This window comes from Gossypium hirsutum, chromosome A03, assembly GCF_007990345.1.
Source record: "Gossypium hirsutum isolate 1008001.06 chromosome A03, Gossypium_hirsutum_v2.1, whole genome shotgun sequence".
Taxonomy (NCBI): domain Eukaryota; kingdom Viridiplantae; phylum Streptophyta; class Magnoliopsida; order Malvales; family Malvaceae; genus Gossypium; species Gossypium hirsutum.
The window spans coordinates 31,230,268-31,302,356 of NC_053426.1; the positions used below are offsets into that span (position 1 = coordinate 31,230,268).

Consider the following 72,089-nt stretch of genomic DNA (forward strand, 5'->3'; position numbering starts at 1 on the left):
TCTATATTCGGGAAAAATTAACGGCAAGTGATTTGGAGTTTTGTAGCTCCGGTTATAAATAATTTAGTGACCATTGCTCAGGAAAACAGCTCGTAGTGAATATGTGATTTTGTTGTAAACATGGATAAAACTTGTTTTAGTTGCTCATAAGCTATTGATTAAACCCATACTTGAATTCTAAATCGTGATATTGTAAGCTTATGAGTATTTGAATATGAAATGATAGTATGGTGTAAAATTGAATTATTTATTGGAAAGTGATGGATGTAGATTCGGCCAAGACCAAGTCTGTACATGATAGTATATGTGGTATGTGAAGTATATTTGAATAAATGTGAAAGTGTATATATGTGATAAGGCCTAATAGCCGATGTGATGAATGTGAAAGTATATATATGTGATAAGGCCTAATAGCCGATGTGATGAATGTGAAAGTGTATATATATGTGATAAGGCCTAATGGCCGATGTGGTGAATGTGAAAGTGTATATATGTGATAAGGCCGAATGGCCAATGTGATGAATGTGAAAGTGTATATATATGTGATAAGGCCGAATGGCCAATGTGATGAATGTGAACATGTGTATGTGTGATAAGGCCGAATGGCCAATGTGATGAATGTGAACATGCATATATGAGATAAGGCCGAATGGCCAATGTGATGAATGTGAACATGTGTATGTGTGATAAGGCCGAATGGACAATGTGATGAATGTGAACATGTGTATGTGTGATAAGGCCGAATGGCCAATGTGATGAATGTGAACATGCATATATGTGTAAGGCCGAATGGCCAATGTGATGGATGTGGAAGTGTATAAATGTGATAAGTCTCGAAGGGCAATTGTGTCAGTACTATAATCGGGTTAAAACCCCGCAGGCTTTATGCGAGAATATTATCCTGATTAATGTCCGTAGGCTTCGTGCTCGTACTATATCCGAGCTTTAAAGACCCGACGGCTAAATGCTAGGATTCAAGTAAGACTTTGATATTGAGTATCTGCATTAAGTTACCATCAAATAAGTATTATGTATTCAAGATGTTCAGGTACGTATTACTTACTCATCGGTGGAGTGATTTCGAGGTGAATTATCAGTATCAAAGAGGTAGGTAAATGTGATTAATATTATAACTTCAAATGTGAGAATGATCTAATTGGTAATGGTATGTTTGTATAATAAAGTATGCGATGAAATATTCTTCTGTATTAGTGCATATTCTGCCCAAAGCCTTATGATCTGAGTATGGGTTGGGTTGAGCTAGATGTGCCAGTACAAGGTAAGGATTATGATTTGTAAGCTTACATATATGTGATAAGGAATATGTTGGTTCTTTATGTGCCTATGGTAATTTAGTACTTGTCATGTTGAAATACTTAAAAGTATGGATGTGATTATGAACAAGTGGAAAGGATTATTGAAAGTTGAAAATCGATGAAGAATGTGCTTTGGAAATATTTGACCATCTAGGTCATTATTATTCGAAAGTATATATGTGGCAGCCAAGTGTTGCGTTTAATGATATTATAGATCGAGATGAAGCTCTAGATTAACTTCATCGAACAGTGGAAATGAGTGACCAATGATAGTGATTGAGAACACTTTGTTTTGCTTAAAACTTACTAAGCATTAAATGCTTACTCCGTTCTTTGAATCTCTGTTTTATAGATTTTGGTTCGTCAGCTATCGGACTCGGGATTATTGAAGTCGAAGTCGCCCACACTATCAAAACCCTTTTGGTACACTTTTGGTTGAACTCTGAAAATGGCATGTATAGGACTACCCTTTTGTTGTTGGTCATGTACCCTTCGGTTTTGTATAATTTTGGATAGCCATGCGAAAATGGCTTATATATGTTTGAGCATAATGTTATAATCATTTGGTATGGATATGGTTATTGAGAGGTGTGGATATGCTTAACAAGGATTGGCCATGGGAATGGTTAATCACTATCATAATTTGTGCTATTTATGCTAAAAGGGCTAGTTGAATCATGGAAACTATGAAATAGGTAAAGTCTACCTTAAAGGCAGATGCTGACAGCAGCAGTGATGTAGATTTGGAAAATCACTAAAAATATTAGGAATGGAATTAAATAGTGAATAAATTATTTAAATGAACCTTGATGAATGCACTTTCATATGGAAGAAACGAAATGGTCATATGAGTGGTATGTTAAGAGATAATTAGGTTTTCGTGAAACAGGGCCAGAACAATTTCTGGATTCCCTGTTCCAATTTTGGAAATTCATTATAAATTAACCAGAGATAATTAGGAGTCATGCCATATATGTATAGATTTCTCTCTAAGTCTAGTTTCTATAGAAATAAACGGCATCAGTATTGAAGCCCTGTACAGGGAGATATCCAAATTGTAATGCATGAAGGATAGTGTAGTCGCAGCCTGTAACAGGGGAGACTTTAACTAATAAACTGTACTAATTGGCCCAACCAAAAATTCTAGAAAACAATATGTAGATGGACATATGAGTCTAGTTTCAGGGAAAAATCACGAAACTAATTTTTGAGTTGTGAAACTCAAGATATGATTTTTAAGGTGACAGCGACACAGTTAGCCAGCTGTCTGGAAATTTTTAAAATGGACTGCGATAGTAAGCGAATTTAGTCTGTGAACCCCTCGTGTCCGACTCCGGCAACGGTCTCGGGTACGGGGCGTTACACAGATGGTCAGCCTAAGTGAATTATTCAGATACTCGAGGATATGTTGAGATGTTGCATTCTTGAGTTTGAAGGTATGTGGGAAAAGTATTTGCCATTGATTGAATTTGCATATAACAATAGTTTTCAATTGAGTATTAAAATGTCACCATACAAAGCTTTATACGGTCGAAAGTGTCGAACACCGTTGTACTAGATTGAACTTAGTTTGAAAGCAGCGTCAGATCGATAGAAATCATATGTAGACTTGAAACGGAAAGATATTGAGTTTTAGATCGGGGATAAAGTGTTTTTGAAAGTATGTCCATGGAAGAAAATACTTCGACTTGTTCGTAAAGGCAAATTAAGTATGAGATTCATCGGACCGTACGAAATTATTGAGCGAATTGGATAGGCTGCTTATCGGCCAGCGTTGCCGTCTCAGTTAGAAAAGATACATAATGTATTTCACCTGTCGATGCTTTGACGATACCGATCTGACCCTTCACATGTTATTTCCCCAACCGAAGTCAAGATTCAGTTAGATTTATCGTAATTAGAATTCTAGCTCGTGAGATCAAAGAGTTGAGAAATAAAAGAATAGCGTTAGTAAAAGTGTTATGACATCGTCACAGGGTTGAAGAAGCTACGTGGGAACCTGAGGATACTTTGAGAAAGCAATACACAAACTTATTTGCTGGTAAAATTTTCGGGGACGAAAATCCCTAAGGGGGAGAGCTGTAATAGCCCGATTTTAGCTAAATCTAAATAGTGGTTTCGAAACCACAAATCTGAGGTTAGAAAATTATTTAAATATTATTTATGGTGTTTTTAGCATGTGAATATATATGTGTGAAAATTTTATGAGTTAATTTTATCATTTAATAGCTCAATTTGAGAAAAAAGACTAAATTGCATAAAATACAAAAGTAGCATGGTGTAAGTTAAAAGTGCTTAATTGCTATGGCTCATTAAACCAAAGGTCCTTATAATGTTATTATACCATTGATAAGGTTAATAGACATTCATGGCCTTATAGTTGATGAATAAATAGTTTATTAATCAAGGGTAAAATGGTAAACTATTATTAATGTTAATATTACATAAAACAAAAGCTAAAATCATTTTATTCCCTTCATCTTCCAACCGAATATCGAAGGAAAAGAAAGGATTTTTAAGCTTTTGAATTTTCGGCACTTGAATAACTTGATCGAGGTATGAAATTTCTATGCTTTTGTGATCGTTCCTTTGAGTACTAGCTAGCCCGTGTCTTAATTTTCGAAACTGTTTAAGATTGTGAGAGCTTCCATTGATGAGTTATTGTGTTTTTGGATGTTTGATGATGAAATATGAAAGCTTGGTGTTTGATATACATGTTTTGTAAAGTGATTTTGAGTAAAAATGAATATTAAGGATTAAATTGAGAAAAGTGTAAATTAAGAGGTTAAATTTTGAAATAGATGAAAAATATGGGCTGCTAGGGACCTATAGAGAATTCGGCTAAGCATGGGTTCCATTAAATTTTCTATAATTTGTGTTTTTGTGAAATAGGGACTAAATTGAATAAATGTGGAACTTTAGGGACTAAAGTGCAAAAATACCCAAATATGTGTTTGTGGACTAAATTGAGTGTGTTGATGAATAAAAGAGTTAATTTTGAATGTATATAGATCAAGAATGAAAGAAATCGAATGTTATCGAATAGTCGATTTGGTTCCTCTATTCCGGCTACGAGGTAAGTTCATATGCAAATAAATGTCTTTAAATTGAATTATACATGTTTAATTGTCATTGAATTGCTATGAATGTTGAATAAGCAAATCTGAGCAAGAATCGACAGAGTTACGATATCCGAAATTCCCGTACGAACCTTAGGAATAGTATAGGATACGAATGTCATGACATTAGGTTATTGAGATGTGATTACATGTAAGACCATGTCTAGGACATTGGCATTATATTGAGATTATGTGTAAGACCATGTCAGGGACATTGGCATTATTAATTGATTTCATGTAAGACCCTGTCTAGGACAGTGGTATCAATAAGTGATAGCATGTAAGACCATATCTGGGATATGGCATTGTACAAGCTATATGTGGTTGCCGAGTATCCTTAACAATTCTGAACGGTTCAACGTGTAAAGTTAAGATGAGAAATAATGTGTAAATGAGCTAAACGACTCAAGTACGTATGAGATTCATACGAGTATTGAAAAGGAAAGCATTTGATGAATTCAATTATGACATTGAATATATGTTCAATGAGAAAGGGTTGTGAATTTGAATGTGATTAGTAATGTTTAGCATATTTGAATTGATATGCAAATATTTATGTGTTGAATTTATTTGTATATGGCTTACTAAGCTTTTGAAGCTTACTTTGTGTGTTCTTTCCCTATTTTATAGATTATTGAAGCTAGCTCAGACTCGAGGATCGTCGGGAAACGTCATCACACTATCGATCATATCGTTGGTACTTTTGAAGCTTTGTTATATGGTATATGGCATATATAGGTTATTGTCATCTTGGTATATTTTCAGTTGTGATTATAGCCATGAGATTTGGCTTGTAATGTTGGAATATGGCCAGTTAAGTTGGCTTGAATTGTATGTTGATGAATGATATATGTGATGTATGTAATGTCGTAAGTCTTGGCTTGCTTGAAATGGTTGTATGGATGCTCATTTGGTTAGTTATTAGTTGATGTATTAATGCTTGAGGAATGGAAAATTTTGGTATGATTTGTGGATGATGAATTGGTATGTTTGAGAAGTATAATTCGGTTGATAGAAACGTGAGAAAATGCATTTAGAAGTTATGTAACTTATGATGAATTGGTATGTTTTTTAATATAGAATTGAGTAGTTGGAATGATTGTGGATAGATGGCATGATATGTGTATAAATTGGCATGTTTTGGTTGCTAAAATATGTGTTGAAATGGTACGAATTTGGTTTCTATATGTGCATGAATGAGGGGTGGCAAATTGGCTTTGCAAATGGCCTATTTTTGTCCACGGGCAGAGACACAGGCGTGTGTCTTAGCCGTCTGTGACACACGGTCATGTTACACGACCGTGTGTCCCCTAGGGTACCCTTCAAATTAAAGTTAGTATACCCTATAGGTTTGGCATGCCCTAGACACACGAGTATGTCTACTGGCCGTGTGTGGCACACGGGCTGGCACATGGGCATGTGGTCAGCCGTGTGACCCAAGTCAATAACCTCCCCAGTTTTCCCACGGCCATGGTACATGGGCTTGTCCTTGGTCGTGTGGTACAAGCCAGTATGTATGCCCTATTTTCACACGGCCTGTGACATGGGCATGTCTGGTAACTGTGTGAGGCACACAGGCATGTGACCTTTAAAAGTTTGAAAATTTTCTAAGTTTCTCAAAGTTTGTGAATGTTATCGGTTTGGTCCCGAACCACTTCTAGGCATGTTTTAAGATCTAGTAGGACCTTATAAGGGACAATGTGTTTGATATGAATGGATTTTGATTATGATTGCATATATGTATGTAAATGAGGTGTGTTATTCGGTAATGCCTCGTAACCCTATTCTGGCATCGGATTCTGGTTAGGGGTGTTATAGAACCAGACTTCCTCTTATTCCGTACATTGTTCTTTCCCTTTTTCTCGCATTCCAATCACTTACTCCCTTCTAATATCTTGTTCTTCTCAACCGTAGTTTCAAAATCCCCTTTCTAAAACTCTTTACATTGCTTGGGATAATGTGTCATCCCTAGTTTTGTGATTTCCTTCTTTAGCGCTAGACGTATTAATGATGTAATTTGTCATAGGGTCAGACATAGGTCCTTGAAAAGCTAACGATTAATCTTGGGTTACTCAACTTGAAAATCACAAACCACGAGTTTGCATGCCTCTGGTTATCATATAGTTAAAAAATAAAATGTCTAACAATTTCCTGATCCACCTTGGGCACCAGCAACACGCTGAAGGGCCCTAAGCATGGCCTACAACACAACATTGTCAACGGGCTCCTGATAGTCCTCCAAAAATGTAATAGCTCGATTTAGACCTTATTCGGAATGGTGGTTTCAGGATCACGAATACGAGTCAGAAAAATATTTTAAAATTATTTTCTATGTTTATTATGTGTGAATTTATATCTGTGAAATTTTTGTCATTTAATTTTGACGTTTGAGTGCCCAATTAAATAAAAAAGGCTTAATCGTGTAAAATGAAAATTTGATAGTTTAATGTGAAAGGGACTGAATTGATTTTGTCTTTATAGCATGTGGTATTTGAGTTGCAATTATACCATAAATATATAGGATGGACAGATGTGACCTTATGTTATAATAGTTTTATATTTTAAGTTAAAGGTTAAAAATGTAATATGCGTAATAATATATGTTATAATAAAACATTAAAAATTAACAGCCATTGTTCATATTTTCTCTCATGATTGAACAACAAAAAAGAAAGAAAAGAACAAAAGCTTAGGGTATTCGACCATTAGCAAGCTTGATTCAAGGTGAGTTTTAGCTCGGTTTTTGATAATTTTTTCATTTTTGAGATTGTTGCAGTGTAATGTACAAAGCCCATGCTTGAATTTTTAATTTTGATGAATATTTTGAGTTATGTCATTGACGAATATTTGATCTTTGTGATGTTAGTTGATGAAATATGAACGATATGTTTTGGATTAACTTGTTTTGTATTGGAATTTTTGATGATTTTGAGTAATTAGGACTAAATTGAAAAAATATTAAATTGAGGGACTAAAATGTAAAATAAATGAAATGTATGGACTTGTATGAACACAAGGAACATTCGGCCTAAGCATGGTGTGTGCAAATTTTGAATGTTTTGTGCAATTTGGACTAAATTGTAAAAAGTGTGAAATGTCAGGGGTAAAATGGTAATTTGCCCAATTATGTGATTTTGGACTAAAATGAGGGAAAATATGTTTGAATGAGTTTAATTTGAATATGTTTAGATCAAGAACCAAAGAAATCGAATTTGGATCGGGGGAAAATCAAAGTTGTCGATTAGTCATCCCGTTCTGATTCTTGTTGTCTGAGGTAAGTTTATAAGCAAATAAATGTTGTAAATTTTGAATATATGCGAATGTAAAATGCTGATTTAAATTTTATGAGCTTGTATATATGATAACTGAATGTGTATATACTTGGGAACTATGTTTACCAGTTCGATTCGACCGAGTTACGATGTCCGAAAGCCACGTAAGAACCCTAGGAATAGCTAGGATACATATGTCATGACATAAGATTACCGGTATGTGCTCTCGTGTAAGACCACGTCTGGGACGTTGGCATTGGTATATGTGATTACGTGTAAAATCATGTCTGGGACATTTGCATCGTATTTGATTCATGTAAGACCCTGTCTGGGACAGTGGCATCAATATGTGATTACATGTAAGACCACGTCTACGACGTTGGCATTATACGGTATGTGTGATTATCTGAGTATCCTATTCAATTCCGAATGGTTCAACAAGCAATGATAAGTTGTGATCGAATGTGTAAAATGAGCTAAGACAATCAGGTATGAGTTAGTTGATTACCTATTTGAAAATAAAGTAAGTTGGCCATTTGATAAGTGATGCAAATTATACAAGTTACTAATGTAAACATATGTGCATTTGTGTAGTATATTCGGCCATATGCTATGAATATGTATGTGATGCTACACTTTGATTTATGAGTATATGTATATAAGTGTAAATGTACTTGGTAATATAATGATATTTTGGCTGGGAAATTGAATGATACTTTGTTAATGTATATATGTACATTCGGCCATGAATAAATTTATATGTGAAAGTATATGTCATACATGAAATTGTAAGCTTGAGATTAAATGTGACTATGACAGTATAATTTGGTTTGGTTCAAATGAGTTGATTATGGCATTGAGTTGTTTATTTGCTTATGACTTACTAAGCTACGATAACTTACCCTGTGTGTTTATGTTTATCTCTTTTTTATAGATTTTGGGGATTAGTTACGAGCTTGGGGATCATCAGCAAAGTCCATGACACTATCGACTGTTTTTGGTATTTTATAAGTTTAAACTTAAATTTAATAAGCTAGGTTATATTTGGTTAAGTTTCAAAGTTGTGTATATATTAAACCATGCGAAAATGGCTAATATGCTATGAGAGTATATGAAACTTTAGTCAAGTTATTATATGTTATATGAATTCTTGATGGTTAGTGAATTTGGCTGTGGTTTGATTGAATTGACCATGGTATATGCATAGGTATGAATCATGCTAGTTATGTTACTTTTAATTTATGATTCGACATTTGTATATGCAACACCCCTAACCCGTATCCAAAGCTGGGACAAGGTTCGAGGCATTACTAGACTTAAACATTCATAAATATGCAAAACCGGGCCATAAAATTTCATCCAAATTAAAACTTTCCAAACACATTTAAATCGTCCCTTATACAGGCCTTCGAGGCCTAAAAAATACATCGGGGTGGTTCGGGACTAAATCGAGAACTTAGAAAGTTTTGGGGAAACTTAGAAAAATTTTCCTGAAACAGGTTACACGCCCGTGTGGACACAAGGACACGCCTGTGTGTCTCCAACATGTCGTGCCCTCACGCGCTATATAACTCTCTATTTATGACGTCAACAAAACAAATTGAGCCACACAGCCAGGCCACACACCCGTGTGCTAGGCTGTGTCCTCTACACGGTTGAGACACATGGCTGTGTCTCTGCCTGTTTGACTCGTACTTAGGCTGTTTTCCAAGCCTTTTGTTATCATTAATCCCTCACATCTTTACACACATCAAAGGTATACATCATGGCATCATTTAATGATTTAACATACTTCATTCTTAACTCTAACATGCTATCATTCACTTATTACACGTACTCATATAATATCAAACCTAGACACAACAATTCTGTATTCATTGACCTTGTCATTTGATGACCACTTTTACCAAACTTTCATAACCATCAATTTATCAAGTAGCTTCAATTAAAAATCAAGTATTCATGTTCAAACAATATCAACTTATTTCCATATTATACATTTACCACATGGCTATGACCATTTCGATATGTCAAGAAGCGTCCATCATGCATATATGTCATAATACCAACCATACAAATCCCACAACCATAAACACATCATCGCATCACAAGCATTAGAACTTATCATGGATGATTAGGCTTACAAGCCACAATCATTATAAGCCACATCTCATGGCTATATACAATGAATCAATATAAGCCAATAAATATGGCTAATCATAACAGCATCTATCATAAAACTAAGTCCCTATACATGCCAGTCACTTGAAGACATTAAAATTCATCAATACTCCAAAAGAGGTAGCTTGATAATGTGAGGTTTCCTCTGATGATCTACAACCCCGAGCTAACCTGCCAACACTATAGAAATAGAAAGGAGGGAGTAAGCGTAAAGCTTAGTAAGTCCATATGAAAATAATAAGCAAATTATCAACATGATTCCATGGAAATATAATCATAATTACACTTTTACTTATTTTCTGGAAGAAACTATAAGATGCACTAGGTACAAAGCTACACTTTAGTATAGCTTTTCATCCACAAACAGATGGTCAATCCAAGCGGATTATTCAAATACTCGAGGATATGTTGAGATGTTGCATTCTTGAGTTTGAAGGTACATGGGAATGATACTTGCCATTGATTGAATTTGCGTATAATAATAGCTTTCAATCAAGTATAAAAATGACACTATACGAAGCTTTGTACGGTCACAAATGTCGAACACCTTTGTATTGGATAGAGATTAGCGAGAATAAGATTCATGGAGTCGAGTTGATCAAAGAGATTGAACAGAAAGTGAAATTGATTTGTGATAGTCTGAAAGTAGTGTCAGATCGTCAGAAATCATACTCATACTTGAAATGGAAAGATATTGAGTTTAAGATTGGGGATAAAGTGTTTTTAAAAGTTTCTCCGTGGAAGAAAATATTTTGGTTCGGTCATAAAGGCAAGTTAAGTCCGAGATTCATCGAGCTGTATGAGATTATCGAGCGTATTGGGCCGGTTGCTTATAGAATCTTATTGCTACCTGAGTTGGAAAAGATTCATAATTTATTTCATGTATCGATGCTTCGACGATATCGATCTAATCCCTCGCATGTAATTTCCCTATTTGAGATTGAGATTCAGTCTGATATAACACACGAAGAAGAACCGATCTGAATTTTAGATCGTAAGGTCAAAGAACTGAGAAATAAGAAAATTTCATTAGTGAAAGTCTTATGGCACCGACACGGGATTGAAGAAGCTACGTGGGAGCCTGAGAATGCTATGAGAGAGCAATATCCAAACCTATTCACTAGTAAGATGTAACACCCCAAACCCGACCTAGACGTTATGGCTGAATTTGGCGATACCACCTTGAACTATTTTTCAAAAAACATAATTTCATTGAAAAGCCCGTTCTATATTAAAACCTCTTTGTGCTCTTAACAAAAAATTAGGATATCTCGTCCATTGTAAAAAATCAAGTTTTTGAAGCAAAATGTTTATCATATTAGATTGTTATTACACTTTAAAACAATGTTTGTTGCGGAAGCTTTTAAAATATGTTGCGGGAACGTGGTGTTTTGAAAAGCATTTATCTTTTGAAAATCCACATCCTACTACTATCAGATATGAATCAAAATAAATAAAATCCCAAATCAAAAGTTAAAAATTTAAAGAGGCCTTATTACAAAAAAAATACCCAAGTTAAATTTCTTGTAAATAAAAAGGCAAATATGGAAGCATGTGCGGTTGTGTGGCCACCTTCGAGTCCCTCGTAGCACCGACCCGCCAAAACCTTGGGATTACCTGTATAGAGAAACAGAAGGGTGAGTTTATAAAAACTCAATGTGTAATCCCTTAATGATCAAACTGTCAGTCATACAATAGGCAAATACAGTCTGGGCCTGAGCCCGTTTCAGTAACAGTTCAGTTTCAGTTAGGGGCTAAGCCCATTACAACATTAGTATCATTGTGAGCTTTAGCCCATTTCAGTGACAGTAAATTATAGATATGCAATTAGAAATCCTACCCAACCAGCCTCTACACTCCACTCCATCCTGCCCTACACTCTGTGTGGGGATAAAATCAACCCACCAATCCCTACACTCCAAAATTAACACCGGTTGCGGAAATAAATAGTATTTGCAGCAGAGCTGCCAGTACAGTACACTTCCTCCAATCAATATAACCCATCCCCATGCAATATGTCATACATCGTATCATAATATCATACATGTATGCAATATATATAATATGGCATGCTTGATTACAGTCACACATCTCATAAGGACATAATAGTCATTTTACCTCATAGGGGCATAATAGTCATTTATCACTTTGGGGTCTAGGTATACTTACCAACCCAACAGTAGGTCCACAGTTGTCACAGGTGATCCATGCAACCTTAACAGTCAACAGTGTAAATGGGCCCAAGGTCCATAATGCGGGCCCATGTGGGCCCACACGCCCGTGTGGCCAACAAAGCCCAAAAATGGCCTTGGTCGTGTGGACTACACAGCCTAGCCCAATTTCTCCACACATCCGTGTGGTTTAACCATGTAAGGCCCACAAGTTCGTGGGGCCCACATAGTCCATTCGGCCTAACGTGGACCAAAACAGCCTAAGTCCATGAAATCGCTTATGGTGGCCTCTACGATCAAACGTCCATGTCTACCCGTTCGGGTTACCATATGAGTAAGCGCACTCCCGTATAGCGTTAATGGTCACATTTTTTGACTTTTGCCGATTTACAAATAGGGGTAGTGTTTTACACACCTTGTTTGCGAAAAGTGCTAAAAGTCCACGAGCACCAAAACCTACATTCATACAAGGCTTTCCATTAGTCGCTTGACAGTAGGGTTAATCACCCTCTTTTACACATGTAACCCAAAATAATATTTGATACTTGCCTTGATCGAAAGAGTGTGGTTTAGCCCGCTTAAACTATTGACAAAGGTTGATTACACCTTCCTTGTCGAAAAGCTTTAATCGAGTGACGAGAGAAAGGTTTCGAACTCTTCTGTAACACTTATAAACTCTTTCACTCCTCGAGAAGTTCAACCAATAATCGGCCAACACACCAAGTGAAAATGGAAGGAATTGAGAGGAGACAAGGTATTCGGCCTAAGGACAACAACCGACTGTGGGAGGGAGAAGGTGGAATAATCGATCAAGAAGGTCACAAAAATAAAAAGGAAACCAAGATAGTAACTTGTCAAAACTGAAAGTGTTAAGAGGGGAAAAAAAGTTAGAAGCAATCGGTCAAGAGAGGGACACTAATTCAGAAAGAAGAGGAAAAGAAGTCAGTTAACAAGAGGAAAATGGTCGAAAAGAGAGCACAAAATCTCAAAACATAGAAAAATAACCGAATGGTCAAGCAATATTCGGCCTCAACAAGGAAGTGTAAAGAAGCAAAAGAGAACCCTTTGGTAGAAACCGAAAAAGGGAATAAGTATACCAACCCCAGCTGAATTCTTTCCCCCAAAATCGATTTCCTTGAGTGCCCAAAGTCCCAATTAGGCACAACACTTCCTTCCCCTCTATTCCCTATGATTTTCTCCTAAAATCTCTCCAACCGTCCACCAAATCCCATGATCTACTCCTTAACGTCTCCCCAAATCTCTCCACCAACTAATTTGAACTCTCTTCAAACTCCTTAGAGTTTCGGTCAACCTAGGGCACTCCTATGTACTCACCGCAAAATAAAACACTCCTTTTGCATCGCCAAGCCTCGAATCTTAGACCCTAAGGAACACTCTACACGCCACTTACCCCTAGACCAACAGGCCCCTTTTTTATCATGTTTTATCCACATTTATTTAAGAAGCCTATTGACTAGAGACAGGATTTGTGCAAGTAAAAACAAAATTTTTGCACAATCCAAGGCTTGAACTCAGGACTTCTCCAACACTTCTCAAGACACTTAACCACTGAAGCAAGCATGCATTTATGCAACACAACATACAAAAATAATTACTTATAATTTGGGGCGTTACATAAGATTTTCGGGGACAAAAATCCCTAAGGGGAAGAGAGTTGTAACAGCCCAGTTTTAGCTAAATCGGAACAGTGGTTTCGAAACTACAAATCTGAGGTTGTAAAATTTTTTTAATATTATTTTTTGTGTTTACAGCATATTATTTGATATGTATGAAAATTTCGTGATTTAATTTTACCAATTGATTAGCTAATTTAATAAAAGGACTAAATCGCATAAAATGCAAAAGTGGTATACTAATTGTTTAAGTGCTTATTTATCATGATTTATTTAATTGGATGTCCTTATAATGTTATTTGACCAAGATTAGAGTAAGTGGATATTTATGGACAACCATTAATTAATTTATAAGTTAAATAGCTAGAGGTAAAATGGTAAATTATGTATTAATGTTAATAAATTGAAATAAAACAAAAGGTTAGTGGAGTGTTCATCTTTGTTTTCCAAAATTTGAAGAAGAATGAATACAATCATGGCTATTTAGGGTTCGGTCATTTGGAGCTTCAATTGGTATGTGATTTTTGTTCGATTTTTGATGATTTTTAAGTTTTTGAGATCGTTGCTTCATATATTAGCTAGCCCATGCTTTAATTTTCAGATTTGATGATGAATTTGTGAAATACCATTCATGAATATTAAGCTTTTTGTTGTTTAATGATGAAAAATAAATATTTGTTGTTAGATTTTCATAGTTTATTAAGTGATTTTTGATAAAAATGCTTATTAAGTATTAAATTGTGAAATTTGTAAATTGAGGGGTTAAAATGTGAAATAAATGGAATTAATGGACTGCTACGGACCTAGGGAAGATTCTGCCATGCTTGGGTTTGATGAAATTTTGTGTATTTTTTGTTGTTTTGAAATAGGGACTAAATTATGAAAATGTGAAATGTTAGGGGCTAAAGAGCAAAATGCCCATTTATGTGTTTTTGGGTGAAATTGAATGAATATGTGATTAAATAAGTTAAATTTGAATTTGTTTAGATTAAGAAAGAAAGAAATTAGATTTGGATTGAGGAAAGTCGAAAGTTGTTGAATAGTTGTTCCGATCCGTTCGTTTTCGTACGAGGTAAGTTCATATGAAAATAAATGTTTTTAAATTTTAATGTATATTTATATATGTTGTCAAACTGAATTGAGCATTGGAGGACTTGTTTCGAGCAGGAATTGATTGAGTTATGAAGTTGAAAGCCCCGTATGAACCTTAGGAATAGTATAGGATACTGATGTCATGAAATTAGGACTTCCAAGGTGTGATTTCGTGTAAGACCATTTCTGGGACATTGGCATCGATATGAGATTATGTGTAAGACCCTGTCTGGGATAGAGGCATCGTTATGTGATAACATGTAAGACCATATCTAGGATATGGCATTGTATGTGATATATGTGTTTCCGAGTATCCTTAACGACTCCAAATGGTTCAACAGGTAATGTCAAAATGTGACCGAATGTGAATTTGAGCTAAATGATTCAGGTACATATGAAGTTTATATGTTCATTGGAAAATAAGGTAAGTGAAGTTACTTAACATGGTAATATGGATTATATGAGAAAAGTGATTGTATGTGTATTAGATTAGTTAAATGTGGCCTATTCGAATTGAATTATTAATGTTCTTGTTATGATTTATTTGCCGATGGCTTACTAAGCTTTCAAAGCTTACCTTGTGTGTTCTTTCATTGTTTTATAGATATAAAAAGCTAGCTCGAGCTCAGGGATCGTCAATGATCATCGTCACACTATCAATCGCTATTTTGGTACTTTGAAAGCTTGTACTTATGACATATGGCATGTATAGGCTAGTTTTGATATGGTTAGTTTTGAATTGTGTTTAAATAGCCATGCGAAAATGGCTTGATAATGATGTTAATATTTGTGAATAATTGGTCTTGTTAATTAGCTCATTATGGGAAGTTTGTTTGATGACATAGTTTGCATTTATGGATGGTTATTAGTCGGTTTGTGTTATGTTAATGTAGTAATGGTGTAACACCCCTTACTCGTATCCGACGCCGGGACAGGGTTCGAGGCATTACCAGACTTAAACGTAAACTAACATACAATGCCAAGCCATAAAATTTCATCCAAATTTAAAACTTTTCAATCACAAGCAAATTGTCCCTTATGAAGGCCTACGAGGCCCGAAACATACATCAGAAGCGGCTCGGTGCTAAACTAAGAACTTTAGAAAACTTAGAAAATTTTCTTATTTTGGAGAGTTAAAAGCCCATGTGGGTAGGCCGTGTGGTCACACACGCCCGTGGCTTGGGACACGCCCGTGTCCTCAGCCTATGTAACTCTCTGATTATGATGTCATCAACAAAATAAGGTCATATGGCCAAGTCACACACTCGTGTGCTTAGGCCGTGTGGTGAATTAAATTCTCGAATTCAAGTGTAGACTTCACACGGCCTGGGCACACGCCCATATCCTGAGGCCGTGTCCTCCATACGACTGAGACACACGACAGTGTCTCCGCCCGTGTGTTTACTACTGAGCATTCTGTTTGCATTAATTAGGGTGCAGGGGACACACGGCCGGATCACAAGCCTATGGGGCGGGCCGTGTGACACACACAGCCTAGACATATGCCTGTATGTCTAACCGTGTGGTCAATTTCTAGGCTATTTTCCAAGCCATTTTCCACACTTAAACACTCACATACTTACACTCACTTCATGGAATGCAACATGGCACATGTGATTACTCAAGCATTCACATTCATGGTTAAATTGTGACTTGGTAATGTCAACATATCACCTATTCAAATTATCATGCTTTCATATGGCATTCCACACCAATTTCATATTTGTCTATTATATTTATTAACCTACTTCCAAGTTACACACTTGCATCACCTTTACTGTCATACACATTAATTCATATTTCATATACCAAACATACATGCCATCTATCATACTCATTAACCATAAGCAACCATAACCACCTTAAAGCCTAAGCACATTTGCATGCACGCATCAATAATTAGGGTTACAACCCAATAATCAATATGAACCACCTCTTATGGCCATATCTAAAATAATCATAATACCTTCATGAGCCAACACATTTGGCAAAACAATATGACACATAACAAAAAGACCAAGCCCTTATACATGCCATACTCAAAATGTCGAGACTAACTATACCCAAATTTCCAATTGATAGTGTGATTGAGCCTCTGACGTCCTTCGATTCCTAAGCTAGCTTGGCGATACTATAAGAAAATGGAAAAGAGAGGGGAGTAAGCAAAAAGCTTAGTAAGCTCACATGCAAATAAATAGCAACATAATCATATATATATACCGATGGCATAACATAGTTTACTTATGTGTTATCATAAATTCATAGGTATAACTTACACAATTTCAATCTTACCAAAAGTTCATCACATACCAAGCTCATTCATATAAGTTTTTTGTATATACCTGTACCAACTCGTAACATAATGTCACATTTCCTCATCATTGACTTACTTGTCAAATAACTCATAAGTTTACCCGTTGAACGCTCAAAATACTATCGAATACACGGAAGGCTTGCACATAGTGCTTCAAGCATAGCCACATGCTACCTCATATCATAATCACACATTGCTCGCTTTTGAGCTAATCATGGGCCTGCTCACACAAGCTGACAGTCAGGACTCAACTACTCAGGCTGCTCACACAAGCTGATAAGTACCCACAAAACATGTCGGGCTACCCAGCCACCTGTATAACGTACAAAACTAGCACTCGAATTCACATAATCACATGTACACATAATTTTGTGAGCTCATAATCACATAGTTCCTAGTGACATGTCACTTTGTATCCTACATTATTCCTAAAGTTCAAACGAGATTTTTTTGATAATGCATATTCGTCGAACTCGTTCACAACGTCATGCTCATAGGCAATAAAGTCATTCATACACTCATCATAATAATTAAACATAGAGTTTCATACATAAATAAAACATTCAAACATGATATATCATTGTATTATTTAAACATGAACTTACCTCGATACAAAATATGGACAATTAATTCGATTTAGTCCAAAATCTTATTCTTTCCCCGGTCTAGGTCTAGACTCCATTTTTCTTGATCTATAATAGAAAATTTAGCTCATTTAATCATCACATTACGCAATTCAATCCAAAAACTATATTTAGGCAAAACTACAGTTTTGTCCCTAAACATTTACATATTTACAAGTTAGTCCATAAGCTCGTAAAATGGAATGTCTTTATTTTCATTGTTACCCAAGCCTAGTCAAACCTATTCCATGCTCATATCAGCTCACATTTTCATTTATTTCACATTTTACTACTCATTTTTACCCATTTTTACAAACAAACCCTTTCCATGCTTTTCTATCAAAAATCACTTAGTAAAAGATGTTAAACACACATCAAACTTTCATATTCTTCCATTAAACATCCAAATACATGCATGTCAAACATGGGTAAAATTTCATACATAAACCCTAGCTCAAAATATGGCTAGAAATGGATAGATCATGCTTCAAGGACTTCAAAAATACAAAGAACATAAAAAACGAGGCTAAGGAGCACTTACAATCAAGCTTGAAAAGTTGAAAAACCCTAGCTATGGGAAGCTTGAGAATTTCGGCTATGGCATGGAGAAGATGCGTCAATTTTGCTTGATTTTCCCTTTTTTATTATTTTATTAACCAAATGACCAAAATGCCCTTTTCACTAAACTTTCAAATTTTATCCATGCATGCCCATTTTTGTCCATAAAAATAGAAATTGGGAAAATTGCTATTTAAGGACCTCTAATTAATAATCCAAAGCTATTTCATACTAAAAGCTTCTAGAAACACATACTTTGCAACTTATTCAATTTAGTCCCTAAAGTTAAATTTAACACTTTACTCATAAAATTTCTTCATGAAATTTTCACACAAGCATGGAATCATATCATAGACCTCGTAATAATCATAAAATAATGATTTCTACTTTAGATTTGTGGTCTTAAAATCACTATTCTGACTAGACCCTAATTCGAGGTGTTACAGATGAATGTGGTTTCGGTTGTGGCAAGTTTCTATAAGCTATGTTATGAATATATTATTGCTTGTGTAATTGGTCTTTGTGGTACGGTCTGTGATAGCAAAAGATGACTATGTTCTGTGGATGATGAGTCGGTCATTTGAGCAAGTATAATGTATCTAGTTAATGATGTTAATTAGCTACGAAATGGTATACCTAGTTCAGATTTTGTTGTGATACTGGTATGACCTATTGAGGTTAAATTTGATGACCGAATATGTGGCTAATTGATTGGTTGTGTATATGTATTTTGGGTATGAAAAATTAGCATGCGATTTAGGTGTACTTTGATTTGTTATTTGTGTTCAAAAATGTTAATGTTGCTATAGTGCAATGCACTTTACTTGGAATGACAATTATATTTGACCATTTGGTGATGTTTTGATAATAACTTTTCTATGGATAATTAATAAGTTGTATAATATGGCTTGTTTTGATTTGATATGCGGATGTACATAGGCATATGAAATGGTACGTTTGATAATTAGCTAATAAAATAAATGTATGCAAATGGATGTTTTGACATAAGCTAGGAATATGAAATGTAATGATATATGCTTGAATTTATATTAAGTATGTGAATGCTATTAATGTGATGGTTATATGGTTTAAAAATTTTATTTATGAAGCGTGTGAACACGGCTTTCATGTATGCAAGTTGGGTTCGAATATTTGTATAGGTTGATGATATTGATGTGATTGAAATTTGAAGCATGGATTGTTTATGAATTATAAGTAATAAAGCATGATTGATTTTAGTTGATTAAGTGGTCCATATGTGCGAATTTGTCTTATGGGAAATAAAAGGATGGTTGTTGTTTGAGTTTAAAAATTTTATGAAGGAAACGATATTACTGTGTGCATAAATTATAATAAATGACTATTCAGAACTGTGTTTTGATCGGTAATGCCTCGTAACCCTAATCCGATGATGGATACAGGCTATGAGTGTTACACCCTCAATTTTCTTTTCGGTTTCCCTTCCCCTCTTCCACCATACGCCGTCGTGTCCACTGCCGCAAACACCATGGGTCACCTTTTCCTCCATCGATTTTTTTCTTCTTTCTTTTTCTCCTCTCTTTCAAATAAAATTGACCGAACCCTCCTTCCTACTTATATTTTACACCACCATCAGACAACTGCATTTCCCATAGTCTGACCACCACCGAGCTGCCACCATTGTCGTTGTCAGACCACTGTCACATTCGGTGACTGATTCTTCCTCTCTTTTTTTTCTCTTTCTTTTGGCAATTACCCTACTGACTGAAAGGCCTATTTTTTATATTTTATTTTATTCGATTATTTTAGATTATCCAACCATCGATTTCCCTCCATTTTCATCCCTTCAATCATCTCATAAAGAAACAAGTGTAAGTAAAGTTTGGGATTGAAAATCCTTTGTCTTAAGATTTTGTGACATGGTTGAATGGTTTAGTGTAACACCCCTAACTTGTATCCGTCACCGGAATGGGGTTATGAGGCATTACCGGAAAAGATACAACTTTCATACATTCACATAATCACTTAGATCATATTCGAAGGCATACATTTTTAACTTTAGTCTAACAATTCTTGAATCATGACTTGTAAGCTTATAACATAAACAACATTAACATATCTTCCAAAGAAATCAATATTAGTTCTATTACTATAGCTTTATGCACATAGTACATAAAAACATGAAACATTTTACATGTCTAATATCTAAGTCATTATAGTAAATTATGAAGCCAAAAGACAAGTTAAATCTTTACAAAAACATAACCATACACACCCAATTCATACAACCACAAAATGAATTACGATATACTCATTCTTTTATAATATACTTAATCATTAATACACAAAGCACAAAACAATTTTATTAAATTCGCATATAACCATTTTGTTATCTTATAGCATGAATTACTATTCATATAGTCAATTTCCAATGCAATAGCCGAATATTAAAACATGCTAAATACATATGCTTTATTCAATGTCTATTTTCATTTTACTCTATTACTTTACATGCATGTAACATTTCATATAACCAAACCAATATATCAATCATAATTTGCATTTCACATCAAACACATCACAAATATGTATATATACATATAACATAAAAAACACTTGTCTAATGCTATAAAGTATCAAAGCCGAATCTAAACATGTTAATATTACCTTTCCTGTAATGTATCAAAGTTCATACATAAGACTAATTCATTGAATACAAATTCGATTATGCGCATATATATAGCCAAAAATTTATATTCAATTCATAATGTACCATTTATTCAACTTAAATACTTGCATTTCCAACCTAAATGACCATTCCATAACCAATAACTCATTTTTCATTTTTACCTACTCAATTAACCACTTATCTATGACAAATCAATAAAAAATTACCACATTTCACTTGATAATCCATTTTCAATCTCAATTTCCAAATACATCCATCCATGACATCAAGCATATCTCACGCATATCATATATCATTAAAATACACATTACCTTTGAACATGATCAAGCTACAACCATTCTTTCAGCATATTACTCAACCATATATCCAACCATAATTTCACCTATATGCCATAACTGAATATACTTTAATACCAAATCACATAATAACACCTTAAGAAAGTATATCAACAAATTTCACATATATTTATCTATGTATAAACCATAGCCGAGTCACCAAAACCACAACCAAACATAACCATAATTTAATCAAACCTTGAAACCGAACTTAACAAAATAAACAAGCCATTTTTGCATGAAATATATATACACATACCAAAATCAAACATATCCAAATATAATCTAGCCTATACATGCCATAGGTTTAAAATTCAGCTTATAAAAATACCGAAAGCAATTGATAGTGTGTTAGACTTTTCTGACAATCCTCGAGCTCGTAACTAGTATCCTAAATCTATAAAACAGAGGCAAATATACACACATAGTAAGCTATCATAGCTTAGTAAGTAGCAAATAAATTACTAAATTATACATGTCTTATACATAATCTCGCATTTCATTTAAATATCAATTGCATTTAATTATCACATAATCGAATGCACAATTAACCTTTAGTATAAACATGTATTTCACACTTCAATTATTTCATTCACATATCATTAAGCCAAAAAACCTATACTCAATCAAATATACATAATCAAGATTGTATCTCATGAATCATGTCATGTATATTTATAATTTGTAGTCATAAGGCTGAATATAACCATTCATATATGTTTGCACATAGATCACAAATATGATATCACTTATACATAACATTTGGTCGAATATGATTTACTTTTCATAATTATGGACTATGAAACTATAGGAAAGCATAGAAAACTTTCAAACTGAGACAACTTTAGATAATGAAAAAATAATGAATAAATGAAATTTGTAAAAAAATGATAAAATGAAAATTTGATTAAAAATATTCAAGTGATAACGATAAAACTTATCTCTTTTGACAGCATAGAACTTTAAAATGAGTACTCGCAGTGTCAGAACTAGAGGAATGGGAGGTCACAAAGCATCAGGTTAAGGAACCCAAATTGACTCATCCGCATATCGGGTACGAACCCCTATGCCTGTTGCGAAGAATTTGGAGTGAGCACCTACTATTGATGAGAGTTAGAAAGAGCCTACGAATGATGCTGCATCATAGGCCAAGTTGCATGTTTTAGAACGAGTAGCCGGTGCCCAAACTTGTAATAGCCATGGTAGGATTGCTGAGAGGCTTTGATCTAGTAGAGTCGAATTGTTTAGGGAAATTTCTAAGTGACCCCCATTGTAGTCGAGTATTGGTTGAAGGCTACAAAGAGGATTCTCGATGATATACAATGTACCCCTATATAAAAGCTTTAGGGTACTATATCATTACTACATGATGAGGCCTAATGCTAGTGGCAAGCTATTGTGAGAGGCACCCAAGCTGATCGCTTAATGTATGATTACTTTCTTAATGTGGGAGTGAGATATGTTGAGGCCAGGAGGCTTGAGTTCATTAAGCTAAAACAAGGTAATATGTCTATGGCTGACTACAAGGAAAAATTCTTAAGGCCCAGTCGCTATGCTCTAGGAATTGTAGCTGATGAGTAAGATAAGTGTGCCTGATTTGAATTTAGGCTTAGATATGATTTGATGATGCAAGTAGCTCTACTACAAGAGAGGGTCTTCAAAGCTTCAATAGAGAAGACCAAGATCTGTGAGGAGGTTAGGCATATTGAGCGTGAATGAAAGGAGCAAGTGAGAGCTCCAATTAAAAAAGATTCTGGTCTTATTGGATAAGCTCATCATCCAGTTAAGCGAGCCAGAGATGATCGACCCCACCAGAACTGTGTTACAGTAGAGGATAGGATCCAAAATGGTGCCACCTGTGGCAAAAGACATCCGAGTGAGTGTTGGAGAGGCATAGGTGCATGCCTAAAATGTGGGTTGCTGGACCATAATATTTGAGAGTGTCCCCAGCTGAATAAGGAGATGCAAGCATAAGGCCAGAATCATGCATTGAATTAGAGAGTTGGTCAACAACCATAGTGAGCTCAAGGAAAGAATAAAAAAGGTCATACGGGTCAGAGACAGTGAGCACCAGGTCAAAGTGCCAACGAGTTGATGTGACGCAGCCAGCACTTGTGTATGCGGCCGAACATTGAGAGGATCGTGATTTTGCCGGTGTGATACTAAGTACCTTTACTATTAATGACATTTCTTATTTTGCATTGATAGATAATGGCTTTACCTATTCGTATGTATCTAGTATGATGGCTGAGAAACTGGGTATTCGAGTAGAGGAAACAATTAGTGATGTGACAGTACTTAATCCCTTAGGATAATCTGTACAAGTGAACAAAATCTATAAGCGATGCCCATTGGAATTGCAAGCCGAGGTGCTCAATGCCGACCTTATGGAACTACCCTTTGGAGAATTGGATCTCATATTGGGAATGGATTGGTTAAGTGAGCATCGAGTCATCTTAGACTGTGACACTAAATGAGTTACTTTGAGGACTACTTCTGTGAATGAGATTATTATGGTTGGGGAATGTCAAAATTATCTTACTAATGGGCTTTTCACTTTGGTAGCTAAGAATTTGGTTTGTAAAGGGTGTGATGCCTATCTCGCATACATCTTAGACACGAATACGGATAGTGTTGCATTGCAGAATATTCATGTGGTGAAGGAGTTTCCTGACATCTTTCCTGAGGAGTAGCTTGGTCTACCTCCTAAACATGAGGTCGAGTTTGGAATTGAGTTGCTACCTGGGACAAAACTTGTGTCCATTGCACCTTATCGCATGGCACTTAAAGAACTCAATGAGCTTAAGGCTCAATTACAACAATTGATGGATTGTGGCCTCATAAGGCAAAGTGTGTCGTCATGGGGAGCTCTAGCCCCTTTTTTTGTTAAAAATAAGGATGGATTTATGAGGCTATGCATAGATTACCATTAGCTAAATAATTTGACCATAAAGAATAAATATCCATTTTCGAGGATCGATGACTTATTCAACCAATTCCATGGTGCTATAGCCTTCTCTAAGATTGATATGAGGTCAGGGTATTGCCAGTTGCAAGTGAAGGAGGTTGATATGCCAAAGACTACTTTTAGGACTTAGTATGGGCACTATGAGTTCTTAGTGATGCCCTTCAAGCTTACAAATGCTCCTGTCGTATTCATGGACTTAATGGATAAGGTCTTTCAACCCTATCTTAATCAATTCATTGTAGTCTTCATCGATGATATCTTGATCTACTCCAAGCCTAAGTTGGAGCATAAAGAACACTTAAGGTTGGTCCTTCAAACCTTACATGAGAAAAAGTTTTATAAGAAGCTCAATAAATGCAAGTCTTCACTCCGTTAGGTAATGTTTTTGGGACACGTATTACCTGTTAAGGGTATTCACATAGATCCAAAAAAAATCGAGGCTATTTTAGATTAGAAGAAGCCTAAGGCTGTTAGTGAGATTCGGAGTTTTCTCAGACTTTTTGGCTATTATTGGAGGTTTGTAGAAGGATTTTCATTATTTGCGACTTCGATGAATAAGCTGTTGAGAAAGACTACACCATTTAAGTGGACCAATGAGTTGCAAGCTAGTTTTGAAAAACTTAAGGCAGTTTTGACTCAAGCACCAATGTTGATTCAACCTAAGTCCGGGGAAGATTACATAGTCTATAGTGATGCATCCCATTCTGGTCTTGGATGTGTGCTAATGTAAGATGGGAAGGTTGTTGCATACACTTCGAGGCAACTCAAGCCATATGAGTTCAACAATCTGAAGCATGATTTAGAATTAGGTGTTGTGGAATTCACTCCAAAGATTTGGAGGCACTATCTTTATGGGGAGAAATGTGTCATCTAAACAGATCATAAGAGTTTTAAATATCTCCTCACCCAAAAGGAGTTGAACTTAAGACAGTGGTGTTGGATCGAGCTTTTGAAAGATTATAACTGTACCATCAAGTACCATTTAGGTAAGGCTAATGTTGTGGCGAACGCATTGAGTAGGAAGTCCATGTTAGAGTTGAGAGCAATGTTCGCTAGGTTGAGTTTATCTGATAATGGTGGTCTACTTACAAAGTTACAAGTGCGACCAACTTTGATTGAGGAGATTAGGCTAAAGTAGATTTCAGATTTGTTATTATGACCTCATCTGAAGCTTGTTAAGAAGGGTAAGACTTCATATTTTTCTTATAATTCTAAAAGAATCTTGTGTTATCGTGGAAGATTCTGTGTGCCTTTTGATTTTGTGTTGAGGCAATCTATAATTTGAGAAGTGCATAGTAGTCCCTATGTTATGCATCCTGGAGGTAGTAAGATGTATAGAGATATTCGTGAGAAGTATTGATAGTCAGGATTGAAACATGATGTAATAGACTTTGTGACTAGATGCTTTAAGTTCCAACAAGTCAAGGTTGAACACCAATTTCCTTCAAGTTTGCTCCATCCTATTCAAGTTCCTAAGTGGAAGTGGGAGCATGTCACCATGGATTTTGTTAGTAGACTACCATTGATGTTGTCTAAGAAAGATTTTATTTGGATGATTGTGGATCTGTAACAGCCTGTTTTTGGGTCAAATCGGAACACTGGTTTCGGGACCACAAATCCAAATTAGAAATATTCATTTTGTTATTTCTTTAAGGTCTACAGCATGATAGAATAATTGTGCGAAAATAAATATTAAAACAACAAGCAAATTAAAAACGAATTAAAATAATTCACAAATTGAAAATACAATAAAAAGCAATTAAATTAAGATATTAATAATTTACAACTAAAATAGTAACAAATTTGATAATAAAACAAAAGTTCTACCATATCCAACCAATATTAAAAAGGATAGCTAAATAATATTAAAAACAACAATGAAAGAATATAATAAATAGCTGCGAAATAATATTAAAATGGTATTAAAAGTAGCACCAAAACAACACAAAAAGCAGCACCATTTTCATTTTCCCTTACTTTACTGATTTTTCAATTCTTTAGCCACTTGGAAGGTAAAGTCAATAAAAGAAACCCTGAATGGGAATATTAAAAAGAAGAAGAATATATCATTAGAATTAAAGCATTACAACAATTTCCCTAGTAACAACAATGAAGAAAAATATAGAGACAAAGTCATATGAAAATGTCTAAAGAGAAAGCACATGAGGGTTGTATTCATGCACTATGATGTGACACATAACAGAGATTCAACATTCATGGAATGTTGACATATATTTTGTCCAATAAGTTTATAACAATAAGCTAATTTTCCATGCTTTTCATGCATTAAATTTTCTAGTATTTTCTAGTTGAGGAGCAGCATATACCTATATAATTGCATAAGACATTCATTCATAATCCTGTCCATTGTAAAATTAAGTAAACTATGATAGTTAATTCCACATGCGGTGCAACCAAATTTTCCTAATGTCGGGATTAGGTACAAGCTTAAAAAGGATATGACACATAACAGAGATTCAACATTCATCCAAACATTGCAAGCAGTCAAAACTCCAATAATAACATATTTAAAATAGAACATAGAAAAACAAAAATAAAATAAAGGAAAATAATTAAACAATTGCACATATCCTAAAAACCAACAGCATTATCTGATCAAAAAGTAATAAATTTAATTAAAAGAAGAAGAAAAAACGAAAGTCCAATTGAATTAATTATAATTCATAAACTAAACGTAATGAGATGAATTGCTGATAAAAGAAAATTAATACATACAAAATTAAAAGAGAAAAATTATCCCTTACCAACAAGCTACGCCAATTAAAACTGAAAATGCAAACAAACAAAAGATTAAACGAGAACCCAGGAAAAAATGTGTAACACCTCTTACCCGTGTCCGACACCGGAACAGGATACTAGGCATTATCGGGCTTAAGCATAGAAAACATGCAACACCGGGACAAAAAATTTCGTCCAAACTAAAACCTTTCAAACACATGAATAATGTCCCTTACACGAGATACCGAGGCTCTAAACATACATTAAAGGTGGTTTGGGACTAAACCGAGAACTTCTAGAAATTTTACAACGCTTAGGAAATTCTCCATGTTTTAGAAAGTCACACGCCTGTGTGGGTTAGGCCGCGTAGTCACACACGCCCGTGTCCCCAGCCCGTGTAACTCTCTGTTTATGACGTCAGCAATGAAATAGGGTCACACAGGCAAGTCATACACCCATGTGCCGTGTCCCCCACATGGCTGAGACACACAGTCATGTCTATACCCGTCTGGCCAACACTTAGGCTATTTTCCAAGCCTTGGTCAACCATAAACCCTCACACATTTATACAACACCCATAACATATAACATGACATCCATTTAATGATTAAACATCTTCAATTAGGCCACAAGCATAGCATTTTCATGTCATGATACATGTGTTTTACATACTCATTTTATACTAAGTTAAACACACCAATTCCCACTCATTTGGCCTTGTCTATTATAATATCACTTATACTTTTATACCATGGTTACCATCATACAAAGAGATTTCAACTTAATCATCAAACATTCATACTCAAGGCTAACTCATAACTTTATAAAATACCAACATATGTCACATACATAGAATAACATGCTTGTCTAAGACATTGCACACCATAGCAAGTCACATACTCACATCAAATGAAATTTTTAAGCTTGTGCATGCACATATAATATGGTTACAACCCATTAATCAATATAAGCCACATCTCATGGCTATATACAATTGAATCATTATAAGCCAATACATTTGGTCAATTCATGAAACACATATATTAAAAGACTAAGTCTCTATACATGCCACTTACTTGTGTACGCTTAACTTATACATGTTAACAATCCAAAAGGGATGGCCTGATAGTCTGATGCTGTCTCCGACGATCTCCAACCTCGAGCCAACCTAGCAACACTAAAGAAATGGTGAGGAGGGATTAAGCTTAAAACTTAGTAAGTCCATACAAAAAATAATAAGCAAATTATCAACATGATTCCATGGAAATATGATCATAATTACACTTTTACTTATTTTCTGGTCATGTTGTTTTCTTGAGTCATAGTTGTTAATTTATTTATATCTGGAGCTAAAAAACTCAAAATTAAGATCTGTAAATTTTCCCTAAAATTAGACTCATATATCTTATTTCCATAAAATTTATAGAATTTTTGGTCTATCCAACGAGTACAGTTTATTCTTTAAAGTGTCCCCTATTTTGCTATTCTGCAGCTCTGACCTCTCTTCACTAAATATTAATTATCTCTTAACACGGAGTTCAGATAATGTTCCCATCTGATTGTATTGACAATAGAGTGACTAAGGGCTTACTCATATAAATTTTAACCCATAATTATTTTTGTACAATTTCTAGTAATTTTCCAAAATTGAGACAGGGGAGTCGAAAACACCTTGACTCTGTCTCACAAAAGTTCAAATATCTCATAGTATAAAACTCTTTCGCTTACATAATTTCCTCTATGTGAAACTAGACTCAATAAGATTTAGTCTCATATCCTATTCAGTTTCTAATTCAATTTTCACAAATTTTGGTGAATTTTCAAAGTCACATAAGTGCTGTTGTCCAACATTGTTATAGTGCAAATTCATAATAACTAACATAAGTTCATTGTCACATTGATCATGGACTCATCATTTCATGGATCCCCTATTAAATTACACAATGTAAGTTAACACAATGTAAGTTAACATGATATTGCAACAAATTTCATAATCATAGCCATAAGGATGGTTCACCATTCAACCCCTTTCACTTGTTTATCATATATACACATACATATGCTTCTTCAGCACAAGTCATCATTCATCAAAGTTTTACTCATGAATTTAGCGTACATACCGGTGCTCTTTATAGTATATCACATAACCATACCTCTTAACATGTCCTTCTCAGGACTTTCATCACATTCAATACATATCAATAACCATTGAACACTTGGAATACTATTGGATACACAGAACCTTACACATATAGTACCCAATCTAGGTGTAACTACATGGGCTGCTCTCAAAAGTTGATAGGTATCTGACAACTCAAGGATTACCAAGCTATCAGTAGGACACTCAAGACCGTTGCCCGGAACTTAGTCACAGGCATCGCATTCACAATGAACTCAAACCACTCAACGAGCTGGAATGCTCGCATCCATAATGAACTCGGACCACTCAACGAGCTCGAATGCCACATATCTCACAAACTTGGACCACTCAAAAAGTTTGAAATCTCATACATATCACGAACTCGAACCACTTAACGAGCTCGGATTGCTTAATTCCTAGTGACATGTCACTTGTATCCTAAACTATTCCTAAGGTTTAAACTGGATTCTTTCTCACTTGCACATGGCATACTTGCTCGTGATGTCGTATTTAATGGCCATATGTCATTCAGGCTTACAATAGTACCAATTGCCCATTCATAGCATCAACCACATATTCATGGGATAATCACAGCACATTCCATTATAAAATTTAAGCATTAAACACATGGTACAACATTACATTAATTATTTATACTCACCATAGTAAAAGCTTTCATTTCATTTCACTTTTTCATATTCTAATCAATTCATCACAACTAAATTAACATACCAATTTAGATTTCTGTCATAAACAACAATACCATTAACAACTTGCTTATTTCATCATATGAACTTACCTCGGATTCGAGTACAACTACTTATTTCGAATTAGTCCATAACCTTGTTCAACCTCGTTCTAAGCCCGAATCTTGTTTTCCTTGATCTATAATATCGCATTTAGCTTACTAATTAGCCATATTATTCTTATGGGTCCAAAAATCATATTTTTACAAATTTTCATTTTGACCCCTAAACTTTCACATATTTGCACTTTGGTCCCTAGGCTCATAAAATGAAATGTGTTCAATTTCTTGGTTATCCAGGCCTAGCCGAACCATATTCAAGCTTATGGTAGCTCACATTTCTCATTAAAATAGATTTTTAGTTACCCATTTTACACCTTTTTCAATTTAGTTCTTTTTAGGCTTTTTCATGAAAAATCACTTAGAAAAAGATGTTAAACACACTCCAATCTTTCATATTCTACCATTAAACATCAAAATACTAACATTTCATAGATGGGTAAATTTTTAAACATGAACCCTAGCTCAAAATAATGGTAGAAATAGATAAATCATGCTACTAGGACTTCAAAAATACTTAGAACATTAAAAACTGGGTTCAGAAGCAATTACTATTGAACTTGGCAGCATGGAAACCCTAGCCGCCGTGTTTTTCATGAGAATTTCAGCCCTTAGGAAGAAGATGGACACATTTGGCTTTTAATTTTGTCTTTTAGTTCATTTTACCCCTAAATGACCAATATGCCATTTTTACTATTCTTTCAATTTTTACCCTTCCAAGCCCATTTTTATCCAAAATTTTTAGAACTTGGTCATATTGATCATTAAGGACCTCTAATTAATAATCCAATTCAATTTCATACAAAATGCTTCTAGAACAGAAGTTTTACAAATTATTCGATTTAGTCCCTAAAGTTCAATTAGGCACTTTTCACTTAAAATTTCCTCATGGAATTTTCACACAAGCATAGAAACATATCATAGACTTTGTAATAATCATAAAATAAATATTTCCACTTTGAATTTGTGGTCTCAAAACCATTATTCTGACTACGCCCTAATTTAAGATGTTACATTTCTCCCCACTTTAAGGATTTTCGTCCCCAAAAATCTGTTTTCACTTAAATTCCCCAATCTCATGATCTTAATTAAAGAACTTTCACTCCGACTAAGCTTTTAATACTTATCTTTTTATTTTCCCGTACTAGTACCGTGAGTGGTTCATTGCAATGCTGCACATCGATTGAATTTCAACTCTTACCTATAAGTCCTTATACACGAGGATCATATCCACTCCATCATGTCACACAGACACTCATACTTAAATCTTTTTGAATTCAAATGGTGAACTAGTCAGTTCATCATAGCCTTATACTCTCTAAATTCATACTGTCTGAAAGCTTGCAAACTCAACTCTCAGTTACCGAGCTACCAAGACACTAAACATGCATTAAAGGTGGTTTGGGACTAAACTGAGAACTTCTGGAAATTTTACAACGCTTAGGAAATTCTCCATGTTTAGAGAGTCACACACCCGTATGGGTTAGGCCGTATAGTCACACACGCCCGTGTCCTCAGCTCGTGTAACTCTCTGTTTATGACATCAGCAATGAAATAGGGTCACACGGCCAAGTCATACGCCCGTGTGCTAAGGTCGTGTCCCCCACACGGCCTAGACACACAACCGTGTCTCTGCCCGTGTGGCCAAGACTTAGGCTTTTTTCCAAGCCTTGGTCAACCATAAACCCTCACACATTTATACAACATCCATAACATATAGCATGACATCCATTTATGGATTAAACATCTTCAATTAGGCTACAAGCATAGCATTTGCATGTCATGATACATGTGTTTTACATACTCATTTTATACTAAGTTAAACACACCAAATCACACTCATTTGACCTTGTCTATTATAATATCACTTATACTTTTATACCATGGTTACCATCATACCAAGAGATTTCAACTTAATCATCAAACATTCATACTCAAGGATAACTCATAACTTTATAAAATACAACATATTTCACATGCGTAGAATAACGTGCTTGTCTAAGACATTGCACACCATAGCAAGTCACATACTCACATCACGTGAAATTTTTAAGCTTGTGCATGCGCGTATAATAGGGTTACAACCCATTAATCAATATAAGCCACATCTCATGGCTATATACAATTGAATCATTATAAGCCAATACGTTTGGCCAATTCATGAAACACATATATCAAAAGACTAAGTCTCTATAGATGCCACTCACTTGTGTACGCTTGATGTAATGTGAATCGTGATAAGTTTTAGAATTTATGAATGTCCGTTCTTGAAGACTAAATATTATCACGACAAAGGCAAGCACACCTTATCGAACAGTAGCATAGGTTATGGCAAGACCGGGATGTCAAACCTAAAGGAACTAAGAGTACTAGTATTAACTTTCTTTTTATTATCTAGTCTAAAAATCTCTGTCACCCGACACATCATGTGGGGATATAATTATCGACCCACCCAATTGATACACATCCATAGTAACCTGGTTATGGAAATACCTTCATCTACACATTGGGCTTAAAAGCCGTAGATGGATCCATGATTGTCAAGCAACCATGAGATCCTCAAATACTTCCTCCGTTCCATAATACCCAACCCATATGCAACCTAAGCAGAACATCAAATGTATATAGCAGATATGCATGTCACATCCATAAACCTTACATTCAACACCTATGGGTATTTTGGTCATTTTTTCCCTTAGGGGCATTTCGATAATTTTTCCTTTTATTATGGTTTTCACTTACCTTGGCCCATTAACAAATCTCGTGAGCTAAGATGAATGAATACTATGCAACAAATAGGATTCCAGAGAAGAGGAGGTGAGTCATTAAGACCGCTTAAGTACCAAGCTCTCCTCAGATCCAATCATAGACATGCATATACCCGTTACCACACCTTAACACTATGACTTGTCCACGGTCGCAATATATTAATTAAGTTTTATATAGTTATCAGATACTAGGCCCAAAACCCCTACATACATGCATATGTCCCACTAGGCCTAATCTCATTTATATGGCCCATCAGGCCCAATTTACATTCATATGGCCCACCAGACCCAATTCATATTCATTTGTCCCATTAGGCCCAAATCACCTTTATATGGCCCGTTATGCCCAAATCACCTTATATTCATGCTCACACACAAATTTTTTATTACATAGCATCAATTACCAAATTTTGCTTACTATGGGCCCAACAGCCCATCGGCCCATTTAGCCCATTCTGACCTGGTTGGCCAGATCACAGCCCAAGTCCATGGAGTCACCCATGGGCCATAGGCAACCTATCGGTTTCCATCTCAAGAGTGTTCGCGCACTCGAAAGACTACCGTAGTCAAACTTTTGGCTTTTCGGCATTTCGGCTTTTGTCAATCTACTTGTGTGTGCAGTGTGTGTACACACCATTAGCTTTATGTCAAGTTATCATAGGGTAGAAGTACACACCTTATCACCTGGAGTACTAAGTATTCATAATCACCCAAACCTATATTCAACGTTATATTCCATTAGTCACATTCCATTAATTCAAAATAAATCCACTATTTACCGAAGAACCACCTATACTTGCCTTAACTAGATTGATCGACTGTGATCTGCCTATGTAACTCGAAATCTGACATAGTCTCTGCATCTAGGCAGAAAGTCCCTAACGGCTGACACCTTACGTCGCTTAAACTTGGGAGCCTCTATCCCAACCTCTCTACTAGAATCCCCTTTTTCCATCAGCGATCACAGTCTTGAATGAGAGGGAAAAAGAGAAATAAATAGATAAACCATAGGTTAACGAAAGTTTTTGAAAGAATAAAGAAGAATCGGCGTTTAAGAGTGTAGAAACAAAAGAAATTAGAAATATTTAACAAAAGCCGAAGAAGATCTAATTCACTTACCAATTGTGAGATTGTTTGCCAACAAGAAATCAAACCCCCAAAATGTATGAATCGGCTTTTAAATGAAAAAGAAACAGTCGGCTAAGTTGAAGAGGGAAGAGATTGATTCGATTAAAATAGGGAAGAAAATATCAAGAATTTGGCTTAAAGAAAAGAGGAGGTGATAAGCGACTGAAGCACACAAAAACAACAAATGCCCTTACTCGCCCGTACGAAACACATATTTATACTAAAATAAATAAATAAATAAATAATACACCTACACTCTTCAATCGAATTAAACTCGTCAAGATAATTTCCCTTCAAATTCTCCAATTTTATCACCATCATATCTACCCTTAATCCTCATCCTAATCCCCTTGATTTTAGCCAAAAATTCCAATTTGAATTGCATTGAAACTGCTTCCACCGTATAGCACTTGAGTAGCAAAATTACATTCTCCCTTTGAGCACACCTCTACTAGAACTCTAGACCTCAAGGTTACTCTACCTCCCCACACGCTACTGGCCACTACACCGCATCCTTTCTTATGTTAGCATTCGGTCACAATTAATTATAAGGCTTATATGCCTAAGCGTCAGTTTTCTTAAAGAATAAAAATTTAAACTTTGCCAAGCCTAGGATTTAAACCTGCTCCCTCTCATAACCATAGCATGCTTCATGTAACGCCCCCGTACCCGAGACTGTCACCGGAATCGAGTACGAGGTGTTACTAAACTTAATTCATTAATTAAACAGCTTAAACAATTTATTTTAGAATTTTCAGACAAGCTGCCTAACTACGTCACAGTCGATTAAAAATTCATATCTCGAGTTCCAAAACTCAAAATTAAGATCCATAAATTTTTCCTGAAACTAGACTCATATATCTATCTACTGAAGTTTTTCTAGAATTTTTTGTCAAGCTAATTAGTATATTTTATTGATTAAAGTCTCTTCTATTTTAGGGTTTGACTACTCTGACCCTTGTGTATTACGAATCAGATATCTCCTTGTACAGAGTTTAAATGATAATGCTGTTTGTTTCTCATAAAACTAGACTAAATAAGGAATCTATACATATAAAAAATAACTTCTAATTAGTGTTTTACAATTTATGGTGAATTTTTAAATTCAGAACAGGGGATTCAGAGACCACTCTAACCTTGTTCCACCAAAACTTAAATATCTCATAAAATATAACTCATTTACCTGTTTTGTTCCATCCATATGAAAATAGACTCATCAAGCTTAGATTTCATAACTTGTTCATCCTTTAATTCCATTTCTACTATTTTTAGTGATTTTTCAAATTTACATCACTGCTGCTATTAGATTCTGTTTTATGGCAAATTTTACTTTACTATATATTTTCATGGACTAAATAGCATTTTAAACATACATAACATCAAATTTGACTTAGAATGGCCATTCCAATGGCTAATCATTTACAAACCCTTTTATTGCCAAACCATATCCATATCACAAGATCATGTACACAAAGTGATTATTTTGCCATACATGCCATACTCAAAACACACAAGCCATTTTACCAATTTAGGCCTTCGGATAGTGTGAACAAGTCTTCGACCTATCCCAATTCTCAAGCCGGCTTATCAACAACTACAGTGAATGAAAAGAAGGGGGTAAGCATAAATGCTTAGTAAGTTCACATGCAAATAGCAAGTAACATAATCATGAAATTCCACATAAAACATCATTTGCATAAACAACACCAAGACATTCATGTTTCATTTGCATTTAATATCTTTCTACGATTTCATCATACCAAGTTCTCAACCCGAGGATTTAAGCACATACCTGTCAATTTTTCTCATTCATCACACTTACCAATATGTCACCTTCGTTTTAGGCATTCTTCTCATTCACTTAAGATTCACCCGTTGAACACATCAGAATATAATTCGAATACGCAGATTTCATGAACATAAGTGCCATACCCGTAGCTAGACAAACTCAATAGCCTGCTGAACTTATGTAGCCAAGCTACCATGTAACCCGCCCATAAGTGAACTCGGACTCAACTCAACGAGTTCGGATGCCTAGTTACATCTCACAAACTCGGACTCAACTCACCGAGTTCGAAACTCAACCATCCTAGTGACATGTCACTTGTACCCTAATCTATTCCCAAGGTTCAAACGGGATTCTTTTCAATTACACATTTCGATCGCCTACTTCGGAATATAGAAATCGATACTTACTAACATCTCATACTTATCAAGTTGTTCACATAATTTGCATATCACCAAATAATAATTTACAAAACATCATATTTCATGATAATAAGTATCATATCATATAAATAACATTAAATCACTTAAAATAAAAATTAAGTTACCTTATTTACACATGAACTTACCTCGATACAAAAGATTAGCAATCGAGCATATTCCCCGTATACTTTGTTTTTCCCTCGATCACGACTTGAATCTCATTTCTCTTGATCTATAATGCCAAATTAATTTATTTAATACATACATTCATCAACTTAGTACGAACTTTGGCAAAATTACCATTTTACCCTTAAATTTTCACATATTTGCACTTTTTCCCCTAGGCTCGGGAATTAAACTTCATCCCTTATTCTTATGTTTTATGGCATGCTGATCATTTTTCCCTTCTATGGAAACATCAGATTCACACTCTAACATGTACTTATGACTACTAGGTATTTTTACCGATTAAGCCCTTTTACTCGTTTTCGCTTAAAATCGAGTAGCACAAGTTGTCAAACATAATTTAAAACCTCATATTTTATCATAAAACACCAAAATACACAAATTTCACCTATGGGTAATTTTCCAAAGATGAACCCTAGGTTGAATTATTGCTAGCATAAGTTAATTCGAGCTACCGGGATTTCAAAAACGTAAAGAACATTAAAAACGGGGCTTGGAATCACTAACTATAGAGCTTGGAAGCTTGAAACAAACCCTAGCTATGGACAACCCTTGAACTTTTGGCCTAATGAAGAAGATGGACAAAAATTGACTTTTAATTTTGTTTTTAATTCATTTTAATAACTAAATGACCAAAATGCCCTTAATTAAAAACTATGGTGTTTTATCTTCCTTTAGGTATTTTTGTCCAAACTAGTATAATGATCTAATTACTATCCAAGGACCTCCACTTTAAAAACCCATTACTCACAAGTACTTAATACCTTTGTGAACTAGAACACACATTTTACAATTTTTGCAATTTAGTCCTAAATATCAAATTGGACCCTCTATCGATAAAATTTCTAAACGAAATTTTCACACAATCATGCAATCATGCCATAGACCTTAAAATGATAATAAAATAAATTTTTCTACCTCGGATTTGTGGTCACAAAACCACTATTTCGATTAGGCCCTAATTCGGGATATTACACTTCACGCCACTGCACCACAGACGCTCTTGTGCCATATTCCATCCTTAACTATTTTTAAGGCCTATTAATCCTCAACCTGGTTATCCTAAAAATATTTGCTACCATTTAGATTCAAACCCCTGATCTCTTGGCTATGCTATTCGTCCCTTTCCACCAAGCCACAAGCTCTTTTGTGTCGTTTCTCCTCCCCAATTAATTATAAACTCTTTTTGCCGACCTCCAAGTTGTCTAAAAAAAACCCACAACTTCTGCTCATGCTACGACTTGAACCCAGCATCTCTCCTTACTCCTAACGCCATATGCCACTGGGCCAAGCGCATCCTTGTGTCGAATTCCCACCTAACATATTTATAAAGCCTCAACGCTAGCTTCCCTACTAATTTTACGCGCAATAAAAAAAAATTTGCCAAGGCTAAGACTTGAACCCTGGACCTCTTGCTTACTGCCCACGCCTTTTGCCACTAGGCCACATGCTTCCTTGTGTCAAATTTTACCAGGCCTTATTAATAAGCTTTCCACCTAATGCTTAGGGTTCTTTAGAAAAAAAATGCAAAATTTTGCTAAAGCCCTAGATCGAACCCAGGACTTTTTTCCACACTACCAACCCTTTCCTAAATAATTTAACAATTAAACTAAACACACAATTATAAAATATTTAAACACCTTTCTTTTATTCAAGTGGCCTTCTAACCGATTCCAAACTCGAGGCCCATTACTTCTAGGCCCAAAATCAGGGTGTTACAAGGACTCAGTTAGTGAATTAGATGTTAAAAACTAAAATTCAAAGAAGTTAACATTGTTACTGCTTAGGTTGCCTCCCGAGAAGCGCTTATTTAGAGTCTAAGCTCGACTTTTCTCTCTTGTTACGTGGTCATGGTGGTGCGAGGAGTTTACACTCCTTCTTCTTGCTATCAATCTCATCAAAATAAGGTCTTAGACGAGTACTATTTACTTTAAAAGTGCCAAATTTGGGATGAATTACCTCGACTGTACCATATGGAAAAATGTTGAGTACCGTAAGAAGGATTGCTCCATTAGGTTCAGAAGTGGCAATACGAGGGTCTGCTGCATCTAATAGTATTTTGTCTCCAACCTTAAGTTGGTTTGGTGAAACATTGAGCCCGTCATTGCATGGTTTTGGTTTATTGTGTGCTCTCGGTTTCTGTGTCCGCCATTCAACTAGTTCCTCGATTTGTAGCCTTTGTTCTTCATAGATGGGTCCTTTGTTGTTACTTGAACAAGGCTTATGTATGCTTTTCGAGCGTGTTTCCTGCAAAGAAGGTTGCACCACATGATCAGTATTAGTAAAATTTCGAGCTTGAAGAGTGATTGTTTCATCACCCACACGAAGTGTGGAGTTCACCTGTACCAACATCAATTATAGTTCTAGCAGTTGCTAAAAAGGGCCTTCCTAAAATTAAAGACACGTCACTATCCTCTTCTATGTCTAGAACAAAAAAATCGATTGGGAATATAAATTTGTCAATTTTAATAAGTACATCTTCAATAATGCCCCTAGGAAATCTAATTGAATGCTCATCCTAGTTTGTTTGGGTTTCCTAAGACCTAGTTGTTTAAACATTTTATAGGGCATGACATTAATACTAGCCCCTAAATCAGCCAAAGCATTACTAACATCTAAGCTACCAATTAAACAAGGAATTGTAAAACTCCCTGGATCTATCAATTTGTTGGCCAGCTTATGCTACAGAATGGCTGAGCAAACTACATTCAACTCCATATGAGACGCCTCATCCAACTTCTGTTTATTTGCTAAAATCTCTTTTAAAAATTTAACTGCATTTGGCATCTGCGAAATAGATTCAATAAACAGTAGGTTAATATGCAATTTCTTTAATAGTTTAAGGAATTTACCAAATTGTTCATCTGTGCAGTCTTTCCTTGTCGCATTGAGATATGGCACCCGTGGTTTGTACTCTTTACTTACCAGTTTTTTCTCATTGTGGACTACTCATCTTTACCTTTACTTGCCACAATTCCTTACCTCGATTCTGGTTCAGCTTTAACTAACCCTTCCTCATCTTGAATGGTAATCGCATTGAGTTGTTCCCTTGGGTTAGATTCAGTGTTACTCGGCAGGCTACCTTATGGTCGTTTAAAACTTTGTTTAGTGAGCTGTCCTATCTGAGTTTCAAGCTCTTGGATCGATTCTTGTTGATTCTTAAGTGTTGTTTCGGTATTCTGAAAGTGAGTTTCTGACACCGAGATAAGCTTTGTTAGCATCTCTTCAACGTTCGGCTTATTTTCCTATTGGTAAGGTGGTTGTTGAAAACCCGGAGGATGTTGTGGCCTTTGATTCGCTTGACTACCCCACGACAAGTTGGGATGGTTCCTCCAACCTGCATTATAAGTATTACTGTATGGGTATTTTGAGGTCTAGAATTATTGTTACCCATATATTGAACTTGTTCCTCCTCAGTGTTGGGGTTGAAGGATTAATATTCTATGTGTACTCCTCCTCCATTTGAATCGCATCTCATCACTAGATGTACCTGAGTAGAACCATATAAATCGTCAATCTTTTTATTTAAAAGTTCTACCTAGTTAGATAGCATAGTAACCGCGTCAAGGTTGAAAATGCCAGTTGCTTTTGTTGGCTTTGTCCTTATGACTTGCCACTGATAATTATTCAGTGACATCTTTTCTATAAATTCATAAGCCTCCTTAGGTGTCTTATTATTGATAGTCCCACCAGCAGCTGCGTCGATAAGTTGCCTTATTGAGGGGTTCACACCATTGTAAAACATTTGAACCTGGAACCATAAAGGTAATCCATGGTGAGGGCACCTTTTCAAAAGATCCTTGTATCTCTCCCATGCATCAAGAGTGTTTCTAAATCCATCTGCACAAAAAAAAGAGATATCATTCCTCAACTTAGCCATTTTAGCCGACGGAAAACATTTAAGTAAAAATTTTTGGTCATTTGTTCCCAAGTAGTGATTGGCCCTCGTGGTAACGAGTTCAACCACTGTTTAGCTTTGTTCCTCAATGAAAAGAGAAATAACCGAAGGCGAATGGCATCATCAGAAATGCCATTGATTTTAAACGTGTTGCAAAATTCCAAAAAGTTCGCTAAGTGAATGTTTGGATCCTCATCCTGCAAACCATCAAACTTAACAAACTGTTGGATTATTTGAATTGTGTTAAGTTTCAGTTCAAAATTATTTGCAGCAATAGCAGGCCTAACTATACTCGACTCAGTTCCTATTAAATTAGGTTTAGCATAATCATACATAGTGCGTGAGCAGGATTCTAATTTACTGGATTGGCAGCAATCGCAGGAGGTAGCGGATTTTCCTGATTTTCAGCCATCTATTCGGTTGTGGTGGAAATATCATCCTCTTACCCTTCCTCTATGTATCTTAGGCTTCACCTTATTTCTCTTCGATTTCTGCGAGCTATGCGATCAATCTCACTATAAAAAAAGTAATGGTCCCGACGGGTTTCTTCTAGTCATAAACTATAAAAACCTGCCAGAAGGAAAAAGAAAATTTAGTAAAATTAACAAAACTAAAATAAAATTTGAATTGCAAAAAAGTAAATGGCTAAAGTAATAAAAATTAAGTGTTCCTAATATCTTAGTTCCCTGGCAACAACGCCAAAAACTTGATGTGATGTGAATCATGATAAGTTTTATAATTTATGAATGCTCATTCTTAAAAACTATCTATTATCAAAACAAAGGCAAGCGTACCTTATCGAACAATAGTATAGCTTATGGCAAGATCGGGATGTCGAACCCAAAGGAACTAAGAGTACTAGTATTAACTTTCTTTTTATTATCTAGTCTAAAAATAAAGGGGTTGGTTTTATCTAAACTAATTACTAAACTAAGAATGCATAGAAAGTAAATTGGGAAGATAACTTTTGGGAAAACCGAATGATTTGGACTATACCCAAGGGAAAAATCCACCTAGACTTCACTTGTTATTGACTCTGAATAAGACGATTTATTCATTTGACTTGATCCGTAGAAATCCCTAATTTATATAATTATCTCTCTCGAGACTAACAATGTCAAACCCTAAGTTGATTAATTGAAATCTCTTTCTAATTAAAACAACTAGTGTTGCATTAACTCGATCTATGGATTCCTTTATTAGGTTTCACCCTAATTCCGCAAAATTATGTCACCCTATGCCTATGTGTGCAATCAACTCTGCTTAATTATGCTAGATCTACTCTTAGACAGGGACTTTTGCTCCTCTGAATAAGCACATCAATACTTGAATCAATATCCTGGAATATTAAAGCAAGAATTAAGAACTCATAATTAAGAACAAGTCAAATATTTATCATATAATCCAGAAAATAATAACAAGATCCATCTTAGGTTTCATTCCCTTAGGTATTTAGGGGATTTAGTTCATGAGTGTAAAAGAAAACATCTCAGAAGAATAATGATAACAAAACATAAACAAAACCCAAAAACTCTTGAAGGAAATTGAAGGGAGATCTTCAGCCTTGAAGGATAATCTGGCTTCTGAGATGGATCAATCGGCTTTCTTCAAGTAATTCCTTGCCTCCTACTCTGTGTGTCCGTTATAGATACCTCCTGGGGTGTTTATATAGGCTTTAGAATGCTTCAAAACACTCAAGAGTGGCCTTTTCGAATAGGACTAGACTTGGGCTCGACAGGGACATGCTCATGTGGCACGCCCATGTGCAAGTGCTTCAACCCATGTTCGAGTCTGTTGAATGGACACGGGCATGTGAACTACCCGTGTGAGGAAGTCCAGGCCATGTTGATTTCCCACGTTGACCTATTTTCTCCGTTTTTGGCCCGTTTCTCACGTTTTTTTACTCTCCTATGCTCAGCTAAGTATAAAACATGAAATTAAAGGATTAAGAGCATCAAATTCACCAAATCTAAGGATAATTCATCCAAAAATTTGCTAAGCATGGGATAAAAATATGTATAAATTATGGTTTATCAATGCTTAACTTATACATGTTAACAATCCAAAGGGGATGGCTTGATAGTGTGATGCTGCCTCCGACGATCTCCAACCCCGAGCCAACCTGACAACAATAAATAAATGGAGAGGAGGGAGAAAGCTTAAAATTTAGTAAGTCCATACGAAAATAATAAGTAAATTATCAACATGATTCCATGGAAATATAATCATAATTACACTTTTACTTAGTTTCTGGTCATGTTGTTTTCTCGAGTCATTGTTACTAATTTATTTATATCTAGACCTACGGAACTCCAAATAAAGATCCGTAAATTTTCCCAAAAACTAGACTTATAAATCTTCTTACCATAAAATTTCTAGAAATTTTGGTCTAGCCAATAAGTACAGTTTATTCTGTAAAGTGTCCTCTGTTTTGCTGTTCGGTAGTTCCGACCTCTTTTCACTAAAAATTAATTATGTCTTAACACGGAGTTCGGGTATTGTTCCCGTCTGATTTTCCTGAAAATAGACTCATTAAGGGCTTATTAATATAAATTTTAACCCATACCTCTTAACATGCCCTTCTCGGGACTTTCTTCACATTCATTACATATCAATAACCGTTGAACACTTGGAATACTATTGGATACACGGAACCTTAGACATATAGTAACCGATCTAGGTGTAACTACATGGGTTGCTCACAAAGGTTTATAGGTATCTAACCGCTCAAGGATTACCTAGCCACCAGTAGAACACTCAAGACCGTTGCCCAAAACTCAGTCACAGGCATCGTATCCATAATGAACTCGGACCAGTCAACGAGCTCGGATGCTCTCATCCATAATGAACTCGGACCACTCAACGAGCTCGGATGCCACATATCTCACAAACTTGGACCACTCAAAAAGTTTGAAATCTCATACATATCACGAAATCGGACCACTCAACGAGCTTAGATGTAACACCCCGAACCCGAGACCGACACCGGAGTCGAACACGAGATGTTAACAGACTTTAAACCCTTTATAAAAATATTTCTCAGACACTACCAATCTGCGTACTAGTCGCTTTAAAAATCATATCTTGAGTTTCACAACTCGAAAATCAGTTTTGTGATTTTTCCCTGAAACTAGACTCATATGCCCATCTACATATTTTTTTCTAGAATTTTTGGTCGGGCCAATTAGTACAGTTTATTAGTCAAAGTCTCCCATGTTACAGGGATCGACTACACTGACCTTTGCGCATTACGACCTGGATATCTCCCTGCACAGAGCTTCAATACTGATGCCGTTTGTTTCTATAGAAACTAGACTCAGAGAGGAATCTATCCATATATGGTATGACTCCTAATTGTCTCTGGTTAATTTATAATAAATTTCCAAAGTCGGAACAGGGAATCCAGAAACCGTTCTGGCCCTGTCTCACGAGAACTTGAATATCTCTTAACATACTGTCCATATGATCTTTTCGTTGCTTCTATATGAAAATAGACTCATCGAGCTTCGAATACATAATTTATTCATCAATTTATTCCACTCCTACTATTTTTAGTGAATTTTCAATCTCACGTCACTGCTGCTGCCAGCATCTGTTACGAAAGCAACTATGCCCATTTCGTGATTTCTCCTTGATCTAACTAGTAATTCGTCATACATATCACAAATTATGATCATGACTAGCCATGCCAAAGGCTAATCATTGTCAAACATCCCCCTACTACACTATTGCCATATCATGAATTTTAACACCAAAATAATCAACCATGACATATGGCATAAAAAGGTCGAATTATCAAGATTTACGACCTAACGTTATGAAACCAAACCCAACCGAACATTTATGCCATTTTCGCATGGCTAAAAGTTTACATACCAAAGTTCAAACACAACATAATAGCCTATACATGCCGAAATGTTCTCCTAAGCCGACTAAGAAGAAAGTACCAAAACTTGCTAGCCGGTGTGATGACTTCGACGACGGCACGATCACGCAAAAAGAGACGAGTCCAAGAAACCTAGAATAGGTGACAAGCAAACACCGAATGAGTATATAACTCAGTAAGCCATAAGCATTCCACAACCATCCATTAATAAAATTATCACAACAGGAAACAATGAAATGAGGTTAAGTACTCCATCCATACCAAACTATACCATAGTTCCTTAAACCCTATGGTTCAATCTCATACCAAGTCCTACATTGGCCTTTCATACATCATTTTATTTTCGTTATAATCATACAATTAAACGAACTTTCACCTATTCCACAATGAACCTTATGTACGTGACTTCAACTATAATCGTCACATAGGTTCAAAACTTACCAAGCTCAACTCCAAATATAAACATAGCGCCTATTAGCCATGAACTCAAGGTACTTACCTTTTCCGCTGTCCAAAATTGACTCGGTAAAGTCGCACCCTTCATGTAAATAATTTATAGAAAATATATATTGGGTTCGCACACATAGTGCTTAATAATCAACCGCGCACACTTAGTGCCATGCACTTTAAACTCACACACTTAGTGCCATGCATTTCAAGTTCGCACACTTACCTTTTCCGCTGTCCAAAATCGACTCGGTAAGGTCGCACCCTTAATGTAAATAATTTATAGAAAATATATATTGGGTTCGCACACATAGTGCTTAATAATCAACCACGCACACTTAGTGCCATGTACTTTAAACTCGCACACTTAGTGCTGTACAATTTAAACCCGCACACTTAGTGCCAATCTCATGACCGTGAACACTTATTGCCCGCACACTTAGTGCCGAAAACCAGCCACTCAATAGGCTTCACTTCCTTTTTACATTCGACAAATTTCATCTCTACTTACATATACATTTGTATACATTTCATCTCATTAAACACAATGGTATAGGTATTACGATCCTTTAAATCAATACCAAAGATATGCTTAATGACTTACTTGTGTTGGGTAAGATGGTTCCAACTCGGCTACTCGATGATCTTTTCTTTGCCTTTGCTCGATTCTCCTCCTTTAACTCCTTGAGCTTAATCAATAAATCAACTAGTTTAACCGTCTTGCTAAATATTTACAATCCAATGACACATGCATATGTATGTTAGTATATTCGGCAATCACCCTTACTAATCACCCACTTGATCAATTATGGAGAATCAAAGTTAATATCACAATGTGTACCCTATATGGCCCATTATACATAATCAAATTTAACATCATCTATATATTTACTCATATGGCCGAATATACCTAATCATACATACACCTAAGCAAAAATAATTTCTAAAATCTTTATATCATTTATACACTAGTAAAGCATCCTCTCCCTTTCCATCAATTTAACACATGCATTGCTCATTAACATGCAAAAGTTATATTCGGCCTTAGCACACAACTTGCTAGCCGATTCTTCTCCATTTAGCAACCAATGCACATATGTGCTCACTCAAAAATGCTAAAAAGGAGGTTCAAGAATCATCAAGCCACCATCACATGCATCATTAACAAGCTTCATATTTAGCATGCAATGGCATTAACACAAACTCCACCTAGGCCGAATCTTAACTCATCCTCATGCCTCATCACCACAACATCAAACATCAACCAAGAATGATGCATCCATGGCCGAGTGTCATTTCCATCACATAGCAAGATTTAGACCATGGGCTAGGTAGAACTCAAGCTAACAACTAAAACATGCATGCATCTCATGGAACATCATCAAACATACCTTAGCCTAGCTACATGCATGGCCGAACCTCTTCAACCTTTCTTCTTCCTTCCTCCTTAAAATTTTTGGCCAAGGATGAACCAAAGGATGAGCATTTTTTTTTCTTTGTTTTTTTCTTTCTAGTTTCGGCTAAATGAAGATGAGAAAGGGTGAACAAAAATTTTCTCCTTTCTTTTCTTTAGCTCACGGCAATGGGGGGGAAAACAACTACACACATTTTTTTTTGTATTCATCATACTCCTTTTCATTATTTTATGCCCATGCCCCTTATTTTATTTTTTTCCTACATACCTCACTAGGCCAACATGTTCCCAACATGTTTCCACCCATAGCATGGCCAACCACTAGCTCAAATTTTGGGTAATTTGACATGCAAACCCATCATTTTCACAACATGCATTAATAGACCATTTTAAATTAGCCTATCATATTTTCACCATGTCTCATATCAATCCCTATTTAATAATTTCTCATGCAATTGGCAAAATTGGAGAATGAAACTTCCACATACTCATGTACACACATAATAAGCATAGAATATGGAAATCAATTATTTTTATGACTCGGTTTTGTGGTCCCGAAACCACTTCCCGACTAGGGTCAATTTTGGGCTGTCACATTAGATTGCTTAATTCCTAGTGACATGTCACTTGTATCCTAAACTATTCCTAAGGTTCAAACGGGATTCTTTCTCACTTGCACATGGCATACTTGCTCGTGATGTCGTATTTAATGGTCATATGTCATTCAGGCTTACAGTAGTACCAATTTCCCATTCATAGCATCAACCACATATTCATGGGATAATCACAGCACATTCCATAATAAAATTTAAGCATTAAACACCTAGTACAACATTACATTAATTATTTATACTCACCATAGTAAAATCTTTCATTTCATTTCACTTTTTCATATTCTAATAAATTCATCACAACTAAATTAACATACCAATTTAGATTCCAGCCATAAACAACAATAACATTAACAACTTGCTTATTTCATCATATAAGCTTACCTCAGGTTCGATTACAACTACTTATTTCGAATTAGTCCATAACCTTGTTCAACCTCGTTCTAAGCCCGAATCTTGTTTTCCTTGATCTATAATATCGCATTTAGCTTAATAATTAGTCACATTATTCATATGGGTACAAAAATCAAATTTTTACAAATTTTCATTTTGACCCCTAAACTTTCACATCTTTGCACTTTGGTCTTTAGGCTCGTAAAATGAAATCTGTTCAATTTCTTGGTTACCCAAGCCTAGTCGAACCATATTCAAGCTTATGGCAGCCCGTATTTCTCATTAAAATAGATTTTTAATTATCCATTTTACACGTTTTTTAATTTAGCCCTTTTTAGGCTTTTTCATGAAAAATCACTTAGTAAAATATGTTAAACACACTCCAATCTTTCCTATTCTACCATTAGACATCAAAATACTAACATGTCATGCATGGGTAAATTTTTAAACATGAAGCCTAGCTTAAAATAATGGTAGAAATTGATAAATCATGCTACCGGGACTTCAAAATTGCTTAGAACATTAAAAACGGGGTTTGGAAGCACTTACTATTGAGCTTGAAAGCTTGGAAACCCTAGCCATGGTGTTTGTCATGAGAATTTTGGCCCTTAGGAAGAAGATGGACACATTTGGCTTTTAATTTTGTGTTTTAGTTCATTTTACCCTTAAATGACCAATATGCCCTTTTTATTATTCTTTCAAATTTTACCCTTCCAAGCCCATTTTTGTCCAAAATTTTTAGAATTTGGTCAAATTTCTCATTAAGGACCTCTATTTAATAATACAATTCAATTTCATGAAAAATGCTTCTAGAACCAAGTTTTACAAATTATTCGATTTAGTCCCTAAAGTTCAATTAGGCACTTTTCACATAAAATTTCCTCATAGAATTTTCACACAAGCATAGAAACATATCATAAACTTTATAATAGTCATAAAATAAATATTTCCACTTCGTATTTGTGGTCTCAAAACCACTATTCTGACTAGGCCCTAATTCAGGATGTTACAAAATAAGCCTTGATTCTAAAATGGGTCCTTGGAATTTCATGAAAGAAATCAAAGAATCAAAGGACCCTCAAATTCTTACATGAGTAATGGTCGTCGGCGATAGAGGAAGCAGGTGAGAGGTGGAGGTGGTGTGCGGCGCTGACGGACTACGGCACTAGACTAGTGGAGGTGGTGAGATTAGGGATTTTGATTTTGGAATTAGGAATAAAGAGGAGTGGCACGGGAGGTGAAGCTAAAGATGAATCTAAACATTAAAAATAATTAAAGAAAATAATTATTATATAATTCAGATAGGTTTGGCCCGTTTAAAAAATGGACCTCATTTTTTATCCAAGCCCATTTTTTGAGGTCTATATTTTTTCCCAAACCCTCCCATTTTTGGGTGGGTCTTCGGGTCGGGTTGGGTAGCCTAGCGCATGAGCAGGTCTACCTGTGACATGAAAGCATAGAGGCAAGTTCATGAGAACTTAATGAGTAAACTTAATCTTATTCGAGAACTCCATTATCAACCTCCTTATCTGTTATTCTTCAACTTAACTCTGGCGGATACATCTCTTAGATTCTATTCATTATGCCGTGGGCGTCACGCTTCACACTGAGGTCATATATTACCTATCATATCTTCTGTACCACTCTCGCGTTCCCCATCTTATTCTTTCGTGATTCCTTAACCATTCCAATTGTAGAGAGCCTTTCAGACAAAATGTTCTAGGTTCGCCACATACTCTGGAGCACTATGGTTTTGTTGTTCTTAACATGCTACTATTCTGGGATAGCCATAACACTTTTTATGGAGCTTTTCTTTCAAAGTTCACCATACTTATCACTCTTTCAGAAGTCTTTTTATCATAGTTAGCCATGGGTTCCTTTCTTTTCACTTAGAGTATATCATAGAGGCATTTCTTTCAAATAGTTTTCGCAAGGGTCATTCTTTATATGGCACCATAAAGACATTCCCTTTCAGAGATAGCCACAAAGGCTTCCTAATCCAAAGATTGCCACAAAGGCATCCTTTAATAGGTTCACCATAAAAACTTACCTTTCTAGAGTTTTGCCTGCAGGTTTGCCACAAAGGCTTATCTTTCCAAAGTTTTGCCACAAAGGATATCCTTTTATTGGTGTTTCAAATGATAGGGATTGTAACACCCAAAACCCAGCCTAGACGTTATGGCCGGATCTGACGTGCCATATCGAAGCGTTCAAAGCATTTTATATTGTTGATCTAGAAAAACTTACTTAGTGTTTTAAACGATAATTTCTTTGCAGGTTTAAAGTGAACAGAAGCTGTGCAGCAGGTAGGAAACCAGGAAAGAGGAGGTGAGTCCATTAGACTGCTTGAGTACCAACCTCCCTTCGTATCCAATCCTAGACATCACACCGCCATTGCCACACCTTAACGTCATGTATATTTCCAGGAAACCAATTTGATTAAGTCTTTTTTAGGAAAATATTTTCATTACGGAAGCTTTGCTTGTTGTCGTGTTATTTTGAAATCAATTACTGTTTTTGAAAACACGCCCTAAAGCTATCCAATTCCAACAGTTAAATAAAAGTAATACCTACATTAATAAAAACATATTAAAACCATCACGAAATAATTAAGCGGCCTTATTACATTTTAAAAACCCAAAACCTTAAACGTAAATAAAAGGATGTCTAGTTCACCAGAAGAAAATCAACTTGCAGAACGTGTGGCCACTCCGAATCCCTCACAGCTCAGGCCCACTATGGTTGGGGATTACCTGCATGGATGAAAATAAAGGGGTGAGTTTGGGGAAACTCAGTGTGTAAATTAACCCAACCATAGCCTGTATCGGTTCAAACCACAGAAAACAGAATAAGTTAGCCTTAGCCCAGAACAGAATTCAGAATAAAGCCCATAGGCCCATAACAGATCAGAACAGATATTACATGTTTATGCAAAAACCATCCCATATCCAACCATATGCACCCCCATACCAACATTTCACCATGAGAGGAGACTACTCGACCCACCCAACCGCTACATGCCACAAAAATATGCGGCATGGCTGCCAGAACAGATAATGTGACAAAGTCAACTGATACAGATAATCGTGGCAGTGCCACAAGAACAGATATATGTGACAGAGCCACGAGATCAAATAATTGTGGCATAGCCACCAGGCTGCTTCCCCCATAATATAACCCATGTCCCCATGTAACAGATATACAATCATGGCATACATCAAACGAAATTAGATCATCATGCTTTTCAGTCAAAAGTACCCCTAGGGGTATAATGGTAATTTTGCACCTAGGGGTATAACAGTAATTTTCCATACATAGGGGTATTCAAGTAATTTAACTATTCTTAAGGTTTTCATGCATAACATAGTCATTTACGTACGACCAGAAACACTTACCGCGTTTCCTTACCAAATTGGGCCCATTGGCCCGTTATCTCGATTTTGGCCCATTAAGCCCAAAAACATCGAAATGCACAAAGTCGTGCACTCTACAGTCTTATCACTTTAATTTACCATATACATCAAACTATTAATCTCACGAGCATTCGCACACTCGCATGTTCTCAAAATACCAGCTTTTCGGCATTTCAGCTTTTCGGCTTTTGTCGATTACACACCTATTTGCGACGATATGCTGACAAGATCCACACACGAACTCCCTACAATTGGATTACTAACACGTTAATCTAACTATTTAAAACGACTATGTATTAACCCCTTACCATATTCGGCCAACCATGCCTAAAACCCTATTGCTCTTACCTTCTAGCCGAAATATGGATTACATCCAAGGATCCAACCGAATAGTCTTCAACTCCTTCGCTGCACGCTCCCTTGTCCACGCTAATGCTTACACATTCAAAAAAATAAAGAGGCATAATGCCCTTAGTCCAAACGTTAGCCAACCCCTTAAGGGTTTCGGCTTTTTCTTAAAGCATGTATGTTTAACGCAATTTACTTCAACAACTTACCTATCGTTGTTCGGCTTAAAAGGGTGCGCCTATCCACGATCATAACCCTGATCTACCATACTCGTGAGAAGAAATAGATTCCAACAACCCAAGTTTTGGCTTCTTCCACCACAGGTTTATAGATTTCAATTTTTATAAGTAAGTAAGAGAAGAGAAGTTCGGCTACCACAAGATTCGGCTCTTGGAGAATATGGGAGATGGTAACAATAATGGATACGATAGAGAAGGAAGGGTATGAGTTCGATTATGAGGAAAAGAGAAGATAGAAGAAGGAGAAGGATGAGAAAAGAGGTAGTATTCGGCTATGGAGAAAACGGCTCAGTGAGGGTTTCTAGGTTTGGCTAAAAGAAAAAGAAAAGATGAGCAGAAGAAGAGATGAGCAGAGAATTTGGTTTTGTGGTTGTAAAGTCGGCACAGGTGTAGTCTTCGGTTTTTAGCAAAAATAAAAGGGAAGAGAAGAGAAACCTAATTTTCGTCAGAACAAACTAAATAACCTAGTCCCGAAATACAAAAGAATTCGGCAGCCCTAGACCAAATGCTAAAATTCCCAACATAAGGTGCCCTAGCCGAATGTGCACTTGGAAAGTCCGCTATACGGCGAACTCCTACTTCATACTCAGATTCCTTGATTTTCTTCCCTTATCCCTCCTTCACGCAATCCCCTGAACAACTCAAACTCCTCCTGACAGTCTTTTGCTTGAGTTCCATTCTTACTCATAAAAAAAATGATTCCTTTGATTATGCTCTCATTGTGACTTGAACCTTAGTTTCCCCCTAGCATCCACACGCCACTTTTATACCCTTCCCAGTGGCGTCACATGCCACTCTTCCACCAACTTCCTTGTGTTTTATTTAACCCTATTAATACTTAAAAGCCCAGTTAACCAGACCCCTTTTTCTTATAGAACTAAAATTAACTAAAATTATCGAGTTTTAACTTAAGCTTGGGCCTTCTAGAGGCCCACTAACATAATCAAACCTACGCCAAACAGACAGAACACAGAAATTTTAAATTCTGCCAACATACATAGAATTCCCAAAAATTGGGGCGTTACAACTTTACCCTCCTTAAAGAAATTTCGTCCTCGATATTTACCTGATCCAAACAGATGAGGGTATTGCTATTGCATTGCCTCTTCTGGCTCCCAAGTGGCTTCCTCTCTTCCATGATTACGCCCAAAGCACTTTCACTAACGGGACAGATTTCCTTCTGAGAACCTTAACATCTCGAGCCAATATTTGCACAAGCTCCTCCTCAAAGGTCAAATCAGTCTGAACTTCAATTTCTGCAACTGGCACGACATGAGTAGGATCAGAATGATAACGCCTTAACATGGAGACGTGAAACACATCGTGAATCCTGTCTAACTCTAGAGGCAATTCCAATTGATAAGCCACTGGGCCTACTTGCTTCAAAACCCGATAAGGCCCAATGAACCGCGGACTCAACCTACCCTTCTTACCAAACCTTAATATTTTCTTCCAATGAGAAACCTTTAAGAAGACCATATCACCTACTGAGTACTCAATCTCCTTACACTTCAAATCTGCATACGACTTTTTCCTATTAGATGCTTCATTTCACCGATCCCTGATTATTCTAACCTTATCCTCAGTATCAGCTACCAACTCTGGTCCAAGAACTTGTCGCTCTCCTAGCTTGGTCCAACAACTAGGTGTACGACACCTTCGTCCATACAGTGCTTCGTACGGAGCCATTCGAATACTCGCCTGTTAACTGTTATTGTATGCAAATTCTGCCAACGGCAAGTAATCCTCCCAACTATCTCGAAAGTCAATCACGCATCCCCTCAACATGTCCTCTAGAATCTGAATAACCCTTTTCGACTGACCATCAGTTTGGGGATGGAAAGCCGTACTAAAGTTCAATCGCGTCCCCAACGCCTCATGCAACTTTTTCCAAAACTAAGGTGTGAATCTGGGATCCCGGTCAGAGATAATCGAAACTGGGACTCCATGAAGTCGCACAATCTCCGCCACATACAACTTGGCTAACTTTTGAAGTGAAAAGTCAGTACGTACAGGTATGAAATGGGCTGATTTGGTCAACCTATCCACAATCACCCACACCGAGTCTTTCTTCAATGGTGTTAAGGGAAGCCCACTCACAAAGTCCATGGTTACCCTCTCCCACTTCCAAAGTGGAATCTTCACTGGCTGTAACAGTCCAGAAGGTAATTGATGCTCAGCTTTCACTTGCTGGCATGTCAAACATTTTCCTACAAACTCCGTTACTTCTCGTTTAAGTCCAGGCCACCAGTACAATCCTCGCAAGTCGTGATACAACTTATTCCTTCCAAGGTGCATGGCACAAAGTCCCCCATGAGCTTCCTTCAATATTGACTGCCTCAAGTCAGAGTCCTTCGGAACACAAATTCTTCCTCGGATGCACAGAACTCCTTCGCCATTTAACCCAAACTCAGAAGTTTCCCCTTCTTTAACTTGTCGAAAATGAGCGACCAAAGACTCATCGTTCAACTGCTTTTCCTTAATCTGATCCACCCAGGTTGGCCTCACTTCCAACTCTGCCAACAGACTTCCATCATCATATAGACTCAGACGAGCAAACATTGCTCTTAGATCAGATACAGTTCTACGACTTAGAGTGTCGGCTACCACATTAGCCTTGCTTGGGTGATACTCGATCGAACAGTCATAATCCTTAAGTAACTCAATCCATCTCCTTTGTCTAAGGTTTAGCTCCTTCTGAGTCAATAAATACTTAAGACTCTTATGGTCTGTGAATATAATACACCTTTCTCCGTACAAGTAATGTCTCCAAATCTTAAATGCAAATATCACTGCTACCAACTCCAAATCAAGAGTAGGATAGTTCCCCTCGTGAGGCTTAAGCTGTCGTGATGCATATGCAACCACCTTACCCTCTTGCATTAACATGCAGCCCAAACCTACATGTGATGCGTCACTGTACACAGCAAAATCCTTCCCAGACTCTGGCTGAATTAACACAGGTGCTTTAGTTAGAACTTTCTTCAACTTCTCAAAAGCTTCTTGCTGCTTCTCAATCCATACAAACGGTACTCCTTTCCTTATGAGTTTTGTCAGAGGTGCTGCCATCACAGAAAAACCTTCCACAAACCTTCTATAGTATCCTGCCAATCCTAAAAAACTCCGTATTTTCGACACTGACCTAGGCGACTTCCACCCCAAAATTGCTTCAATTTTCCGAGGGTCCACCCTAATCCCCTCAGCAGAGACCACATGTCCTAAGAAGGTTACTTCCCTCAACCAAAATTCACACTTGCTGAACTTCGCATAAAGTTCCTTCTCCTTTAACACTTGCAGCACTATACGAAGATGTTCATCATGCTTCACTTCCGTTTCAGAATATACCAGGATATCGTCAATAAAGACGACTATGAACCGATCCAAAAATGGTTGGAACACACGATTCATTAGATCCATAAATGCTGCAGTAGCGTTCGTCAGTCCAAATGGCATAACCAAAAACTCGTAATGACCATACCGAGTCTTGAATGTCGTCTTATGGATATCTGCCTCCTTGACCCTTAACTGATGATATCTAGATCGAAAGTCCATCTTGGAAAATACAGAAGCTCCTCTAAGCTGGTCAAACAGATCGTCAATACTTGGCAGTGGATACTTATTCTTAATCGTCAGTTTTTTCAACTGGCGATAATCAATGCACATCCGCATCGTACCATCCTTCTTTTTCACGAATAGTGCTGGTGCTCCCCATGGAGAAACGCTTGGCCTAATGAAGCCCCTATCCAACAACTCTTGAATTTGCGCCTTTAACTCCACTAAATCCTTCGGTGCCATCCTATATGGTGCAATGGACACGGGCGCCGTTCCAGGCAACAAGTAGATTCCAAACTCAACTTCTCGGTTCGGAGACAATCCCGGAAGCTCCTCCAGAAAAACATCTTGGAACTCCTTCACTGTCTTAACTTTATCCATTGTCAGACCCTCCTCTTCTGACTGACTTACAAATGCCAAATAGGCCTCACAACCTTTCTGAATCCACTTTTCGGCTCTTAATGCCGACACCACATTGGACAAATAATCCCTTCCTTCACCTATCACCATAACCTCCTCATCCTCTGTGGTCCTTAACACCATTCGTTTAGCAGTACAATCCAAAGTCGCCTTATGCTTAACAATCCAGTCCATTCCCAGAATGAGATCAAACTCTCTGAACGGTAACTCCATCAGATCTCCAAGGAAAATCCTACATTGAGTTTCTAAGGGTACATCCCTTTATAGTTTGTCTACCCTAACCAAGTGACCCAAAGGACTTAGCACAGATACCCCACTCACAATCTTCTCAGAGTGCACACCCAACGACCCAGAATGGCACATGGAACATAGGAATGAGTAGATCCAATATCCACCAAAGCAGTATATGGCATGCTAGAAACCAAAAACGCACTAGTTATGACGTCAGGTGCGTCGCCCTCCTCTCAACGACGAGCTGCATACACCAACACTTGTTGTCGAGCTTCAGTATTTTCGACACCCCTGCCAGGTGCCCCTCGACCTCGACCATTTCCATTTCCTCCCCTACCTTGTCCCCGTCCTCTCGGTGGTTGTGGTCCACCTCTCATGGGTTGAGCAACCCTCAGCATAGCAACTTGAGCTTAATCAGCTCTCTGAGGACAGTCCTTAACTCTATGTCCATAGATCCGCATTGGAAACAAGCACCGGAACGTTTCCTACACTCGCCCAAATGTACCTTACCACAGTCTCCACAGATTGATGGTCTAACAACATTCATCGGTACTACTCAAACAGGTTCCTCCACTCTTGCTCTCCTAACATTTCTATTTGCCCCACCCGAGGGTCCTAAATCCCTCCGAAAATGGTTCGATCCTTCTCCCGATTCTGCTTTCAGCACGCTTAACCTCTTCAGCTATCTTTGCCTTCTCCACCAATACTGGAAAGTCCTGCTCCCTCTGCGGAGCAATCAACACCCTAAGGTCATCTCTAAGACCATCCTCGAAGCGCACACTTCGCTCATATCCCGTAGCGACTATGCCCACGGTATACCGGCTCAGCCCCAGAAACTCGGCCTCGTACTCAGCAACTGTTTTACCTCCTTGCACCAAATTTAAGAATTCCTTTTTGTGGGCGTCCACATAACTCGCCCCAACATACTTCCCTTTAAAGGCCTTCTTAAACAGTTCCCAAGTTACCCTATCAGCTGGGGTCCCTTCTCTCACAATGAGCCACCACTGATAGGCCTCATCCCGCAGCAACGATACGGCTCCCTTCAGCTTCTGCTCCACAGAGCAGTCCAAGTCGTCCATAATCCGTTCTGTGGCCTCCAACCAATATTCTGCCACATTCGGGGCTACACCATACATGCCCTTAAAGATTCCTGCTCCGTTAGCCCGAAGTCGTTCAGAAATAGATCCCCGAATTTCGTTGCCCGTACTTGCCCCGACAACCTTTTCCAGAACACGAAGCATTGCCTGTGACAGGGAATCATCCCCAGCATCGCGGTCATGAGACTCCACCTCTGTTGCCAGTGGTACCGATGCATCCGCTGCCGGCATATGTCCCGAAGACGAAGATCTCGCTCAAGCACTTCCTCGGCCTCGTCCATGGCCTCTTCCACGAGCGGCTCTTGTACTCATATCGTATTATCTGTTTACAAATTTTTATGCCTTAATTCAATATTCCAGTGTTTATTACAGATGTTTTATGAATTAGACAGTAATTCAAAGTTTGTTTTCGTAGAATTGAAGCCTAGCTACAGTTTCAGTCTCTTATCAAATTTTCCTATGGCTTTAGTATCATCCTATCCTAGTAGGGTTTCAGTACAGACAGATAATTTAGGCAAATATTCAGAAAATTTCAGAGTAATACTTACAGGCTTGGGTCAGAGATTCGGAATGCCACCTTCTAAAGATCTAAAATTTGAAAACCGAGTTTTTTTTCAATTTTTATAAAATTTTTGTTTTCAAAAATCTTTGTTATTGTAAACCCATTCCACAGCCGAGTTGTTGCAACTTGGCTCTAATACCCTTAAATTAACACCCCAAACCCGGCCTAGACGTTATGGCCAGATCCGACGTGCCACATCGAAGCGTTCAAATCATTTTATATTGTTGATCTAGAAAAACTTACTTAGTGTTTTAAAAGATAATTTCATTGCAGGTTTAAAGTGAATGGAAGCTGTGCACCAGGTAGGAAACCGGGAAAGAGGAGCTGAGTCCATCAGACTACTTAAGTGCCAAGCTCCCTTCGGATCCAATCCTAGACATGCACACCGCCATTGCCACACCTCAACGTCATGTATATTTCCAGGCAACCAATTTGATTAAGTCTTTTTTAGGAAAATATTTTCATTGCGGAAGCTTTGCTTGTTGTCGTGTTATTTTGAAATCAATTATTGTTTTTGAAAACATGCCCTAAAGCTATCCAATTCCAACAGTTAAATATAAGTAATACCTACCTTAATAAAACATATTAAAACCATCACGAAATAATTAAGTGGCCTTATTACATTTTAAAAACCCAAAACCTTAATCGTAAATAAAAGGATGTCCAGTTCACCAGAAGAAAATCAACTTGCAGAACGTGTGGCCACTCCGAATCCCTCACAGCTCTAGGCCCACTATGGTTGGGGATTACCTGCGTGGATGAAAATAAAGGGGTGAGTTTGGGGAAACTCAGTGTGTAAATTAACCCAACCATAGCCTATATATGTTCAAACCACAGAAAACAGAATAAGTTGGCCTTAGCCCAGAACAGAATTCAGAATAAAGCCCATAGGCCCATAACATATCAGAACATATATTACATGTTTATGCAAAAACCATCCCATATCCAACCATATGCACCCCCATACCAATCTTTCACCATGTAGGGAGACTATTCGACCCACCCAACCGCTACATGTCACAGAAATATGCAGCATGGCTGCCAGAACAGATAATATGACAGAGTCACCAGATACAGATAATCGTGGCAGTGCCACAAGAACAGATATATGTGACAGAGCCACCAAATCAGATAATTGTGGCATAGCCACTAGGACGCTTCCCCCATAATATAACCCATGTCCCCATGCAGCAGATATACAATCATGGCATACATCAAACGGAATCAGATCATCATGCTTTTTAGTCAAAAGTACCCCTAGGGGTATAATGGTAATTTTGCACCTAGGGGGATAACAGTAATTTTTCATACATAGGGGTATTCAAGTAATTTAACTATTCATAAGGTTTTCATGCATAACATAGTCATTTACGTACGACCAGAAACACTTACCGCGTTTTCTTACCGAATTGGGCCTGTTGGCCCGTTATCCCAATTTTGGCCCATTAAGCCCAAAAACATCGAAATGCACAAAATTGTGCACTCTACAATCTTATCACTTTAATTTACCATATACATCAAACTATTAATCTCACGAGCATTCGCACACTCACATGTTCTCAAAATACTGGCTTTTCGACATTTCGACTTTTCGGCGTTTGCAAATCTAGTGTATGAAAGGGTGTCAGTTACACACCTGTTTGCGGCGATATGCTGACGAGATCCACACACGAACTCCCTACAATTGGATTACTAACACGTTAATCTAACTATCAAAAACGACTATGTATTAACCCCTTACCATATTCGGCCAACCAGGCCTAAAACCCTATTGCTCTTACCTTCTTGCTGAAATATGGATTAGATCCAAGGATCCAACCGAATAGTCTTCAAGTCCTTCGTTGCACGCTCCCTTGTCCACGCTAATGCTTACACATTCAAAAAAATAAAGAGGCATAATGCCCTTAGACCAAACGTTAGCCACCCCCTTAAGGGTTTCTGCTTTTTCTTAAAGCATGTATGATTAACGCAAATTACTTTAACAACTTACCTATCGTTGTTCGGCTTAAAAGAGTGCCCCTATCCACGATCCTAACCCCGATCTACCATACTCATGAGAAGAAACAGATTCCAACAACCCAAGTTTCGGCTTCCTCCACCACAGGTTTATAGATTTCGGTTTTTATAAGTAAGTAAGAGAAGAGAAGTTCGGCTACCACAAAATTCGGCTCTTGGAGAATATGGGAGATGGTAACAATAATGGATGCGACAGAGAAGGAAGGGTATGAGTTCGATTATGAGGAAAAGAGAAGATAGAAGAAGGAGAAGGATGAGAAAAGAGGTAGTATTCGGCTATAGAGAAAACGGCTCAGTGAGGGGTTTCTAGGTTCGGCTAAAAGAAAAAGAAAAGATGAGCAGAAGAAGAGATGAACAGAGAATTCGATTTTGTGGTTGTAAAGTCGGCACAGGTGTAGTCTTCGGTTTTTAGGAAAAATAAAAGGGAAGAGAAGAGAAACCTAATTTTTGACAGAACAAACTAAATAACCTAGTCCCGAAATACAAAAGAATTCGGCAGCCCTTGACCAAATGCCGAAATTCCCAACATAAGGTGCCCTAGCCGAATGTGCACTTGCAAAGTCCCCTATACGGCCAACTCCTACTTCATACTCAGATTCCTTGATTTTCTCCCCTTATCGCTCCTTTACCCAATCCTTTGAACAACTCAAACTCCTCCTGACAGTCTTTTGCTTGAGTTCCATTACTTACCATTCCTACTCATAAAAAAAAATGATTCATTTCATTATGCTCTCATTGTGACTTGAACCTTGGTTTCTCCCTAGCATCCACACGCCACTTTTATAGCCTTCTCAGTGGCGTCATATGCCACTCTGCCACCAGCTTCGTTGTGTTTTATTTAACCCAATTAATACTTAAAAGCCCAGTTAACCAGACCCCTTTTTCTTATACAACTAAAATTAACTAAAATTACCGAGTTTTAACTTAAGCTTGGGCCTTTTAGAGGCCCACTAACATAATTAAACCTAAGCCAAACAGACAGAACATAGAAATTTTAAATTTTGCCAACATACACAGAATTCCCTAAAATTGGGGCGTTATAGGGATTTTTCTAAACTCGTTCTTAATGAGGTTTGCCCATCATCATTCTAGGATACACAGAGAACCACATTAGGTAATAATCTTCTTTAAATTTTCCTATATGATGTCATAACCTACCAGTTACAGTCTTACACGATATGGTCTTGTTTCCATATGATGTCATAACCCACTAGTTACGATCTTACACAATATGGTATTCTTTCCATATGATGTCATAACCCATCAGTTAAGATCTTATATGATATGGTCGTATTTAGTGTCATGGACTTGTCCTTTTAGAGATTCGTTTTTTTAGTCCTAACGAACCCCTTTGATGACTTCGGTGGCAGATCCAGACTCATCATTCATTGACTCACTCGTGACAGATATTATTATGCTTACCAGATACACATGCACTGTAACACCCCTAACCCAAATCCGACGCTGAAATAGGGTTACAAGGCATTACTGGACAATACATCTCATTCACATACATTTATACAATCATAAACAAAATTCATTCAAAATGCCCTTACGAGGCCTTACAATACCTTAAAACATGCTTAAGAGTAGTTCGGGAATAAATCGATCACATATAAAAATTTCCAAACACTTAGAAAATTTTCATGAAATCATAGGTCACACGCCCGTGTAAATAGGCTGTGTGCCCCATGCGGCCACCCAACACGCCTGTGGCGTAGGCCGTGTGAAAACAAGGCATACATACTGACTTGTACTACACAGCCGAGACATGCCAGTGTGCCTTGGCCGTAGTCAAAACTGACTTGGGTCACACGGCTAACCACATCCCCGTGTGTCTAGTCCGTGCTCAGGATTGACTTAAATTCGTAGGGCTACCCCAGGGGACACATGGCTGTGTAACATAGCCATGTGTCGCACACGGCCAAGACACACATAGGTATTATCTAAATTATCAACTAGCAAACACTTAATAGTTCTCATCTCTTCATTCAACTCTAATCCATAACCATTTATCATGTATATACCATTTCATCAAGCTTCATACACATAGTACCAACTACCACATAGGTATTGTACGTACTTGTACTTTCCCGTTTTTATTTATTTCATCCTCACCTCTTTGTTCAATACGTTAAATCATTCGAAAATCTTTCAATACTTTAAGAACTCACACACTTAGTGCATAAATGTTTAGCCGAAGCTATAACGATATCACACACTTAGTGCCATCACATTAAACCAAAGCTATCTTGGTATCGCACACTTAGGGTACATTTGGTTCACTGTAATGGATTAAGGTTGGAATTGAATAGAGCTGTAATTGAATAGAGCTGTAATCAGTAATTCAACTATTTGGTTGAATGGAATGGAATAGAACTGTAATAGTATTTTTGTGTTTAGTTGAATGGAATGATGTTATAATAGCATAAGGAAAAAAACTAAGATGATCAGAATACCCTTAGCAGAATTCTTTTAGGTTGATGATTATTGTTATTCTTATTAAATTTTAATAAGATTATTATTAAAAATAATTTGATAAATATAATAAATATTTTAACCATATTTTAACATAATTATTATTAAATATAATTTAATAAAATGATATATAATTTAATAAAATTCTTAATATAATTATTATATGAATTAAAAAATCATAATATATAATACTATAAAAATAATATATAATCTACTTTTTTATATTTAAACTGGAATACATATTTAATGTGCTAAAATATCATTAGTAAAACAAATAATTTAATTATTCTACAATAAGAAACAAAATATTAGAAGTAATAAATAACTTGAGAATTATATTTCACATCCAAACATAATATTCATATATTAACAAAAAGTTACATGATTTCATTAGTTTATATGTCATAATTCATATGTTATAAAATTTTACAACCTCAAAAAGTTACTACATTGTAACGACATTCTATAATGTCATTATACCATTGAAATATTAATATATTATACCAATAGCCCTTGCACTACAAAAGTTGCTACTGAAGGCTCCGCACAAGTTCCTGAAGTCTCTGAATGTTCTCTTGTGATAACATGATCTGCAACAAGTGAAATATTAGAAGTTAATCACAATTAGAATAGCCGGCAAAAGATATGTATCATGCCAAAAACATAACTTCATTATAATTTGCCTTTTCCCAGTAGCATATTATAAAGGAAATAGCAATGCTAATTCATGGATAAGTGAATATGTAGGACTAGAACACCATAATTAGTTTCAAAATGAAATCAAGACTATCCAACAGATGCGAAAATAGATAAAAGCAAGAATTTTATCAACAGAAATGGAACGTGCTATGTCACATTGTTCATAAAAAAGATTTTGTCTTCTTATATTTAATAAATAAATGAACCATGGATAGAAAGTTTTAAGCATGCAAATATTTTATTTTTAGTACAGGCAACCAATTATATTACGGGGACCAAACCCTGTACCTCGTGCCAATCAAATTGAAACCGGCTAACCATGCAAATAGCAAATTCATCCAAAGTTTCAAACCCTAATTAATTATTGTAATAGAAAGAGCACTGAGGAATATTCAAAGTCAATAAAACAAAAAATAAAAAGTATAAATTAGATTTAAAGGCTGTAAATAGCGTAGTGGTGATGGTGGTGGTCTCAAGCATCAGTTGATTCAATTCACTATTTTTCAGCAACAAAATACCAATCAAATTAATGAATAAGCCTGCACGATCCAAGTCCAGCATTGAATTTAATTAATGCTCAACTGCAAGTTTTAAATATTGGGTATTTGAAGTTGAAAATCTTAGCAAGTACTTGAAAACAAATTTTGAGTTTTATTTAATACAAATTATTTTCTTCATTTCAAACATAATATAAGGTAATTTATCAAATCTATAATTAAATTTCAAGAATTTCTTGATTGGACTGATTCAGATCCTAATAAACAAGTGTGCAGGCAATTCATGGGCATTTTTCATTCGTGTCAAGCATACAAATAGCAACTAATACCCAAAGTTTCAAAACAGAATTAATTACTATAATAGAAAGAACACTGAAACACTACTGATAAAAGGGTATTATGAAGTTATCTACTGTTGGAATATTCAAAGTAAAAAAACTAAGAAAATGGAAGTATAAATTAGATTTGAATGCTAGAAATTGCATGGTGATGGCAGGGGTTTAAAGCATCTGTTGATTCTACTATACCAATCAAATTAATGGATAAGCATGCATGATCCAAGTCCAATATTGAATTTAATTAATGCTCAAGCACAAGTTTTAAAATTTTGGGTATTTGAAGTTGAAAATCTTAGCAAGTACTTAAATGTAAATTCTAGGTTTTATTTAATTAAAATGAAAATGGCTATATATAAATAATTAGAGTAAGTTAAGAAGATTACCAGTACTTCTTATAGTCTTCTCATCTATATCACAATGAAAGTGATTCCAGCTATTCCACCTGCAAACAATGATAAAATTAATGACCTTCTTTGTTTTTTTATAAAAGAAAAAGTGAAAGAATTGATACCCCATTGGAGGGGTACGAGCATGCCCATTGGAAATGAACATACCCATGAATTCTATGCTTGCTATGTCACACTATGACGATGATAACAAAGATGATAACTTGAGATTGGAAGTTTCAGAAATGGATAAGATACTTGAGGAAACTACGAAAGAACTGACACAGAAGAATGATGAATGGCAGAACCTAATCAAGGAAAACGAGGAGATGGTAAATCACTACAGATCAATGGCTGAAGAAAAAGACAGGCTGCAGAAGGAAATTCTACAGGCAAAGACAACTGTATATAGTGCACTGGTCAAAACTACAATGATTAGCTAATAAACGAAAAAATGTATATAGTGCACTAGTCAAAACTACAGGCTTTTCTTGTAACAAACAATCCCATTTACTTAAACAAAGACTCACTAACTCAAAACATAACCAAAGATTCCCATCACTAAAATGACCACCAACAATTTGCTTCATTAAACACACTAACAAACTATCAATTCCTATAGCAAAAACATCAATCATTTCGTTAGTAACCCAAATTAATTGTTTCTTTACCGAATCAACAAGCTTTCCAAACAACTCATTAACAATTCCAACAAGTAAACTTAAAAACAGCTTATACCCATCAATGACAATAGCATGTAAGTGCGTAATATGAATTTTGGCGAAATAGGGTTCGATTAAAACACCATAGAGAATAGCTTGATTAAGTAGAATGTCTTCTTGGGGATTTGGGATAGTTAACGAAAAGGGGGTCTTAATTTCGATTGAAGAAGCTCAAAAGCTTGCCTTAGAGAGAGTTCTAGTTGATTGTGAGGTTCATAGGATGAGACTCTAATCAATTGCGAAGCCATTAAGAGTAGTTTTCATTAAGACAAAGCAAAAACTTAATACCTTGTTAGCGAACTACTTCACTCGATTTAGCACCGATTTAACATCTGAGTGTAGGATCGTTAGCCCTTTCCTCTCAAGCCGAAGTCAGATTTTCTCGAGAAAACTGAGAAATTTGGATTTCAAGCTTCATTTTTGTTGAGAGGAAATTGAAACTATTGACCCTAATTTCAACCAAAGCTTGAGGATGAATTTGTGGAGCCTAAGAGGAGTGAGAATCAATGGAATCCGCCGGTAGGTAAAAATTTGGTGGCTTTTAATTTGAAATTGAATCTCGGTTCAGGCTTGGATAGGGTTGGTAAGGATGCTTCAGACGTGAAAAAAAAGGGAGAAGGTTGGAAGGAAGCGGGAATTAGACGTGAAAAAAGAAGAAAATGCTCATATGCGAGAAAGAAATCAGAAGGGTAAAGTTGAAAAATTTTCACGCTGAATTGGTATTCCGTATGGGGAGTGCTAAATTGTAAACGGTAGTTTTGCCTTGAATAAGGTTGTATGGAATAGGGCTGTAATAGCCCATTACAGCCAACCAAACAATGGAATAGGGATGGGCCCATCGAATTCAGCTGTAATGGCTTAGCATTACAGCCAACCAAACATACTGTTAGTGCATCATATAGCCGAAGCTATTCCAATTCGCACACTAAGTGCTATTTATAACCGAAGCTATTTTGAAACGCACACTAAGTGCCAAATATACTCGATTTGTTTTCATACACATTCATAGTCACATATATATACATCTTATGCATTATGAAAGCATTAAAAACATAATTATAACAAAGTTTATCACGTACAGACTTACCTCATACTCGGAATTGACGAATCGAATCAATTACTCAATAACCTTCAATTTTCCTCGATCTAAATTCGATTCCTTTCTTTCTCTATTATGTAACACCCTTAACCCGTAACCATCGCCGAAATAGATTAAGAAGCATTACCAGACCTATAACTCAATTCAAAACATTCATTTAACAAATTTCATCACATTTCAGTAACCATCAATCATTCACATTCAAAATATACTTAAATAAATCATACAAAGTCTTAATATGCATTTGGGACTAAATTTATAACATATAAAAATTTCAAAAACTTATAAAATTTTCAACATTTCAAATACCACACACCATATGTGAACAGGCCGTGTGCTTCACACGGCATTAGACATGCCCGTGTGTCTAAGCCGTGGTAAAATAGGGCATACATACTGACTTGTCCACATGGCCACAAGACACGCCCGTGTGCCAGGCCGTGTGAAGATTTGGGGGCTACTAACTTGGGTCACACAGCCGACCACACCCCCGTGTGCCAGCCCATGTGCCACACACGACCGATACACAAGCAAGTGTGTCTAGGCCGTGTCAAAACTGTAGAGTATACTAACTTTAATTCGTAGGGTACCCTAAGGGACACACGACCATGTAACATGACCTTGTGTCACACATGGTTGAGACACACGTTCATGTCTCTGCCCGTGTGGACGAAAATAGGCCATTTGAAAATCCAATTTTCCACCCTAAAACATAAGCACTTACATTCATATTAGACCACAATTATGAAACTCAATTGGCAATAAAAATAATCAATTTAATATACATTATAAGCCATAACCAAGCTTACCATTTACAAATCCAAATACATATTTAACCATTTATAAAATGCATTCATCTAATATATATATATCAAAACTTCATTTGCATAATTTCATCCAAATATTACCATACCAAAACATACACCATTAAGCTCATATATGAAATCAAAATATGATACCAAAATAAACCAAATCACATGGCTTAACTTATATACAATTTCATTCTTAAACCATGATACCAAGACATAACTATTATCATCAAACTAGCCTATACATGCCATATTTACATAAGTTCATAAGTTCAAATACCAATCAGAAATTGGATAGTGTGACGTGCAACTCTGACTTATCCAAATCGAGTGAGCTAACGAACCCTATAAGACATAGAAAATGAAATAGAGTAAGCTTATAGCTTACTAAGCCCGTATAATTTAGAATTTAAACTTACCATCTATAAACTATCAAGCAATAAATAAAAAGGCCAACAATTTAATTTAACCATCACCTAATCACAAGTATCCATCACATGTCAGTCATTTAACAAATACTTAAAGCTATCTATTAGTACTTTACTTTGCATCAATTCTAAAGTCACATATCAAATATTTAGCACTTTTAACTTGTAACATATCCGAATAACCAATATTTAAGCCCGTTGAACCTATTACAACTTCAAAGGATAATCGAGTGAACAATTTCAGTAATCTGTCAATTCATCATCATACATGCTCTTTCGAGTCATGGTCAGTAAGCTCCTTCGAGCTGAACAGTAAGCTCTATTGAGCTGAAACGGTAAGCTCTAATAAGTTGAATAGTAAGCTCTATTGAGCTGAACAATAAGCTCCAATGAGCTGAAATAGTAAGCTCTTACGAGCTATGGTGAGTCTGCAACAAATGCAGGAGCTCGACCAATACGGTAATCTCAGTAACACGTCACTCGTATCCAATGAATTCACATAGTTCAAACGGGGCTCGGTAACAAATACAATATATCATCTAGGCATTCATATTTCAAGTATTTCAATAAATTACATTCAATTCAACAATTACAAGTATAGAAAAGTTTGATTCTAATTATACGAACTTACCTCGTATTTGCTCGATTAACTTTCGTCTACCCGTGTACCTTTTGTTTCCATCGATCAAGTTCCGATATTTGTTTGTCTTGATCTAAATTTATCAAATTCAATATTTTCACTAACTATTCATTTCAATTTAGTCCCTAATTCACATATATGTAAATTTACATTTTTGCCCCCATAATTTTAACTATTTTGCAATTTAGTCCTTTATACATAAAATGGAAAATTACACTTTTTAAACCACAATCCACCTTAGCCGAAATCAATATGGTATTATAATAGCCCATATTTTCAATTATTTCACATTTCTAACCACAATATTTCTATCTTTCACAATTTAATCCCAAATTCTCATTTTTGTCAAAAATCACTTTATAAAACTTGTATAACTATTAACAACCATTAATAATCTAATAAGAAACTTCAAAATACTCAAGTATTCAACAATGGCATATCTCAAAATCTATAACATTTTCAAAAACAAAGGTATGGGCTAGCTAGATTAACCTACAACGAGCTCAAAAACGTAGAAATCATTAAAAATGGATCAAAAATCGTACCTTAATCAAATATTCAAGCTTAGTCGAATGAAAACCTAAGTTTTCTATTCTTTCTTCTCAATTTTCGGCAATGGAGATGAATGATATAACAAAAATTTGATTTTCTTTTATTAATATAACATTAATTGACATTTTACCAAAATAACCTTAATGAACTTTAATAATTTCAAAAATACCAAGCCAACAACTTCCACTATATCATTTAAGGTCTAATTGACATGCAAGGACCCCCATATTAATAAACCATAGCTATTTAATACTTTTAAACAATAGAACTCAACTTTTTCACGTTACACGATTTAGTCCTTTCTACCAATTTAATCTATTAAATGGTAAAATTTCTTTACGGAACTTTCACATAATTAATCTATCATGATGTAAACCTTAGTAAAATATTAAAATAAATATTTTGACTTTGGATTTGTGGTCCCGAAACCACTATTCCGATTTGACCTGAAAATGGGCTATTACAATCTATATGAATTCAAAATTAACTCATTTAATTACATATTTATTCATTTCAATCCACAAACACATAATTAGGGCATTTTACACTTTAGCCCCTGAAATTTCACATTTTGATATTTTAGTCCTTAATACAAAAAACACCAAATATACAAAATTTGATCAAAACCATGCCTTAGCCGAATCTTCCTAAGGTCCCTAGTAGCCCAAAACTTTAATTTATTCACACATTTAACCCTAAATTTTCATATTTTCACAAATTAATCCCTAATATGCATTTTTACTCAAAATTACTTTACAAAACATGCATATCAAGCACCAAGCTTTCATTATTCATCATCAAACATTTAAAACCTTAAGCATTCATCAATGGAAACTTTCAAAATCATCAACAAATTCAGAAATTAGGGTATGGGCTAGCTAGTATTCAAAGCAACGATCACAAAAATATAGAAATCATCAAAAACCGAACAAAATTCATACCTTAATTGAGCAAAATGAGTGTCGAACCCTAGCTTAGTCTTTTTCTTTCTTTTTCTTTTGTATTTTCAGTTAAGAAGAAATAAAATAAGCTAAATTTTAGCTTTTGTTTTAATTATAATAACATAACTATCAATTACCAATTTTACCCTTTATTATAACATTAATAATCAACTAACTAATGTCTAACTTTGTCCATGCATTAATCCAAGGGTCCATTTACAACATAAAGACCTCACATTTAATAAGCCATAACAAATAGGCACATATAACATATAGCATGCCACTTTTCATTTTACGCGATTAAGTCTTTTTGTCAAATTGGACACTCAAACGATAAAATTAATTCACAGAAATTTTCACACGTATCAATTCACATATTATAAGCAGGAAAATAATATTAGAATATTTTTCTGACTCGGATTTGTGGTCCCAAAACCACTGTTCCAACTAGGGTCTAAACCAGGCTATTACATGCACTTCCTATCATACTTGTTCTTACTTTCAGACATAAGCACACCATAGTCATTCAGATTCGTAAGTCATACATTTCTTATCAAATTCATCATATCATACTTTACTAGCTTCAATCTTATGCTTTGGCCACTTAGCATAAAAGTTTTTAGATAATCATAATACACATACAAGAGTCAATTTAGGGACTCACCTGATACCCACGAACAGTAACTTGATCTCTAAGTTCGAACATCAATCCTCGAACTCTCAGAAGTCACTGCTTATAAGACATAGGTATTCCATTAGAACTCATTCACATAACTTTTATTTTCTTCTTAAACCTAAATAACCACTAAGCAAGGTCTTTCTTTTTCATTTTTATATTCATAACAGGGCTACATGTAAGTCCAGAATACTTACCCGGAATGGGAAAACAATTTCTATGTAAAAACCCAAACCTTTAGTTTTAATTTAGCAAAACAGATTCTTGATCAGTTTCAAATCAAGTTAAATATGGTGTTTTCAACAGAAGGAAGAAAGTAACTTTTCTTTTTTCAGAAGCTCACTTAAATATATAAAACCTTATTCTCATAGTGGAACTTGACACATGTCTCTAACTTTCAAGATTTCCCTTATTTGTGACTTCAAGTTGTAGAGAAGTGTGTACAATAATCCAAAAATCTTTTCTTATCTTTGATCTAACTCATCGTTCATTCCTAACTATCTCACTAGTACGAAACTTATACATTAGCTAGACAAAGTGGGTGTACCTTATCTTTGGCGACATCCCTTATAACCTAAGAACCCTTAATTTCTTCGCCAATCTCTCCTTCTATACATGCACATACCTTTCTGAGAACATCTGTTACCTTACATCCTATCGTTGCCTATACACCCTACGAGTGCACCAGAAACATCATTTGGGTGGATAGTATCATGCTAATCAAATTTCCTTTGGGATACTCACCCAGACTCAGGACCCGCCAAGCCTGGCTGTGACACCTAGTTCGTCAAAACATTGGCGACCCCTCACTTGCAATGGCAAAACTTCCAAAACCAGTCTTGGGTTGTTACAACTCTCCCCCAGTTAAGACATTTTGTCATCGAAATGTTCTTCATTAAACAACTGAGGATAATGTTGCTTTATTAATTCTTTATTTCCCAAGTGTCTTCACTGGTCTTATGGTTTCACCACAACACCTTGACTAAAGGAATCCTTTTGTTTTGTAAGACTTTCACTTCGCAAGCCATAATCTTTATTGGTTATTCCTCGAAAGTCAAATCAAGTAGCACTTCAACTTCATCTATTACAACTACATGAGATGGGTCTGTGCGATACTTCCTTAGCATTAACACATGAACACATCATGTATTCGATCAAGTTTGCGGGGCAACTTGAGTCAATAAGCTACTGGACCAATTCTTTCTACCACTTCAAAAGGACCAGTGAACCTTGGGCTTAGCTTTCCTTTATGCCAAAACCTTAGGACTTTCTTTTATAGTGATACTTTAAGAAACACATGATCGTCCACTTGAAAATTTATGTAATTTTATTTTTCTATTTATTTACTAGAAATAAAACCATGGATGTAACAGCCCAAAATTGACCCTAGTCGGGAAGTGGTTTCGGGACCGTTAAACCGAGTCACCGAAATGTTTGAATGTGATATTTATTGTCTAGAATATGTAATTATGAATGTGTGAAAATTTCAAGCTTCGATTTAGTCGATTGCTTGTGAATTAAGTCAATAGGACTTATATGAGAAAATTTTAAAATGTGATAGGTCAATGCATGAGGACCTATTAGTGCATGTGGAAGAAAAAGGGGACTTGCATGTCAAATTCCCCCTCCCTAATATGTAGTGGCCGGCCATGCTATGGGTGGAAACATGTTGGGAACATGTTGGCCTAGTGAGGTATGTAGGATAAAATATAATAAGAAGTATGGGGAATAAAGAAATGGAAAAAGGAAAGGATGTGTGTAATTGTTTCTTCCCCTCCCCATTGCCGTGAGAGTAAGAAAGAAAACAAAGAAAAAAAAAGTGTCCATCTTTCTTCATTTCCCCTTGGCCGAATGTTCTAAGGAAGAAAGAAAAACAAGTTGTGTTCTTTGGTTCTTCTTGGCCGGATTGAAAGAAAGAATTGGGGCAAACATTCGGTCACTTGAAGCTTGAGAAGGGGGGAAATGGGTGAAGAAAACTAAGTGTTCATCTTTGTTTCTTCTAAGCCGAATGTGAAGGAAGGAATAGGGGCAAAGAACTTTCGGCCATTTGAATGCTTAATAAGGTTAGTATATTGTGTTAAAGTTGTGAAATTTTAGCTTGTTTTAGGTTAATTATCATGGTTCTTACTTAGACCATGCAAAATTTTTAACTTTGATGGATGGATGGAGCATTCGGCTATGGCTATTAAAGAAGGAAATTTGATTACTTCCTTTAAGTTTTGATGAAGAATGTGTTGAGGAAAGAAATTGATCTTGCTAAAAATATAAATTCTAAATGCTCATATATGTAATACCCAAATAAAAATGCTTGATGTCTTGAACAAATATTGTTTCGATGGGTGGAATGAGTAATGTCATGTATAGGTTTCGGCTATGGATTTTCATGTTTAATATTTTTATGTTGGTGTTCAAATTGAAAATGGATGTTAGTTGTGCTATAACACTTGCTTAATGATGAAAGGATCATGAGCTTAGGGCTTGAGAGGCATTCGGCTTTGGAGTAAAAATAATAGAAATGGTGTTTAGTCAATGCAAGTGTCCATACTTGTAGGATGTATTGAGTGTTGCAATCGGCCTTAACATAGACATGTGTGTGTTCGGCCACATAAATGAGCACCTAAGTTGATGTGTATGTTCGGCCAAAGGTAAGCATGTTGATGGCTTTATCTTGACTTAGAAGGTTCGGCTAAAGGGAAAATTAGCTAATATGTCGAATTCGATTCGTGAATTCGTACATATGTGACTCTAATGTCTAATGTGTATATGGACTAAGTACCTTGAGGTTCTCTTTTGATGTTCGAGTGAATTGTATTGAATCATTTGATGTGATTAAAAATGCATATGACCATTGTGTATTTGAGCTAAAAGGTGGCCATATGACCCATCAAACTCCTTGTCATATTCGGCCATAAGCTAGCAAAATGAGACTTTAAATGAGTTAAATTTGTTTGATTTAGCTCAAGGAGTTAAAGGAGGTGAATCGAGCAAAGGCAAAGAAAAGGTCATCGAGTAGCCGAGTTGGAACCGTCTTACCCAACACGAGGTAAGTCATTAAGCATGTAGTTGGTATTA

General features: G+C 36.1%; 1 non-coding gene across 1 annotated transcript; it reads left to right on the plus strand.

The window, feature by feature from the left end:
- The first annotated feature begins 39,992 nt into the window (after positions 1–39,992).
- Positions 39,993–40,099, plus strand: LOC121225632 (small nucleolar RNA R71). Its single transcript, XR_005923489.1, has one exon. It is a non-coding gene; the product is annotated as a small nucleolar RNA R71 (small nucleolar RNA).
- The last annotated feature ends 31,990 nt before the right edge of the window (positions 40,100–72,089 follow it).